This window comes from Apium graveolens, chromosome 10, assembly GCF_009905375.1.
Source record: "Apium graveolens cultivar Ventura chromosome 10, ASM990537v1, whole genome shotgun sequence".
In the NCBI taxonomy this organism is placed as follows: Eukaryota; Viridiplantae; Streptophyta; class Magnoliopsida; order Apiales; family Apiaceae; genus Apium; species Apium graveolens.
In genome coordinates this window covers 104,031,634-104,103,722 of record NC_133656.1, presented here as the reverse complement: position 1 = coordinate 104,103,722, position 72,089 = coordinate 104,031,634, and the positions used below count along the sequence as shown (strand labels likewise).

At 35.5% G+C, this 72,089-nt stretch overlaps 2 protein-coding genes and 2 non-coding genes across 4 annotated transcripts; 2 read left to right on the top strand and 2 right to left on the bottom strand.

Moving 5' to 3' along the window:
* Window positions 1-13,964: 13,964 nt before the first annotated feature.
* On the bottom strand, window positions 13,965-14,405 carry LOC141690827 (uncharacterized). Its single transcript, XM_074495589.1, has one exon. It carries the CDS (start codon window positions 14,403-14,405, stop codon window positions 13,965-13,967), a length of 441 nt encoding a protein of 146 aa, XP_074351690.1.
* Window positions 14,406-21,408: 7,003 nt separating this feature from the next.
* Window positions 21,409-21,515, top strand: LOC141694793 (small nucleolar RNA R71). Its single transcript, XR_012564076.1, has one exon. It is a non-coding gene; the product is annotated as a small nucleolar RNA R71 (small nucleolar RNA).
* Window positions 21,516-42,352: 20,837 nt separating this feature from the next.
* Window positions 42,353-42,459, top strand: LOC141694813 (small nucleolar RNA R71). The gene has a single exon (XR_012564095.1). It is a non-coding gene; the product is annotated as a small nucleolar RNA R71 (small nucleolar RNA).
* A 16,418-nt stretch (window positions 42,460-58,877) lies between these two features.
* LOC141693901 (laccase-2-like) lies at window positions 58,878-61,337 on the bottom strand. The gene is made up of 6 exons (XM_074499087.1): window positions 61,193-61,337; window positions 60,927-61,078; window positions 60,589-60,833; window positions 60,380-60,508; window positions 59,348-60,301; window positions 58,878-59,263 (listed from the first exon to the last, which is right to left on the bottom strand). The coding sequence occupies exons 1-6, from the start codon at window positions 61,319-61,321 to the stop codon at window positions 59,133-59,135; spliced, it is 1,740 nt and encodes a 579-aa protein (XP_074355188.1). The 5' UTR covers window positions 61,322-61,337; the 3' UTR covers window positions 58,878-59,132.
* Window positions 61,338-72,089: the final 10,752 nt, after the last annotated feature.

The window sequence follows — 72,089 nt, the reverse complement described above, 5'->3', positions numbered from 1 at the left end:
ATAAAATTTAGAAATCAATATTTCATCAATTATTTAGCCCTTTATGATTTTCTGATTTCATTTATTTGTAAAATCCGTATTTAATTCCAAAATTCTTCAAAAATTACGAAACTCATATTTATTTAAGTTTGGAATATTCTGAGAATTTTAAAATTATTTTGGGAATTTTTAGGATTAATTTTACCCGCGCGTTGAATCGTTTAATTGCTAAAAGCAGGTATAAATTGCGTTTCAAAAATTGTTTTAAAATTTCAAAATTTATGTTTTTATAAACTTCGGGATATTTGCAATATTTTAAGACTATTTTCGTAATTTTCTGAATTTGTTTCAAGTGTAGCTCGGTTCATTAATTGTAAAATGCGGGTATAATGCGCAAGTCAAAAATGCTTTAAAAATTATGAAAATTTTATTTTATTAGTTTTTAATTATACCGGGAATTTTAAAACTTATTTGGTAATTTTCGGGTTAATTGTACCTGTAAGTCTGCTCATTAAATTCTAAATTTCGGGACAAAATTAGGCTTATATGTTGATAAGTATTGCAAATAGTCCAGTGGATAACAGAAAGAAAGAAAGAAAGAAAAAAAAAACCCTGCCACGCACCCCCCACTAGGGGTGAGCAAAAAACCGAATTGAAACCGAAATCGAACAGAAACCGGCCAAAACCGAACCGAAAAAACCGAAACCGAAACCAAACCGGCGGTTGCGGTTTTTAATTTTTAAAAACCAAGACTTTCGGTTCCGGTTATAGTTTAAAACCGAACCGACTAAAACCGAACCGAACCGATTATTAAAATAAATAAATAAATATATAATTTATATAATTTGTATGTATTCTTAAAATTAATACTTGTTGTTATTATTATTATTATTATTATTATTATTATTGTTGTTGTTGTTGTTGTAAGTTGCAAGCTAGTGAGTGATGCAGTGTCGGTACCTAGAGGTATTTAAAAAGTGATTATACTGTAACATAATATTATAATACTATATACGAAAATTACAATTTACAAGAGAAGAGGCAGAAAGTGAGAATGCAATGTCCCAGTAAAGTAAGGTAAACCATAAAATAAACCATATATGACCATGATTTATATTGACGTTTAAGTTAAACTATTTATCAAATCAATGCAATGTCCCAGTAAAGTGAGAATGATAATGAGAATTATTAATATACAAAACTGCATATTCCAGTGACTAAGAGCACTACAGCATATTTACCAGCTTCATTCATGTTATTGGAAGGTTCTTTCCGCTTCCCTTTCCCGTGATGAGGTTTATTTTTTATTTTCATCCGATTTTAAAACCGAAACCGAACCGTTACAAACTGAACCGGGGTTTTGAAACCGAAACCGAAACCGAACCCGAACCGGTGGTTGCGGTTTTTGATTTTAGAAACCGGTGATCTATGGTTCCGGTTCCGGTTTTACCCTAAAACCGGACCAAACCGGCCCATGCTCTACCCTACCCCCCACCCCCCTGTACCCGTGCGTCGCCCCCTCCCTTTTTATTTCTTCACCCCTTCCCCGTTTACACACAATACTCCTTCTCTTCTGTCTCTCTGTCTCTCTCCCTGTTTATATACTTTTAAATTTTCAAAAATTCATATCTCTCAAACCGTTCATCCAAATTTCAATTATTATATATATAAACGATCAGCGCTTCGATACCTACGCATAGGTATATATATTGCAAGGTTTTGAGAAGAAAATTTGTGGAACATATTTCCGTTATATTTATTTTCGGGACATAGAAAAGGAGTTTGAAGGCGTTGATTACTCCACATGGCATCTCAGCGTGTATACGTTTATGGCTATTAATTTCGGATTTTTCTGGAGATATTTTCCGAACATCAGATATTCTCTTCGGGATGATCAGAATTTATTTTGGGTAACGATTCCGAAATTCCGCCTTCATACTTTTGTATATTATAGCATGTTAGTGTTTATATATTTATTTCATAATTTTTAGAAATTGTTGGAGAAGTCACTTTTGGTCCGAGTTTTGGTTCAGGTGGCCGTGTTATTCATTTCTGGAGTGGTCATACCTGTAAATATAACGTATTGTGTTGATTGTTGTTGGTTGTGTCGATATGATATCGACTGGCAGTCCGAGATATAAAGGAGGTGTTGTCCGATTTCCAAGAAAATATTATTATTTTTAGTTCTGAAGATTATTATTTTTATTATTATTCGAAAATAAATCTAAATTATTTAGTTAATGAATTTTAATTGATTATTTAATTAGAGTTAATTATTTCTTATGATTTAAAATTTCCGAAAAATAGTTTCGAGCTTTAATAATATTTTAAACCTCGATAAATATTATTAAATGATTTATTCTTATTTTATTCATAGAAAATAAACCGTTCGTCCGTTTAATACGAAACGAACGCGTACAGACTCAGAAAAATATTCTGCTTTCATTAAAAATACTTTCGAGACACAAATTCTTTTGTTTCAAAAGGTCGCTTGTTTTACAAGTCATTCGGATTCAATTTTTGATCGATAAATCATATTTTTGACTCGATTTCAGTTTAAAACGAACCGAGTCATATGTGATATGAATTATGTGATATGTGGACTATGTGCTTACGTGCTATGTGAATTAAATACATATGTGGGTCAAGAGTCCTGTGTTTGGCTGATATAATTATGTGTGGGCTATCGTATGGGTAGACGATAGGATTTTGACGCGTAGTTCGTCGAGTGATTATCGTTTAGATGATTAAAGTTGTATATTTTAATTATAGATGCGGATCGTTCGAGTTGATCAGGACAAGGTATTGGATAAAGAATGGAATGGAATGGTATTGGATATCTGGCTTCTAGCAATCGCAGGAGCAATATATCAGTAAAGTGTTGAAAAGAAGGACGGTGATATTTTGAGACAAAATGTCATAATAGATGCGTCTTTGCGAGTGTGACTAACTGCTAAAAACCCAAAGGCAAGTACCCCTGACTTCACTTATCGTTCAAGTGATGTTTATTTCAAATCATATTATGCAAGTATCCCTATCATCACTTATTGTTCAAGTGGTATTTATTTTAAATCTTTTGATGCAAGTATTGCTTTCCCTATTCTCAGTTTAGAATCGATAAATATTTTACATATCGCTCAATTAAATAATTCTGTTATGCAAATACTGGTCTGTTGTTCTATGTTAAGAATATTCCAGTGATTTTACTTATCCAATTATCGGATTTATAAATATTTTGGATTTTGAGAAAAGTGATTTGGTTGCGAATATTCCTACCCAAAAATTGGGGGAATAAAATTATTTCATGTGTCAATTATTATGACCCCATTTCAATAAAAGGTTTTAAGATTGGATCATAATTGCGAAAGTGACCGGGACGGACGGTCCAGCGGAGGGCTATTTCTAAGTGCCATATGGAATATTATGACACAATTTTTGCCACAGGCAGGTATATTGCCTTTTGTTTGAGTACTCGTATTTTTGGGGTCACGTTTCTACGAATCATGACATTGTGCTATCACACGGGCTGATCAGCATGTGATAGTACGTCCGTCAGAGAATGATCCTAATCTAAATTATCATATCGTTTTGATATTCATAAAATAAATAATTTATTAACTGTTTCTGTTTTGGAATAATGGTAAAATGCAGTTTTGATTCAGATTCTGATTTATGCTTATACTTACGTTGTTGTTAAATATCAAAGGTGATATTAGTATAGATGATTGATGTTGACTTCAGTATGGGTGTTGTGAGCATCAAAGTTCGTATTGATATCTAATTTGATATGACAGCAAAGTAAGTATTAATTTGAATAGTTCGGTTTTGAATGAGTTTATGATCCACTCTATAATCATTGTTTCATGTTATTGTTGTTTATGATATTTCCGTAAACACTGTTTTACGAGCTTGATTCTCGTCAAGATTCAAAGTATTGTTGAAGCATTTCGCTCAAAAATATCAAAATGGTTTTGAATACAATTAAGGAATCAATTCTGGGATTCCTCAACTAAAATTTTATGATTCAACAATTATGATTTTAAATGTGCTGCTCTGATGCAGATGTCGGTTTTATATCAAACGACCCTATATTTACTATAATGATCTTGCTGAGCATTTCTTCCGCTCATACTTGTCTGTTTTTAAATTTAACCTCCAGTGAGGATTATCTTGCGCTGTTTAGCTGCATAATTTGAGGAAGCAAAGAAGAAGCTCTTGGAAGGTGGTTGATCCAGGGTTTGCGGGCTAGTGTAAGTTTTATTGTGTAAAGTTGTTTATATTATATTATATTATATTATAGTTTTGTATTTTATTTGGGCCTAGTATACTTCATTTTGAAGTTATACTAGTGGGTTTAGTTTTGAGTTGGAATTTAGTGAAAAGAGTTTTAAAAGAAAGAGAAAAATTTATTATGGAATTTGGATATCTTGTTTCTAGAACTGTAACCTTAAAAGATCTTGGATTAGTTTGGGGTCATAAATGATAAATATCTTCCGCTGGCATTTATTTATTGATTTAACAGGTTATTTTGGATTGAGATTTCATCGTGACGACCAAATCCCTTGACCCCGGATTTGGGGGCGTTACAATATTTTCTTAAAACCTTTTTTTTCCCTGATTTTTTGGCCAATGAAATACTACAAAGACAAGTATATCTATAAATATATTTTCTTAATATTTTTTTAAAATCATTATATCAATATATTATATTATAATAATGTAAAGGAGAAGATGAGGGCGGTGAGATGTTGCCACTCGTATCATTTTAATATATTTTTTGTAATTTTCTCAAAAATTTTATATTATTAAATAGAAAAAATATTATATTTATTATTGAGTAATAATAATATAATTTCATGATAATGTGAATAATGAGAGAACGACTAATTGGAGTATATATGTTTAACGAGATAACGAATTTTTAAATTTCTTAATTTATTATTCTTAATTTCATAATTATCAAGATTAGATAAAAATAAAATAAAAGGACCATTATTTTTTAAAGACGCGCGGATCGCGGCTTAGTAAACTGGTTATTGTATTAATAAAGAAAGAGGTAACTCATATATGTTAATTTTGTATTTATTTGGATTTAATGAGACGAGGGTAATGATATGTATATTTTAATTAATGAGATTGGGATAGTAACTATATATGTTTTCATTCATTCATTCATTCATTTCTTAACAATATTTTGAAAACAATGTTCCATAAACATTTTTCCTAATTTTTTAAAAAACTTCATAAGATGAAACTTTTTCTCCTTCATACTTGTTCATTTATTATTGTTTTTGTTATAATATAATAATGATTGCCAAATGCGAGTTTACTACAGAGATTAACTGCTTCGTTAAAACCTTGCAAGGAAAAACCCAGTGGGATAAAAACCTTGACATAGGAAAAAGAGAACAGTCTCCCCCTGAATTTAACATCTCACACTTTGACATCTTGTTGTAACAAGTTTCTCAATCTCCGCATGCAAATGTTATTCCGTAACTTTTTAAATATTGATGTGGGTATTGACTTTGTAAGATGAGCGCACTTGTTGTACATCAATATCACCATTTTCCTTAGCCAAATGCATTCCCTACTTGTTACATGAATTGCAAGTAACTCTGTATGATTTGATGAAGTTGCTGCCATAGTATTTTTGTAGACTTCCAAGAGATAGTAGTGCCACAATATGTGAATAGATAACATGTTTGTGATCGTCCAAAATGAGGATCTGACATGTACCCATCATCTGCATATCCAGTCAGTTGTGACTTTGAACTATGTGGAAAGAATAACCCGATATCAATTGTCCCATGAAGATATCTGAATATGTGTTTGATCCCATCCCAACGCCTTTTAGTTGGATTAGAACTGAATCTTGTCAACAGGTTCTCAGAAAAAGCAATATCGGGTCTTGTGTTATCTACAAGATACATAAGAGCTCCAATAACACTAGGATATGGAACTTCCGGCCCAAGTGCATCTTCATCTTCTTTTCAAGGTCGGAATGGATCCTTTTCAACTTCGAGTAATCGAACAACCATTGGTGTCGTTAATGGATGAGCTTTGTCCATGTAGAACCGGACAAGAATCTTTTCTGTATAAGTGCACTGATGAACAAATATACCTGAAGATACATGTTCCACCTGTATGTCTAAACAAAATTTTGTCTTTCCAAGCTCTTTTATTTCAAACTCAGTTTTCAAATAAGCAGCAACCTTAGTAATATCTTTGGAAGTACCTACAATATTCAACTCATCCACATACACAACAATAATAATAAAACAAATTGATGACCTTTTGATAAAAATGCATGGACACACTTGATTATTAACATACCCATCATTTAATAAATATTCACTAAGCCTGTTATACCACATACGACCAGACTGTTTTAAGCTATATAATGATCGTTGTAATTTAACTAAGTATAAATGTCGAGGCTTAGTTTCATCTATCTTTAATCTTTCAGGGATTTTCATATAAATATCACTATCAAGTGATCCATAAAGGTAGGATGTAACAACGTCCATGAGACATGTTTCCAATCTTTCCATACAAGCCATACTTATCAAAAAACGAAAAGTGACTCCATCCATCACATGAGAGTAAGTTTCCTGGTAATCAAATCCAGGACTTTGAGAGAATCCCTGGGCTACCAGTCGGGCCTTATATCTCATAATTTCATTTCTCTCATTTCGTTTTCGTACAAATACACATCTTTTCCTGATGGGGATCACACCAGCTGGGGTTTGGACTACAGGTCCAAATACATTTCTCTTGCGCAAGGATTGCAATTCTTCCTTTATTACAATTTTCTATTTTGGCCAATCATCTCTTTGTTGACATTCTTCCACACTTTGTGGTTCAGGATCGGAGTTCATAATCATATCATATGTCACGAAAAAAGCATATACATCATCAACCTCAATACTCCCACGATCCAATAATTACCCGTTATGTACATAACTCAGTGAGATCTCATAATTTTTAGGTACCTTTGCTTCTATTGAAGCATGTGCCACTTCTGGGGAAATATCCTTTTCTGGAGGTAATACCATGTTAGGTCACACACACTGTAGAAGGGGGTTGAATACAGTGTTTAGCACAATCTAATCGATTATAAGAACTCAGGTAACAGAAAACAGATTTTATTCAATACAATAAACTCTGTTACAATATGGAACTGTCCTCTCTCAGTGATGAACAAATTATCACGAGAGCTGCTAGAGTTACAAAGAATAATAACTTTGATAATCGTAACACTTATAGTGTAAACTCTATGCCTGTGTTTATATACTACACATTTACAAGATAATCTTCTAATTGATATGGAATATAATTCTGCTTCCTAAAATATATCAACTAGTTATCTTTTCTTCCAAATATTCTATTCTTCATAGAATTCCTTCTTCATGCACAATTCTTTCAGTCTTAGTCTCGATCTTCTTTCATTTCAATCAGCCGCCTGCCTTATCTGAAAGTCATCTTAAGTCCTGATATTATCTCCTGATAAATATCTTCTGATAACTTAAGTTCTGATAACTTAAGTTCTGATATCTTAAGTTTTGTCTTCAGTATAAGTGTTGATTTCCAGTTAAGTATTGATTTGTCCTGTTAAGTAAGATTTGAAAACTAAACACAAATCATATTACACATGACATTATCAAATAAATCTAACAATCTCCCCCAACTTGTAAATTAGCATAATATACAAGTTCAACAGATATTTGATGATGTCAAAAACATTAAGTACAAATGCATGAGAATTGACTAGATAACTACAACTTACAGTCCTTTCAGCTTTACCATTTTTAAAATCTGATAACAGCTTCAGTCTGTATACACTTCACAATTTAAGCAGTTGTAGATCTTTGACTTGGCTTCAATTTCAATTTCTGATCTCTTTGATATCAGGAGTTGTCCTGAGACAGTTCTTCAACAAACATCTCTCAGCATATTCAAGTTCATTGACCATCCTCCTTTTAGCATTTATCAATTCAGCTGTATCTTCTACAGTTTGAAAAATAGCTGCTCTGAGATCATTTATCTTAGCTTTTCTTATCTCCTGATCTAGTCTTATCAGATATGCCTTGTCAGACTCTAGATTGAATTCCACAGCCTTATAACCCAGAAAAGTAGTTATAATCTTAGCAGAGTTAGGCTTCATATCGGCAATATCACCTTTGTGATCTCTGTACTTGGGACAGTATGTGCTGTCAGACTATACATAATAAAGCTTTTTTTGTCTTTGAATTTGAGACTTTAAATACCCTGCAGCACTATCTGTTAATCTGTCTTTCACTTGAAGTAGGAATAGAACATGTTCCAGTTCTTCAAAATACTTTAGTGGTATAGCATTCTACTTAATCTGGTATACCCTTCCATCTGTCATAAAATATAACAAGATATATTCTTTCAAGAAGGTATGGTAAACCATTTGTACAGATTCAAGTCGATTCAATCTTTCAGGAGTTGCTCCAACACCTGGTTCACTTAAGGAAGTTGGATCATTGGTAGTGTTATGTACTCTTCTTTCATCAGAACTATCCAACCCAGATTTATCTCTTGCTTCCTTTCCTGTAACAACTCTTGCTTCAAAACCACTAATTGCAGTCTTCAAAGGTTGAGCTTGTTTAACTTTGGTGAATCCTGGTAGGAGTATCTTTGAAGGTTTAACATGAGCAATTTCAGAGGTTTCCTTTTCCTTATCTTCTGATATCAAGCCAACTTGAGCTAAGTCAGAGGTTGCTTGCTTCACTGTCATATCAGAACTTACTATATCTTGACTCTGAACAACATGAACCATGTCAGAGGTTGTTTGAAAAATCTTCTTATGCATCAGAGTAAGATTAGCATCTTCTTCATCATCAGTTATTTCTTCATCCATGAATGGCATATAAACTTTTACAGGTTCATCAACTTTTTCTTTGCCCTTGGACCTTGGATCAATTTCCATTTGTGATTTGGCTTTGGTTGCCTCAGAATTTGTTCTTTCATTTATCACAATACCCTTAGGTTTTGGAAATTTCTTTTCTTCAACAGAAGTTTTAGATTTTGACTTGGCACCTTCTGCTTTGAGTCTAGCTTCTTCTTCATTTAGACTCTCAAAGTCCATTCTTGGATTTTCTTTAAGAAATAACTCCCTTGAAATTTCTTCATCAAGTTCCAGATGTTCACCAGAACTTATCCTTTTACCAGTATCAGAACTAATTCTTCTCCCAGTATCAGAACTTGTTCCTTGACTTGTAATTCTAGCTTTACTTGATGAAAATCCTTTTCCTTGACCTTGACCTCTACCCTTGTTAGAGTTTCCCTGGTCATCATTCCCATCATCCTTTCCTTTCAGTGTCTGAATAGATTTGCATTTGGACTTAATCACTTTCTCCCCCTTTTTGGCATCAGCGGGTAGACAAGGAATTCCACTGAGGATTGGATGTCATTGAGTTGATTTTGGTGAGAAGTTTGATTCATCAGAATTTCTTCAATTTGAGCTTGTTGCTTCTCCTGAGTTTTCTCAATGTAGGCAATTCTGTCAAAGGCTGGCTTGAAAAATCTGTTCTTTTCAAGTTTCACATTCATATCTTGTTGGATCAGAGCTTCCTGAATTTTGTTCACCTTGTCATGAGTTATTGAGTGTTGAACTTGAAGGTGCCTTGTACTCAATGCAATAACTCTCAGCTGTGCCTTGAAATCATCATTTATCAGCATTTCATCAGCTTTTACAAGATACTCAGCAAGAATTTTTTCAGAAGGAACAAAACTAACTAAGTTCCATTCTTTAGTCCACTCCTTTCCTCTAGGAGTTTCACTCCAAGGTACTGGTGCTTCCCCTATAACAAACTTCTTGACTAAATCAGCTTTATTAACTGTTTGTTGAGGTGCATGTCCTGATGGACCAGCTGCATCAGCATCTAAATTAGCAGCTTCACCAGTAGTTTCTTCATTGTCAGCATCAGAACTTGTAGATCCTGCAGTATCAGCATCCTCTGATAAAATAGCAGTATGTGAGGCTATAGAAGCTTCAACATCATCCTCTAAAGTCTGATCTGCAGCCAGGTTCTGATCAACATCCAAAATTGATGTTTTTGGTGGAGTGAGTTGAATTGGTGGAGCTTCCAAGTACAAAACCTCAGGCACAATCAAGTTATGAATATCAATTGCAGCACGTGTACCTGGTTCTTCAGTATGTACTGGATCAACTAAAGGTGACATAGGAGGTGTAGAAATTTTGTCTTGAGCAGTTTCATGTTGTGCAGAAGGAAGTGATTCAATAACAATAGGTTCTGTTGAGATCAGAGATTCCTGATCCCCTTCCTTAGCTGCTTCCACTACATCTGAATCTGACTCAACTATATCCCTGTGAGCTCTCTGTTTCTTTAACTTCTTCAAAGGTGGAGACACTGTAGGAGCTTTATCATCAGAATTTAACTTTCTAAGCCTTTTGAGGGGCCTAGAACTCCCAGTTACAGTATCTTTCTGAGAAGTAACCTTCTCAGCTTCTACAACAACAGGTTCTGATATTGGAACCTGTTCCTCAGTTGTTTCCTCAAATCAACAGAATTTAATCAAAACATTCATCACAAAATAAAATTAAAAGTCGATGAAGTAAAGATTAATAAATTTCTATTAGACATGTACAATCACATAATTTGAGAAACAAAGAACAAATCTTGCAATTAATGAAAATTCTATTGATATATCAAATGATTACATTCGACGAAATTTAGCAATTACATGCAAAAATTACAAGATAGTCCTATTCTACGATTCCTAACATCAACAGCCTTAGTCCTAGTCTAAGAAGACCTAACGACTAACTCCTTCTGCTGCTGACGAAGAGCACTGCAAGACGGATGATCCGTTCTTGCTGACGGAGAGCTTCTCTCCTTTCCTCTTCTAACCTATTAAGATGGAGATGATACTCCATTGATAAGAACAAGAGTTCCGTGTGAACCTCTTGTGGAACTGAGTTCCAAAGATCGTCAGGAATGGCGGTGACATGCCACTCCTATTGCCATTCATCACAACTCAACTCGATGTTAAAGGTTTCATAGTTCAGGAACATGTTGAAACGGACCATTTTTGTTGGTATGAATAAAAAGAGAGTGAGTTTGTGAGAAAATGAAAGATATTTTGGCTGGAATGAATGGTTGGTTTAAATAGCCAATAGAATACCAAGGGACGTGAGGACTGGTTAAAAATTACAAGTAAGAATAATGACCCCTCGACTCCCTAGACTGATCTGTAATAATATAGTCAGTAAAAGATCTAAAGCCAGAGTTAATGGACACGGGATATAATAATAATTACTGTGCGCATGCAGGTTTTCAAGACATAAACGCTAACCACTAACCCATAATGATTATGACTGTTTTATCTCACATTAACCAATATTCTGTAAAAATATTATCATTCAGGTAATGACCAAAAATAAACCAAGTAAATAAATACTGCCACGTAAGCATCAAAACTTGATTATTATCTGGATTTAAAAGTCATCAGAATATGGCTCCTTAACTCGAAAAGTGAATGTGTATTCCTGTAATTATTCACACAAATACTGATATGGTTTCATCAGAACTTAATCATCAGAACTTCCATCAGAACTTGTCGTCAAAATTTATGCAACCTGACACATAGACTGTTCATCTAAAACAACATTGATCACCACAGTAAATTTCATCATTCATATGGAGTGTAAGTGTGTGCATTAAGCTAAATATCAGACAAAGAGTAAAGTCTGATTCACTCCAGTATATCTTAGAAATAAGGCATAACTAAGAACTTTACTTAAAATCTGTCATTATTCTGAAGTCTACTTTAGAATGAGTTCATGCATGAGTTCACCTCAACTGTTTTGTGCTCATTTTATGCATCTTTTGAAATTCTATTTTACAGTGGCTTCTCAGTGTAAGTGAGTCACGACTACTTATCAGAATTTATGCTGCTATCAGAGTATTTCTCCAGTAATCATAGAGTGTGAAAAGTCACCAATAAATTATTTATTTTGCTTTTCTAATACATATTACTTAATACCAGCAATGCACTTGGGTCTTCCTTTCCATATTTTTACTCTAGATCTCAAAGGAGTACCTGATTTTTATTTCTTTTCTTTTCTTTTTCTTTTGATAAGTGAGGCTTATCAGCACTTAGTACATCCACCAGATTTACCAACATCAGAACTTAACAGATAAGAAGCACTATTCTAGTTTTTGACTTAGTAATAAGATACACAAAGTAAACTTAACTAAGCTCAATATCAGAATTTGCTTGTGTTAAAAGATTTCCACATAAACAATTACTTCAAACATTGGATCTTTAGTATATTAAAGACTACTAGGTCAGCATCTAGCACGGTTATCCTCATTGGATTGAATAGTCACATAAACATTCATATCACTATCAGAGTGTAGAAATTCACATCAGACAACAATCAGCACTTAAGTAATTTTCAATTTAAGCACAGAATACACAAAGATAGTAATATCTGTAAATACTGATCATAAAGTCTGATGTATCAGAATATAAACTAAGCAGATTTAGAGAATGAACCTGAAACCATTCCAAGTTCATTTACCAATCTTGTAAAAGTAGCTTCACACAGTGGTTTTGTGAAGATATCTTCTAGTTGTTGATCTGTGGGAATAAAATGCAATTCCACTGTACCTTCATCCATATGTTCCCTTATGAAGTGGTACCTAATGTTGATGTGCTTTGTCATTGAGTGCTGAACTAGATTACCTGTCATAGCAATAGCACTTTGATTATCACAGTAAATAGGGATTTTAGAAAATTCTAACCCATAATCCAGTAACTGATTCTTCATCCAAAGAATCTGTGCACAACAGCTTCCTGCAGCAATGTATTCTGCTTTGCAGTTGAGGTGGAAATTGACTTCTGTTTCTTGCTAAACCAATAAACCAATCTGCCTCCAAGAAATTGGCAGCTTCCACTTGTGCTTTTCCTGTCAATTTTGCATCCTGCAAAATCTGCATCTGAGTAACCTATTAGCTTAAAATCTGATTCTCTAGGATACCACAATCCCAGATCAGTTGTACCCTTAAGGTACTTGAAAATTCTTTTTACAGCTGTTAAGTGAGGTTCTCTTGGATCTGCTTGAAATCTTGCACAAAGACAGGTAGCATACATGATATCAGGTCTACTTGCAGTTAGATAGAGTAGAGAGCCAATCATACCTCTATAATCAGTAATATCTACTGATTTACCAGTATCTTTATCCAATTTTATTGCAGTTGCCATAGGAGTGAATGCACTTGAACAATCTTGCATTCCAAATTTTTTCAACAAATTTCTGGTGTACTTAGATTGACAAATAAAAGTTCCTTCTTCATTCTGCTTGACTTGAAGGCCCAGAATATAGTTAAGTTCTCACATCATACTCATTTGATATTTTGACTGCATCAGTTTGGCAAACTTCTTACAAAGTCTGTCATTTGTAGAACCAAAAATGATATCATCAACCTATATTTGCACTGAGCTAATGTTTATGGAACTGTCCTCTCTCAGTGATGAACAAATTATCACGAGAGCTGCTAGAGTTACAAAGAATAATAACTTCGATAATCGTAACACTTATAGTGTAAACTCTATGCCTGTGTTTATATACTACACAGTTACAAGATAATCTTTTAATTGATATGGAATATAATTCTGCTTCCAAAAATATATCAACCAGTTATCTTTTCTTCCAAGTATTCTATTATTCATATAATTCCTTCTTCATGCAAAATTCTTTCTGTCTTAGTCTCGATCTTCTTTCATTTCAATCAGCCGCCTGCCTTATCTGAAAGTCATCTTAAGTCCTGATATTATCTCCTGATAAATATCTTTTGATCACTTAAGTTCTGATATCTTAAGTTATGTCTTCAGTATAAGTGCTGATTTCCAGTTAAGTATTAATTTGTCATGTTAAGTAAGATTTGAAAACTAAACACAAATCATATTACACATGACATTATCAAATACATCTAACATACCACTTTTGGTGGTTTTGTCGCAGCTACTTCAGGGGCTTTAACCACTTCGGGAGGTAACACCGCTTCTGGGGTATTTGATATAGCCACTTCAGGGGCTCGAACCTCTTCATGAGGTAATACCGCTTCTGGGGTATTTTCTGGAACACTTTCCACTTCAGCGGCATGTCCAATCAATTTCCATTTTCGTGGTACAATATATTTTGCACCAACAGGTCTACCACGCTTCTGGCGTGGTTGTGTATTACCAATTAACTCTTCAGGAATTATTTTATGAATAGGGACTTCAACCCTTGCCGGTGTGTTAACAACAAGTATATGTGATTTTATGACATGTCTAGAATCATTAAAAATATCTGACATTTGATTAGCAATATTTTGAATATGAATGATTCTTATAACCTCAGATTCACATTGTTTAGTACGTGGATCCATAGAACTTAATCCTGATGCATTCCATGATAGTTCAGAATTTAACTTATGCAAAATATTATCTCCCCCCTAATGGAGGGAATACAGACTCATCAAAATGACAATCAGCATAACGAGCAGTAAAGACATCACCAGTTAATGGTTCAAGATATCTTATAATAGATGGTGAATCAAAACCAACATATATACCTACTCTTCTTTGCGGTCCCATTTTAGATCTTTGTAGAGGTGCAATTGGAACATATACGACACTACTAAAGATCTTAAAATGTGAAATATTAGGGATTTGACCAATAACTAATTCATGAGGAGATTGTTTGTGGTAAGAAGATGGTCTTATCTTAATTATATTTGTGGTATGAAGTATTGCGTGATCCCAAACAGAAGTGGTAATTTAGATCTTGGAAGTAAGGGTCGTGCAATAAGCTGAAGTCTCTTAATTAACGATTCCGCTGAACCATTTTATATAGCACATGAGCTACGGGGTGTTCGACAGAGATTCCTACTGACATAAAATAATCATTGAAAGTAGCAGATGTAAATTCAGCGGCATTATCAAGTCGAATTGATTTGATAGGATTATCAGGAAATTGGGCTCGTAATTTGATTATTTGTGCAAGAAGTTTGGAAAGGACTGTATTTCTGGTCGAGAGTGGACAAACATGAGACCATCTAGCTGAAGCATCGATTAGAACCATGAAATATCTAAATGGTCCAGATGATGGATGAATAGGACCACATATATCACCTTGAATTCTTTCTAAGAAATCTGGAGACTCGTTTTGAAGTTTAACTGGAGATGGTCGAACAATTAGTTTTCCCAAAGAACATGCTGAACAAGGAAGTTAATCACATGGCATAGCCTTTTGATTCTTAAGGGGATGTCATGTAGAATTTTCTATAATTCGATGCATCATGGATACTTCTGGATGACCAAGTCTTTCATGCCAAAGGGTGAGTGATTTTGGATCTATAATTTTGGGAGTAGTGATACTGTGAGACTCGATTACTCTAATTTCGATAGCATATTAACCAGATGGGATTGATTGTAATTTTTCTAAGATCTTCTTATGTCCTAAGGTGATTGAGGTTATAAGGAGATATTCCTTTTCATTTTCTCTAGTGGTTTCTACATGTAAACCATTAAGACGAATACCTTTAAAACTCAGATGATTTTTAGTGGATTTGCTAGAATATAGAGCATCATGTATGTGAATTTGTGTCTCATTTTGTAGTATAAAACTAGCTTTCTCAAAACCCTCTATGATATTTGATGTTCCCGAAATCGTTCAGATATGTGAGTTGTTTTTAGTTAACTTTGAGAAATATTTATGATTTTGTAAAATTGTGTGAGTGGTTGCGGAGTCTACAATGCATATATCTTCCATATTTATGCTCTGTATATGAAAGTGAACAAAAATTTTATTATGCAAACAACGTATATAATACAAGAACATAAAACAAGTACATGAAAGCGGAATATTAAAACAAGCAAGTCTAAAATATAACATCAAAGAAATACAAATGAAATTTAGATATCTAAATCATAATAAAGGTTAGCAACAATGTCTAGTTCATTTGAGGTCTTGTTGTTTGATTCTTCACTTAGATTATGACAAGCGAAGTTCGTTTCCACCTTTTTTCCATTATTCTTTTTATTTACCTAGTAGAGTAAATAAACTTCTGCCATAGGGGAGAATTTAGTAAGAAACTTCTGAGCAAGATCTTCCCAAGTAGTAATCGAACCAGCTGGTAGAGAGTGTAACCAGCTCTTAGCCTTGTCCCTCAGAGAGAATAGGAACAGTCTCAACTTTACAGCATCTTCAGAAACACCATTGAACCTGAAGGTGTCACAGATCTCTATGAAATCCCTAATGTGTGTATTGGGATCTTCCGTTGGAGAACCCCCAAACTGGACTGAAGTCTGTACCCATTGAATTATGCCAGGCTTGATCTCAAAGGTATTAGCTATTATAGCTGGCCGGATAATGCTAAATTGAATGTCATTGATCTTGGGTTGAGAAAAATCCATCAAGGCTTTTGTTCATGCTGTTGGATCTCCCATTGTAATGAGTACCTGAAACACAAATAAATAAACCGTGAAAGTAAAAGAGTCCGAGTCAGTGAACTTTAATGACCACTGATGACAAGCACATAAATAAAAAATTAACACCGAGTGCCCGGCAGCGGCGTCAAAAACTTGTTAGGGCGAAAACACGTGCTAAAATTCACGCAAGTATACGCGTTCGCAAGTAGTATAAGATATAAATCAGATTCGTTCCCACATAGACTGGTTTAGGTTAAGTTCAATTTATGCATCTATGCAACAATGTATGGTTATCGCTCAATGCTAAGACAAATAACAAATTGGGTTTTTATTAAACTAAGAGATTATACTAAATAACATTAACTAAGAGAATTGAGGTTGAATTAATATATATGACAAACATGGGATTCTAACTTCATTAAATACTTCATTCAAAGTCATTGTTCTTAACCTTAACATGTGATGGTGATGACACTAATCAGATAACACGAAACTAATAAATGCCAACTTTCGTTGTACGAGTACCATTCTACCAGACATCCACAAAAGAGATAGAAGCTGAATAGGCACCAATTATATTGAGACCCTATATGTCTATAGAATTTGACAACATACCGGTTTAAGCATAAGTTATCTATCTTGATTACATAGGGCAAGTAAAACGGTTAGAGTTACCTACGAATCATGCATACAATACATGAACCTATGCTAGCATCGCAAGTTCTAAACCTCTATATTCACTGTCGCTTCAATAGATATTAATACGCTATCTTATATGTTAGCTACGCATATAAGACGAATAAGCACAACCAATACTAGGATATCATACAATCACCACATACCAAGATATCAAAACAATTAACTATTGAAATCCGTAAGTAAATCCGCTAGAACCCCATGACAACGATTAGCCCATAATTGAACTCATCGTCACCATGGGTTCCAATGAAAGCATGGTATAAAACAAGGTCTTAATAAACTGAATAATAATTAAAGTACGAATAAACGAGATCTAGGTTCAACAAGAACGAAAACGAGCATCCAAAGTTACAACTACTTCAAAGAATCACAAGTTGAAAACAAGATCTTCTTTTTCGGAGTTGTTCTATGATTCTAGGTCTTCTCCTTGGTATCCCAATATTCCCGGATAATGAAACCCTTTTTTTAAGTATATATACGCCCCTAGTGGACTTGGACCCTTAAAATCGTCAAATTCCACTCAAAAAAGGCTTTTTCAGCGAAATCAGTGACCCACCGCGCCTTGGGCGACCGCTCAGCTCTCCGGGCGGGCGCTCAGCTCTCTGGGCGGGCGCTCAGCTCTCTGGGCGGGCGCTCAGCTCCTGTTTGGAAAAATTTCTGATGAATCTTGTTTTGGCCATAACTTGAGTTCTACTCGTCAGAATTAGGCGATTCAACTGCCTACGCGAAGCTATTGAGATTCTCTACAACTTGAAAATGGCCTTAGCTTCCAAATCTGATCATGTTTTATTATATTTCCTCTAAAAGCTCTTTTCTTCATATAACTGATACCTGAAATGCAATAACACAAAAACACATCAAAATACCAACAACTTGAGTCCAAAACACCAATTTAAGCTTGTAATAAAGCATTCCAAGTGGATATAAAATCCACTTATCACACTCCCAAACTTGAATCGATGCTTGTCCTCAAGTATAAACAGACTCAAAACTACAAAACAAACCTAATGCATGAATGCAACTACGTGAATGCAACTTAATAATAATACAATCGATCCCCTCAGAATAACCATAACCAAATGAATAAGCCAATGCCTCTAAGAATGCAGTAACTTGAGACAGAGTTCGAAAAAATCCCACAAACCAACTCACAAACCATAAATGTGCATGTGTGGAATGCTTAACAGATATCTCTCGATACTAGATCAATAACCATAACTTATCTATCATCGAAACAATCAAAAGTTTATAAACACAATAGACAATAAATGCATTATGACTCATAACACCTCCTTTCTACTAGAGTTATACAAGGATTCACACTATTATTGAACACACAGCAAAGATGCTTATTTGATTGTGCAACGAAAGTTGGCATTTATCAGTTTTGTGTTATCTGATTAGTGTCATCACCATCACATGTTAAGGTTAAGAACGAAAAGGCTATTGAATGAAAGAGCTCACTCTTGATCAATTATGCATAAACACATACTTTTTTCTTTCTTTTTTTTCTCTTTTTTTCATTTTTTTTTTCAATAATTTCTGAATGAGTGCATTTCGCTCCATCTCATTCAACCCTAGACTACTCATAAAAATATGAGCCGGCTACTAGCCATTTGACGCCTAGCCTTACAACAACTAGCAATGAAATCCAAGTTTTTCTCCAGATAAAAAAAATCAGTGTTTTTACGTCATTACGAGAATATCACAAATTCGTCATATAACCAAGTGATTAAATCTCAACAACAAACAAGTATGATCATGATCTAGATCAAAAGCAACCCTATAAGACTTGTAAAAATATTTGTTTCTGGCATGCAAATTAATTCATTAAGACTTAAACATCCCTCTATTCGTCATCACTACACTGAAATCAACATCAACTTATCAAATATCGTAGTTCATCTTAAGGGATCATGCTAAATATGCATGCAAATGCAACTATATGAAATCACATATAAAACAAACAAATATGTCCTAAATGAATAATCATGCAAAAATATGAATGAACTACAACTAAACATGCAATATGAATCTATATGGACACACACTACTAATCCTTACATTATCACCCCCAAACTTAAAATTTTCAATCTCCTCATTGAAGGTAATAATAAGGATTTCAGGTATACCTAGTCAACGAGAGAGTCACCCTCATCGGGTGGAGTATCAGGTGGCCAATCAACCTCACTACCAGTGTTTCGAACAACAGTACCGAAAGCGTGTGTCAAATCTGAAATCTGAAAACGATGGTAAATGTCATGCATGGCCTCCATACGCCTAGTCACTCGCTTGTACTGCTCATCACCAACACCTGTCCTATCAACTAACTGTGGCGCATGAGAAGAATCCTCTGTAGGCACAGAAAGATCCGTCCAGCCACTCTCTACATCATCAAAAATATATCCCAACCCTTTATCATGGGGTGCACCTAAGAATGAATAAATCAAGAGATTTGGCAATCGGTTGAGCTCAAGTGTGGGAGCTTCTTGAATAAATGGTTCAAAACACTCCTGAGAAAATTTTAACTCTGCTAACCCAAGAGAATCGAATGGCATATCTAACTTCCTCTTCCACTGAGGTGCATTCAAAACCTGCAATTGCTCTACTTTAAAGCACTCCTCTTTAGCTGTGGTTAACTTTATTTCCCTGAACACATTAAAAGTGACCTTTTGATCATAAACCTTCATCGAAAGCTCTCCTTTTTGCACATCGATCATAGTTCGGCCTGTATCCAAGAATGGTCTTCCCAAGATGATGAGAATCTTCTTATCTTCCTTGAAATCAAGAATTACAAAGTCAGCAGGGAAGAAGAGTTTATCCACCTTGACCAAGACATCCTCCACTATACCTCGTGGATAAGCGATGGAACGTTCAGCTAGTTGCAATGACATGATTGTTGGTTTCGTATCAGGCAGACCAAGCTTCTTGAAGATAGATAAGGACATCAGATTGATACTAGCTCCTAAATCACATAAACACTTGTCGAACGACAAGTTTCTGATGGTGCAAGGAATAGTGAAGCTTCTAGGATCTTTAAGCTTCGGAGGCAACTTCTGTTGTAGCACAGCACTGCATTCCTCCGTTAGAGCAACAGTCTCTAAGTCATCGAGCTTCACTTTCTGAGAGAGAATACCTTTCATAAACCTCGCATAGCTAGGCATCTGTTCAAGAGCTTCATCGAAAGGTATGTTGATATGAAGTTTCTTGAACACCTCCAAAAACTTCTTAAACTGCTTATCCAGCTTTTTCTTCTGCAGCCTCTTAGGAAAAGGAGGTGGAGGATAGATCTGTTTCTCCCTTGTATTACCCTCAGGAGGAGTGTGTTCCACAATAGTCTTCCTTGGTTCCACCTCTGCTTCCTTCTGCACTTCTTCTTCAGCCACAACTGCATTTTTTGAATCTTGAGATTTTTCAGGCTCTTCGTCTTGCTGAATTTGGGGGCATGCGACCTTTCCAAACCTTAAGGTGATGACGTTCACCTGTTCTTCAACTTCCTTCTTGCCTGGATTTGTTTCTGTATTACTAGGAAGCGTTCCAGGTGGTCGATTCAATAAGGCATTAGCAATTTTCCCTATTTAGTTCTCCAGATTCTTGATAGACACAGCCTGGCTTTGGCATATAAGAGCCTGGTTTTTGCACATAAGCCTCAACTCCTCCAATTCAGATTTTTCATTCGAAGATAGACCTGCATCATGAGTTTGTTGTTGAAGTTGGAGTTGTTGTTTTGGTGCAATTTGTTGTTGAAAACCAGGAGGGTTGAACTATTTTGCTCCAAACTGCTGGAACGGCTGTTGCATCGTATTCTGATTATTGCTCCAGCTGAAGTTAGGATGATTCCAGTTGTCAGGATGATAAGTGGCAGGAACTAGCTGCTGCGATCTCTGAAAGTTGCTCACAAACTGAGCTGAGTCACTAGATATAACGCATTGCTCTGTCGCATGCGGACCTGCACACAGCTCACAAACACTGGTTATCTGCTTAACACCATAGTTAGCCAGAGAATCGATCTTCATAGACAACGCCTTCAGTTGAGCAGTGATAGCCGTAGCTGTATCCACTTCAAGAACTCCTGCTACCTTGCCCTGTGGACATCTCTAGGTTGGATACTGATATTCATTAGCATCCATCAGTTCAATTAGATCGTAAGCTTCCTCATAGCTCTTTGCCCATAATGCTCCACCTGCTGTTACATCGAGCATGGGTCTGGACTGTGCTCCCAACCCATTGCAAAAACAATTGATGATCATCCAATCAGGCATTCCATGATGAGGACACTTCCTAAGCATCTCCTTGTAGCGCTCCCAAGCTTCATATAAAGATTCTCCTGATTGCTGCGCAAATTGAGTAAGAACATTCCTGAGTGCAGATGTCTTCGCCATAGGGAAGAATTTAGTAAGAAACTTCTGAGCAAGATCTTCCCAAATAGTAATCGAACCAGCTGGTAGAGAGTGTAACCAGCTTTTAGCCTTGTCCCTCAGAGAGAATGGGAACAGTCTCAGCTTCACAGCATCTTCAGAAACACCATTGAACCTGAAGGTGTCGCAGATCTTTATGAAATCCCTAATGTGTGTATTGGGATCTTCTGTTGGAGAACCCCCAAACTGGACTGAAGTCTGTACGCATTGAATTACGCCAGGCTTGATCTCAAAGGTATTAGCTGTGATAGTTGACCGGATAATTCTAGATTGAATGTCATTGATCTTGGATTGAGAAAAATCCATCAAGGCTTTCGTTCGTGCTGCTGGATCTCCCATTATAATGAGTACCTGAAACACAAACAAATAAACCGTGAAAGTAAAAGAGTCCGAGTTAGTGAACTTTAACGACCACTGATGACAAGGACATAAACAAAAAATTAACACCGAGTCCCCGGCAGCGGCGCCAGAAACTTGTTAGGGCGAAAATACGCGCTAAAATTCACGCAAGTATACGCGTTCACAAGTAGTATAAGATATAAATTAGATTCGTTCCCACAGAGACTGGTTTAGGTTAAGTTCAATTTATGCACCTATGCAACAATGTATGGTTATCGCTCAATGCTAAGACAAATAACAAATTGGGTTTTTATTAAACTAAGAGATTATACTAAATAACATTAACTAAGAGAATTGAGGTTGAATTAATATATATGATAAAATGGGATTCTAACTTTATTAAATACTTTATTCAAAGTCATTGTTCTTAACCTTAGTATGTGATGGTGATGACACTAATCAGATAACACGAAACTGATAAACGCCAACTTTCGTTGTACGAGTACCATTCTACCAGACATCCACAAAAGAGATAGAAGCTGAATAGGCACAAATTATATTGAGACCCTATATGTCTATAGAATTTGACAACATAAAGGTTTAAGTATAAGTTATCTATCTTGATTACATAGGGCAAGTAAAATGGTTAAAGTTACTTACGAATCATGCATACAATACATGAACCTATGCTAGCATGGCAAGTTCTAAACCTCTATATTCACTGTCGCTTTAATAGAGATTAATACGCTATCTTATAAGTTAGCTACGCACATAAGACGAATAAGCACAACCAATACTAGGGTATCATACAATCACCACATACCAAGATATCAAAATAATTAACTATTGAAATCCATAAGTAAATCCGCTAGAAACCTATGACAACGATTAGCCCATAATTGAACTCATCGTCACCATGGGTTCCAATGAAAGCATGGTATAAAACAAGGTCTTAATTAAATGAATAATAATTAAAGTACGAATAAACGAGATCTAGGTTCAACAAGAACAAAAACGAGCATCCAAAGTTATAACTAATTCAAAGAATCACAAGTTGAAAACAAGATCTTCTTTTTCGGAGTTGTTCTGTGCTTCTAGGTCTTCTCCTTTGTATCCCAATCTTCTCGGATGATGAAAACCCTTTTTTTAAGTATATATACGCCCCTAGTGGACCTGGACCCTTAAAATCATCAAATTCCACTCAAAAAAGGCTTTTTCAGTGAAATCAGCGACCAACCGCGCCTTGGGCGGCCATTCAGCTCTCCGGGCAGGCATTCTGTAACACCCCCAGATCCGGGGTCGGGAATCCGAGTTGTCACGGTCTTTCTTTCCACAATATCACTTTACTTAATTAATAATAAATACCCTCATGCTGTGACCCCACACTAACACACACCACAACTCGTTATAGTCTCAGAGATGAAATTGAAATAAGTACAAGTCTTTGAATCCACAATTTAAAATTATTACAACCCAAAATGATTACTTGATAATTTACAGTTAATTGCCATTATCTGCCACAAGTTATAATTATACATAATTGGATTCTCAAAAGTAGATGGTCTAAACTACAATGGATCTACCTCTGCAGCTATAGCAGCTACAATATCAGCGGGAAGACGCGGGACGCTTCCCACGCGCTTGCGCTGGGTCTGCTGGAGTCTGGCCATCTCTCCTAACTGTTGTTGTGTGATGAAGAAATAAAGCAAGAGTGAGCCTTACAGCTCGCAAGATAATATGTATAGTGGTAACAATAATATAAGTATCTACATGGATACTTACTAGCATCTCTATCATATGCAAGATAATTACTTGCTAGATATAAGTAAAAACAAGGAATGAAGCTACCAATACTTCACCACACTTATATCATATAAAGTTACTTGAACTGCCACCGCTCAAAGTATTAAGTTTTAAGAAAAACATCCCATAGATGAGACCACAAGTTAAGACTTGAATAGATTCAATCTTTGAAATATCATTGAATGAAAAAAAAAGTTATGAGATACTTTATTTAGTCCCGATATATATATATATCCACATATATATATATCCCGAAAACATTTCCTGGAACCTCTGTTATGTGAAGTATGAACAGAGTTCGAAACATCCAATGAATTTTGGAAAGGAAAAGAATTTTGGCATAAACCCGATATCTCGCTGATCAGGCAAAGATACCAATAAGTAACCTTTTCTACTAGTAGATGGACGAATTCCCCACTGGTCATCACCCTGGTCATAATTAAGACCTATGCTGGACTGCCACTCAGCCACCTATGCATTTGATGGACTCCCACTGAGCCACTTACACAATAATAGACCGTACCTCGGCCTGTCGCTTATGCCGACTCAATGAGAGGGGCTTACTTCCCGAACTTTGGGCAAGTAATCAATTCATTTACCAAATCTGCAACCTTGTTGCGAATATAAAATACACCACAGAGCCGGATTTCCCAGGTTTTGAGCGGGTATTTAAATCCCCTTTAAAAAGGAAGATCTTAAATATAAAAATGAGTTTTGGGATCCGCTCTGACTTTTAAAAACCATTTTGAAGACTCGAAAACACTTTAAAGAGTGTTTGGAGTAAGGCTGATTTAATGAAGTAAATCAGTCCCCAGAATATTAGAAAATATCTGAATATTATTAATTTAATAATATTCCCATGAAGAATAGTCTTTATAAAAATAATTGAAGTAGAAGTATTAAAATTTATACTTGAAACGAGTATTAAATAACCAAAGATATACTTATATGAAAGTATTATCTTTATTTGAATAATCGAAAATAAGTTTGATTATTAACACCTTATTCTTTAATAAAATAAAGAATATATTTCAGCAAATAATCGGAGTCATAGATCCTCAAATGAATATTCAAATAATATTCAATAAATAAAATAAGCTGAGTCATAATACCTCGAATGAATATTATAAATAATATTCATTAAATAAAATAAAGGAGTCATAAGTCCTCGAATAATATTCGAAATAATGTAATAAAGTTTAAAGTTATCGAATAAACCTTATTCGATTAATAGTTTGGAAAACTATAACCATATATATATATATAAATATATATATATATATATATATCCATATCCATATATACAAGATTACTCGGGATCCTCGACTCCCGGTTTTAGAAAATATTTTCACCTTTGGGTCCCTATACTAAGGGTATATGCAAGTTACCGCTATCCTCTAGCATAGGTATTATCAACTGAACCAACAGATATATATTTCAAGAATATGAAACAGGCATGCATATATACCATATCACATGCTACAATATATCGCAAGAATTTGCTAAATAACCAATATGCATTTATCGCAAGATCATGCATATACAAATGTATACATCACAACAACAATATAACGGATAGAATACTTGCCTGAGCGACTGGGGGTTACGAATGGCTCGGGACGAGTCTGGTAACCTATAAACAACAAGTAAGTTGGAATTAAACCAAAATCACTTGTAATTCTATACTTTAACTAACTTAGACTCTAACGCTTGTTTTGCGCTCACTGATTCGCTTAAGTCACTCGGGTACCCTCGGCTCCACCATTTTTAATAATTTAACCTTTACGAGTTTTAAAGCGATTCCTTCGCGAGTGACTTACCAACTGCCTAAAACACTTACCATAAATGTTTCATGCATTAATTAACCCTTTTTGGTCTTTAACCTACATTTCAAAGTAAGGCGAGGGAAAAAGTTTCGTTCGTGAAACGCCGTTACTTGAAACGGTCGTTTCTCCTAAACCGTAAATCGGAATCGAACGAACTACATATCAAAACGAAGCTCGTAACATGAGCTATCTAAAAATAGCAGTGGTCACAATTTAGCAGGGGGTTCTCGGGTCCTAATGCTATGCACAAAAACAGTCCAAAGAAAATCGGACGTTACGACGGCTATGTTTACGCGATTTCCTATTTTTTAAACTATCCACAATCAACACAAACCATCCTCAAATCCAACACACAACAAACACCCATCCTTATCACATCATAACAATCCCAACCAATTCAATTTTAATCATTCATACATATGCTTAAACCTAACTTTAATCATACTTAAGTTTCTTGAAATCAAAACCACAAAATTACCATCTCATTTCACTACCATACCAAACCTCAAACTCTAATCATAACAATAAGATACCATAACATCCTACTCATCAAAATCACTTATAATATATATGAACCTAGGGTTTGAAAATGGTATACCTTCCTTGGAGTGGTGGGTTGAGCTAGGAAGCCTTAATAAGCTTGGAGAAGCCTTAGGAAAGCTTGGATCTTCAAGAAAACAAGAAAAGTTCAAGTTAAAAAAACTTGAAAACACTATTCATTGTCTTCTTCATTGATTAAATGGAGAAGCTAGAGAAAGAATTAATGGCTTAAACTCATGATATAGCCATAACTAAGCATAAAGATGGTTAGGGAATTTTCTTACCAATTAAGGATGCTTGGATCTTGATTTTGAGAATTTTTGCTTTGAAAAAAAAATGAAAAGCCGAGAGCTAGGTGATGAACAAATGCCTTGGCTGATTTTTTGATTCTTGATGAAATGATTTTGCTAGCTTGGTTGACTTGATTTGTATTTGATTTAGCAAATTACTACCTTGCCCTTGAATTTGTGTGGTCCTTAATCAACCACACCTCCCTTCTTCCCATGTCATGCTTACCTCATCCTCATGATGTCATCCTTCCTTCCTTGTCTTCTTTCTATTGGTTGGATGACATCACTCTCATTAATCCCTTTGATTAGCTTCCTAATCGTTTGCCTAATGACCGCTGATCTGTTATACGGTTCGCTTAACTTTCGTTCTCGTTTATCGTTTGAAGGATCATACCCGGGATCTTATTACTTAGGTTCCCTTAACCTTTCTCAATATATTATATTCCTTTTTATGATCCTCTATTATAATCCTTTAATTTAAATCCTTTTTATTCTGTTACCTTATACTCAATTCTCTCCGTATCTTGTGGATTTCCGGGAAAAACCAAAGTGTTCGGAATTGGATTCTGACGATCTTTACATACACTTATATACCACATAGAGTACTAATAATATCCCATAAGATCAATAACAGAACCCCTACATAGCGTGGCATGAAAAGTTTTCTCGTTCAGCAAAAACACTATTCATAAGGGTTTCAAAAATTCCCAAAAATTGGGGTTATTACAGTCTCCCCTCCTTAAAAGGATTCCGTCCCGGAATCAGATAGAAAACAAATGGGGACACTCTCTTAGCATCACACTTTCTAACTCTCGAGTCAATTTTCCCACATTGTGGTTCTACCACCAAACTCTGCCTAGTTTGATAATCCTTCTCCTAAGCACTTGTCCCTTTTCGATCTATAACCCTTTCTGGTTGCTCCATATAGGTTACGTCGGGTTGCATATCTATGCGCTCATATGCCTCTATTTATCTGGCATCTGAATTACACTTCCTTAACATTGATACGTGAAACACGTTACGACCTGCTACATGTTCGGGGTTAGGGCTAGCTCATATGCTAACTTCCCAAACGTCTTAATATATCCAAGGGTCCAACAAATTGTAGTCTTAGCTTTCCTTTCTTTCCGAACCTCATCCATCCTTTCCAAGGGATACCTATAACATTACTAGGTCCCCTATTTCATACTCTTTATCCTTTCGTGTCAAATCAACATACTTATCATGTCCATCTTGGGCTACTACCAGCCGTCCTCTGATTAGATCTATCATATCCTTGGTCCTTTGGACCACTGCGGGTCCGAGCATCTTGCGCTCTACAACTTCATCCTAACATAAGGGAGATCGACATTGTCTTCCCTCAAGGATCTCATAAGACGATATCTCAATACTGACATATGATCTATTGTCATAAGAAAACTCAATCCGCGTTATGTGATCATTCCAATTTCTTTCAAGTCTATTGCACAGACTCTCATTATAGCTTCTAGATTTATAGCTTTTGCTTCTTAATACCCATTCTTTTCCAGTTCGTAATCGCTACTACCTTCCGTTCCTAATATTATACTGGTTATACTTTTGCTCGTTAGCGTTCTATAACCTTTTAATAACCACGTCAACCTTAGTATCACGAATGTGTTCACATTCCGCATACTACCACCACTTTATTACTCCTTTTTCAGTTGTTTCTATCTTTGGAAGCTTGATCAATCATATAGAAGTAAAGGAATTTGTTGAGAGATCACTATGATCATGAACACTTGTTATATTGCATAGTTAGTACAGAAGGTGGCCAGCCTTTAGTACTTGACAAGCAATTAAACAATAGATGGTATCCTACTAGGCTTCTATCACATAGATAGATAGTCATTCGGCAATACCTCCCCTTCTGGAAGGGTTGTTCTTCTCAGATTACATGAAATGAAAAGAAGAGAAAAGAACGAACTGAAGAGAATTGTATATATAAAAAAAATATATATACACTGCCACAAAATATCTGGCTTGGAACCTACCTCTGAATTATAGAGGTTTGTCATAGGAGAACAAAACATATACGTATTTATATCAACATCAAGTATTATAGCATCGCATTTCACGTGCCTAAATATTTTCGCTATCCCTTCCATCATTCTATGGACCCATGCTCTTCCTCGAGCTTATACACAATTACCTTTGAAACTCCCTCGACATCGAAAATCGAATCTGGGATCTCATTCTAGACATCATCGTTACTAGAGTTCTATGCTTGCACTGCAACCTTCCTCATATAGTAATACGACTCTCTTTTCATAAGAGGGAATAAATATTCAATAGGTAGATACTCCACTTAATTAGTCTATCAATGATAACTTATACACTACCACGACCCGATTAGTGGTACTCAATCTCAACACCCATTCCAATACAACTCTCACGATTGTAATCAGCTCCCTACTCGCAGAATCATTGCTGCCTTGCTATGGTCCACCACTGACCCACTGTCATCATTCACTTTCCATGAAATCTTATTAGCTAACCATACGGAGTCCATACATGTCGTATCAAATCCTTCTAAGGAGGTAACATAATCACCATTTCTGATTCATGAAGAACACTCCAAACTCTGACGTACTTTCATGTCATGAAGCAGATAAAATTGCAGAAGAGTTTCAATCAAAGCAACGATAGCAGGTTAATACCATTTTTAATCATATGCCTTAAATAGAAGACTTAATTCAAAGGTTCGTTTAGTCCTTTATGAAACATGGTCCTGGATTATTCTCAAGATAGTACCTTCTAAGATAGATAGCCCGCTCATGGCGATTACACGAATTAAACCTTTACCAACTACTATTACGGCTGGGTATTGCACAGTCATCAGAAGGAATGTCAATCTTCCAAACCATAATACAACCTTCACAGTTTTAACCATTAACACTGTATTCTTTTGGCACAAGCGCCTATAATTATCCTCTTACCTTTAAAGTGTCGGCCACCTCTTTGGCCTTTCCTGATAGTAAAATTTCCTTACAGTCAATGTCACTTTAACCATTTCCAAATAAATTTTCTACCTTATTTCAATCACAGCTTATGTGAAAATGCTTTCCTTAAAATCTGATGAGTAAAAAAAAATCACCATTTTTCCATAAGTTATTGCCTCAGTCTTTAGAGGTTAATCACTGTCATGACTGACTCTCAATCATAATTAGAACATCTTTTATCTTAAGTCCTAATTGACCTGAACAATTTCGACCATTACTGGTTCGATCCATACTTTCTCGTGGTTTAACACGTGCCCCACTTGGCAACATTATAATTACGTCATATTTCCTTTATCAACATTTTTATTCTTGAGAATTTTGAATATTACCTTTCTCCTTGTAAAACCTCTAAGGTTATCCTTCAATCGTTCCTCCTGTATTCCCTAGATACAGGGCATATCAAAATACCATTCACTATTACTAGAACCATTGTCTATATACTTCTGAAAAATTTCTCCACTGATCCTTAAAGGTTATTATTACCTTAATCCTTTCCAATTCATACTGTCAAAACTCATACTATCCCTATTAAGGGTGAAATGCCAACCTTTATGCATTCCCCTAGGATTTGTTTTAAGTTACCGATGTTCTATTCTTAATTCCACCTTTAAAAAGGTACATGCATCCTTCCATGGATAAATCAAGTCATATATCCTTGATAGATTATCTTATTCATCATTCCCACCTCGATAGTAAATGCCTAATTTCACAATAACATCTGTATACAAAGTGAGGTTAATCAAAATGGCCTCCAAAAGATAACAACGGTTATCCGCTTTTCTTGCCTAATCTGGTAACGATAACATGGATGTTCTGGAAGATATTGGTCGTGTTCAACGTGAACTTCTTCTTAATAATTCCTTATTTACTTTTGTTGTTTATCTCAACAGTCACCTCAATGTTGGGATATCTTTCATATCTGGCATCTCCCTTTCTGGGTATCAAGCCACCGGTCTTACATTTCACATTATTGAAGGTCACTTCCTTCATTCAATTTTCCTACTTTCTTACTTTCTTGTCTCCTTAGTCTATCCGCGTCTTATTATTTATCCTTCGAACTATCTAAAGGTTTCCTTGAATCCTCCCAACTTAAAGGGGGTACAATATATGTATCTCTTATGCCTTCAACCATCAATTTTAGCTCATGGTGGATCATCATCATCCTGACGATTACATACTCTTCTATTTCTATTTCTACGAGTCTTTAGGGTTTCCTCATACCCAACTCCCTTATCATTCCTCAAACTCTATTGCCGTTATATTCCTTTCCACTTCAATTTCTTTTTTTTTTTCTTTTTTTTTTCCTTTCTCTTATCATTATTTCATGAACCAACACAACATAAGCATTGATTCCAACATCCCGTCATTCTGGATTCGTGTCCTCAGAACGAATCTTGACAACTTTTACAACTTAGATTCATAATTTTTCATACTCGTCTGCCTTTGTTCTGGCTCTAAAGCTTTTACTCTATCTCTATAACCTTGGGAAGTACTTTCCTGAAAACAATTGACTGGACTTAAATCAGTTTATTATAATCTCTTGCTCCGTGCCTTCCTTGGTCTTTTACCAGCGGGTGGTCTCTCTCTTAGGAGGGTAAGTGATAAAAACAGTCTTTTGAGATTCGTCAATCATTTAGAATCTCAAATGATTCCTATATTTCCTTTAGCCAGGCTCTTGCCTCGACTGGGTCAGCTTGTTCCTTGGAACTCTGAGAGCTTAGCGACTTAAAGGTCATGAAAGAATTTCCTACCGCATTGTTTCCTCAAGGTGGTGGCTGGGGATAATAGTCTAAGTTCTTTCTAGATAGGTCCATGAATTGCCGTATAGGAGTACCGTCTCGGGTCTCCTTTCCTTACTCGACTTTCTGTTTCCTTAGTATGAAATGTTTCAACCTTCTCCCATAATCGGGGTTATCTTATACATTAAAAACCTTGTTTTCCACTCTATTATGTTATGGGTTCCTTCTATCTTGATGGCGACCTCCCTGACTATCACGTTCAGGGTTTGCTCTATATCTTATTCCTCAAACTATGGCTCTCATCTAAGTTCTCATCCTTAAGCTCTTGAACTTTTGGAACCCAATTTCTGTAGGAATACCTCATTATTCCCTTATCATCTTTCTCAGTATTAATCTCATATTTATTTGTTGGCTCTCTGCCTTCATTCATCACCTTTTTCTGGCACAATATGCTCTTTTCCAATAATTCGGTCTCTATTGCAATCTCAAACAGCTTTTCGGTACCGGCTCCGGTTACCTTCACTACTATTTCCATTTTCTCAAAATCTCTTATCAACTCTCCCAAAGACATTATCATCTTGAGTCTCTCCTTTTTACTAAGGGCATCAGCCACCATATTGGCTTTCCCCGAATGATAAAGAATCTCCCAATCATTATTCTTGATTAGCTCTAACTGCCTCCTCTGGCATATGTTGAGCTCTTTCTACGCGAAAATGTACTAGAGCACTTATGGCTTAGGTAATTCTCGCACTTCTCTCCATACGAGTAGTGCCTCCAATCTTTAGGGTAAACTATTGCCACGAGCCTAAGCTCATGAGCGGGGATATCGAATTTTATACTACCTTAATTGTCTTGACATGTACACGATTACCTTACCGTGCTGCATAAGCACGCACCCTAAGCCCTTTGTGCGAAGCGTCACTACACTTCACAAAATCTCCTTTTCCATCCGGCAACGCCAGCATAGGGGCCATCACCAATCTCTGCTTCAGTTTTTGAAAGCTGTTTTCGCATTTCTCTGTCCATTCGAACTTCTCAGTCTTACGGGTAAGCCGCGTTAAAGGGGCTACTATCTTTACAACTTGAACGAACCTCCGGTAGTGACCGGCCAATCCTACCTCTGGTAGTCGACCAAACCATGGTCATCAATTCATCAGTGGTCCTTTATCCAATCCTGTCAGGATCCTCCATGGGATCCTCCTCAACAACTATCCCTTCTAGGACAACATCCTCAACCGCTAAATCCTCAATATCAACATCATCCGGTCCTGCATTAGGACACTCTATCGGATCCACAATCCGATCTCCAATTAGTAATAAAACATCATCGCGCTGTTGCTCCTCAACCTCAGGGTTCGGAGTCCCGCTACTCTATACGATAACGAACTACGCTTCCATCGCTACATTTATAAGGGTTCCCATAAGGGTTTTAACTGTCAGTACTACGTTAGGTAGCCCGACTATGAACTTGGCAAGAGTTCTTATTATCTTAGTTAACTTATTATCTTAACGTCCCATCATCTCTGAGGTTTATAACACTTAGCTCTGATACCATTTCTGTAACACCCCCAGATCCGGGGTCGGGAATCCGGGTTGTCACGGTCTTTCTTTCCACAATATCACTTTACTTAATTAATAATAAATACCCTCATGCTGTGACCCCACACTAACACACACCACAACTCGTTATAGTCTCAGAGATGAAATTGAAATAAGTACAAGTCTTTGAATCCACAATTTAAAATTATTACAACCCAAAATGATTACTTGATAATTTACAGTTAATTGCCATTATCTGCCACAAGTTATAATTATACATAATTGGATTCTCAAAAGTAGATGGTCTAAACTACAATGGATCTACCTCTGCAGCTATAGCAGCTACAATATCAGCGGGAAGACGCGGGACGCTTCCCACGCGCTTGCGCTGGGTCTGCTGGAGTCTGGCCATCTCTCCTAACTGTTGTTGTGTGATGAAGAAATAAAGCAAGAGTGAGCCTTACAGCTCGCAAGATAATATGTATAGTGGTAACAATAATATAAGTATCTACATGGATACTTACTAGCATCTCTATCATATGCAAGATAATTACTTGCTAGATATAAGTAAAAACAAGGAATGAAGCTACCAATACTTCACCACACTTATATCATATAAAGTTACTTGAACTGCACCGCTCAAAGTATTAAGTTTTAAGAAAAACATCCCATAGATGAGACCACAAGTTAAGACTTGAATAGATTCAATCTTTGAAATATCATTGAATGAAAAAAAAAGTTATGAGATACTCTATTTAGTCCCGATATATATATATATATATATATATCCACATATATATATATCCCGAAAACATTTCCTGGAACCTCTGTTATGTGAAGTATGAACAGAGTTCGAAACATCCAATGAATTTTGGAAAGGAAAAGAATTTTGGCATAAACCCGATATCTCGCTGATCAGGCAAAGATACCAATAAGTAACCTTTTCTACTAGTAGATGGACGAATTCCCCACTGGTCATCACCCTGGTCATAATTAAGACCTATGCTGGACTGCCACTCAGCCACCTATGCATTTGATGGACTCCCACTGAGCCACTTACACAATAATAGACCGTACCTCGGCCTGTCGCTTATGCCGACTCAATGAGAGGGGCTTACTTCCCGAACTTTGGGCAAGTAATCAATTCATTTACCAAATCTGCAACCTTGTTGCGAATATAAAATACACCACAGAGCCGGATTTCCCAGGTTTTGAGCGGGTATTTAAATCCCCTTTAAAAAGGAAGATCTTAAATATAAAAATGAGTTTTGGGATCCGCTCTGACTTTTAAAAACCATTTTGAAGACTCGAAAACACTTTAAAGAGTGTTTGGAGTAAGGCTGATTTAATGAAGTAAATCAGTCCCCAGAATATTAGAAAATATCTGAATATTATTAATTTAATAATATTCCCATGAAGAATAGTCTTTATAAAAATAATTGAAGTAGAAGTATTAAAATTTATACTTGAAACGAGTATTAAATAACCAAAGATATACTTATATGAAAGTATTATCTTTATTTGAATAATCGAAAATAAGTTTGATTATTAACACCTTATTCTTTAATAAAATAAAGAATATATTTCAGCAAATAATCGGAGTCATAGATCCTCAAATGAATATTCAAATAATATTCAATAAATAAAATAAGCTGAGTCATAATACCTCGAATGAATATTATAAATAATATTCATTAAATAAAATAAAGGAGTCATAAGTCCTCGAATAATATTCGAAATAATGTAATAAAGTTTAAAGTTATCGAATAAACCTTATTCGATTAATGGTTTGGAAAACTATAACCATATATATATATAAATATATATATATATATCCATATCCATATATACAAGATTACTCGGGATCCTCGACTCCCGGTTTTAGAAAATATTTTCACCTTTGGGTCCCTATACTAAGGGTATATGCAAGTTACCGCTATCCTCTAGCATAGGTATTATCAACTGAACCAACAGATATATATTTCAAGAATATGAAACAGGCATGCATATATACCATATCACATGCTACAATATATCGCAAGAATTTGCTAAATAACCAATATGCATTTATCGCAAGATCTCTGATACCATTTCTGTAACACCCCCAGATCCGGGGTCGGGGATCCGGGTCGTCACGGTCTTTCTTTCCACAATATCACTTCACTTAATTAATAATAAATAACCTTATGCTGTGACCCCACGCTAACACACACCACAACCCGTTATAGTCTCAGAGATGAAATTTAAATAAGTACAAGTCTTTGAATCCACAATTTAAAATTATTACAACCCAAAATGATTACTTGATAATTTACAGTTAATTGCCATTATCTGCCACAAGTTATAATTATACATAATTGGATTCTCAAAAGTAGATGGTCTAAACTACAATGGATCTACCTCTGCAGCTATAGCAGCTACAATATCAGCGGGAAGACGCGGGACGCTTCCCACGCGCTTGCGCTGGGTCTGCTGGAGTCTGGCCATCTCTCCTAACTGTTGTTGTGTGATGAAGAAATAAAGCAAGAGTGAGCCTTACAGCTCGCAAGATAATATGTATAGTGGTAACAATAATATAAGTATCTACATGGATACTTACTAGCATCTCTATCATATGCAAGATAATTACTTGCTAGATATAAGTAAAAACAAGGAATGAAGCTACCAATACTTCACCACACTTATATCATATAAAGTTACTTGAACTGCCACCGCTCAAAGTATTAAGTTTTAAGAAAAACATCCCATAGATGAGACCACAAGTTAAGACTTGAATAGATTCAATCTTTGAAATATCATTGAATGAAAAAAAAAGTTATGAGATACTTTATTTAGTCCCGATATATATATATATATATCCACATATATATATATCCCGAAAACATTTCCTGGAACCTCTGTTATGTGAAGTATGAACAGAGTTCGAAACATCCAATGAATTTTGGAAAGGAAAAGAATTTTGGCATAAACCCGATATCTCGCTGATCAGGCAAAGATACCAATAAGTAACCTTTTCTACTAGTAGATGGACGAATTCCCCATTGGTCATCACCCTGGTCATAATTAAGACCTATGCTGGACTGCCACTCAGCCACCTATGCATTTGATGGACTCCCACTGAGCCACTTACACAATAATAGACCGTACCTCGGCCTGTCGCTTATGCCGACTCAATGAGAGGGGCTTACTTCCCGAACTTTGGGCAAGTAATCAATTCATTTACCAAATCTGCAACCTTGTTGCGAATATAAAATACACCACAGAGCCGGATTTCCCAGGTTTTGAGCGGGTATTTAAATCCCCTTTAAAAAGGAAGATCTTAAATATAAAAATGAGTTTTGGGATCCGCTCTGACTTTTAAAAACCATTTTGAAGACTCGAAAACACATTAAAGAGTGTTTGGAGTAAGGCTGATTTAATGAAGTAAATCAGTCCCCAGAATATTAGAAAATATCTGAATATTATTAATTTAATAATATTCCCATGAAGAATAGTCTTTATAAAAATAATTGAAGTAGAAGTATTAAAATTTATACTTGAAACGAGTATTAAATAACCAAAGATATACTTATATGAAAGTATTATCTTTATTTGAATAATCGAAAATAAGTTTGATTATTAACACCTTATTCTTTAATAAAATAAAGAATATATTTCAGCAAATAATCGGAGTCATAGATCCTCAAATGAATATTCAAATAATATTCAATAAATAAAATAAGCTGAGTCATAATACCTCGAATGAATATTATAAATAATATTCATTAAATAAAATAAAGGAGTCATAAGTCCTCGAATAATATTCGAAATAATGTAATAAAGTTTAAAGTTATCGAATAAACCTTATTCGATTAATAGTTTGGAAAACTATAACCATATATATATATATAAATATATATATATATATATATATCCATATCCATATATACAAGATTACTCGGGATCCTCGACTCCCGGTTTTAGAAAATATTTTCACCTTTGGGTCCCTATACTAAGGGTATATGCAAGTTACCGCTATCCTCTAGCATAGGTATTATCAACTGAACCAACAGATATATATTTCAAGAATATGAAACAGGCATGCATATATACCATATCACATGCTACAATATATCGCAAGAATTTGCTAAATAACCAATATGCATTTATCGCAAGATCATGCATATACAAATGTATACATCACAACAACAATATAACGGATAGAATACTTGCCTGAGCGACTGGGGGTTACGAATGGCTCGGGACGAGTCTGGTAACCTATAAACAACAAGTAAGTTGGAATTAAACCAAAATCACTTGTAATTCTATACTTTAACTAACTTAGACTCTAACGCTTGTTTTGCGCTCACTGATTCGCTTAAGTCACTCGGGTACCCTCGGCTCCACCATTTTTAATAATTTAACCTTTACGAGTTTTAAAGCGATTCCTTCGCGAGTGACTTACCAACTGCCTAAAACACTTACCATAAATGTTTCATGCATTAATTAACCCTTTTTGGTCTTTAACCTACATTTCAAAGTAAGGCGAGGGAAAAAGTTTCGTTCGTGAAACGCCGTTACTTGAAACGGTCGTTTCTCCTAAACCGTAAATCGGAATCGAACGAACTACATATCAAAACGAAGCTCGTAACATGAGCTATCTAAACATGGCAGTGGTCACAATTTAGCAGGGGGTTCTCGGGTCCTAATGCTATGCACAAAAACAGTCCAAAGAAAATCGGACGTTACGACGGCTATGTTTACGCGATTTCCCATTTTTTAAACTATCCACAATCAACACAAACCATCCTCAAATCCAACACACAACAAACACCCATCCTTATCACATCATAACAATCCCAACCAATTCAATTTTAATCATTCATACATATGCTTAAACCTAACTTTAATCATACTTAAGTTTCTTGAAATCAAAACCACAAAATTACCATCTCATTTCACTACCATACCAAACCTCAAACTCTAATCATAACAATAAGATACCATAACATCCTACTCATCAAAATCACTTATAATATATATGAACCTAGGGTTTGAAAATGGTATACCTTCCTTGGAGTGGTGGGTTGAGCTAGGAAGCCTTAATAAGCTTGGAGAAGCCTTAGGAAAGCTTGGATCTTCAAGAAAACAAGAAAAGTTCAAGTTAAAAAACTTGAAAACACTATTCATTGTCTTCTTCATTGATTAAATGGAGAAGCTAGAGAAAGAATTAATGGCTTAAACTCATGATATAGCCATAACTAAGCATAAAGATGGTTAGGGAATTTTCTTACCAATTAAGGATGCTTGGATCTTGATTTTGAGAATTTTTGCTTTGAAAAAAAAATGAAAAGCCGAGAGCTAGGTGATGAACAAATGCCTTGGCTGATTTTTTGATTCTTGATGAAATGATTTTGCTAGCTTGGTTGACTTGATTTGTATTTGATTTAGCAAATTACTACCTTGCCCTTGAATTTGTGTGGTCCTTAATCAACCACACCTCCCTTCTTCCCATGTCATGCTTACCTCATCCTCATGATGTCATCCTTCCTTCCTTGTCTTCTTTCTATTGGTTGGATGACATCACTCTCATTAATCCCTTTGATTAGCTTCCTAATCGTTTGCCTAATGACCGCTGATCTGTTATACGGTTCGCTTAACTTTCGTTCTCGTTTATCGTTTGAAGGATCATACCCGGGATCTTATTACTTAGGTTCCCTTAACCTTTCTCAATACATTATATTCCTTTTTATGATCCTCTATTATAATCCTTTAATTTAAATCCTTTTTATTCTGTTACCTTATACTCAATTCTCTCCGTATCTTGTGGATTTCCGGGAAAAACCAAAGTGTTCGGAATTGGATTCTGACGATCTTTACATACACTTATATACCACATAGAGTACTAATAATATCCCATAAGATCAATAACAGAACCCCTACATAGCGTGGCATGAAAAGTTTTCTCGTTCAGCAAAAACACTATTCATAAGGGTTTCAAAAATTCCCAAAAATTGGGGTTATTACACATTCAGCTCTCTGGGCGACCGCTCTGCTCTCTGGACGGGCGCTCAGCTCCTGTCTGGAAATTTTTTTGATGAATCTTGTTTTGGCCATAACTTGAGTTCTACTCGTCAGAATTAGGCGATTCAACTGCCCACACGAAGCTATTGAGATTCTCAACAACATGACAATGGCCTTGGCTTCGAAATCTGATCACTTTTTATCATATTTCCTTTAAAAGCTCTTTTCTTCATATAACTGATACTTGAAATGCAATAACACAAAAACACATCAAAATACCAACAACTTGAGTCCAAAATACCAATATAAGCTTGTAATAAAGCATTCCAAGTGGATATAAAATCCACTTATCACACCCCCAAACTTGAATCGATGCTTGTCCTCAAGCATAAATAGACTCACAACTACAAAACAAACCTAATGCATGAATGCAACTATGTGAATGCAACTAAATGATAATGCAATCGATCCCCTCAGAATAACCATAACCAAATGAATAAGCCAATGCCTCTAAGAATGCATTAAATTGAAACAGAGTTCGAATAAATCCCACAAACCAACTCAAAAACCAGAAACGTGCGTGTGTGGAATGCTTAACAGATATCTCTCGATACTAGATCAATAACCATAACTTATCTATCATCGAAACAATCAAAAGTTTATAACAGAATAGACAATAAACGCATTATGACTCTCAACACCTCATTTCTAATAGAGTTATACAAGGATTCACACTATTATTGAACACATAGCAAAGATGCTTATTTGATCGTGCAACGAAAGTTGGCGTTAATCAGTTTCTTGTTATCTGATTAGTGTCATCACCATCACATGCTAAGGTTAAGAACGAAAAGGCTATTGAATGAAAGAGCTCACTTTTGATCAATTATGCATAAACACATACTTTTTTCTATCTTTTTTTTCTCTTTTTTCTCTTTTTTTCTTTTTTTTTCAATAATTTCTGAATGAGTGCATTTCGCTCCATCTCATTCAACCCTAGACTACTCATAAAAATATGAGCCGGCTACTAGCCATTTGACGCCTAGCCTTACAACAACTAGCAATGAAATCCAAGTTTTTCTCCAGATAAAAAAAATCAGTGTTTTTACGTCATTACGAGAATATCACAAATTCACCATATAACCAAGTGATTAAATCTCAACAACAAACAAGTATGATCATGATCTAGTTCAAAAGCTACCCTATAAGACTTGTGAAAATATTTGTTTCTAGCATGCAAATCAATTCATTAAGACTTAAATATCCCTCTATTCATCATCACCACACTGAAATCAACATCAACTTATCAAATATCATAGTTCATCTTAAGGGATCATGCTAAATATGCATGAAAATGCAACTATATGAAATCACATAAAAATAAACAAATATGTCCTAAATGAATAATCATGCAAAAATATGAATGAACTACAACTAAACATGCAATATGAATCTATATGAATCTATATGGACACACACACTACTAATCCTTACATTATCACCCCCAAACTTAAAATTTTCTATGTCCTAATTGAAGGTAATAATAAGGATTTCAGGCATACCTAGTCAGTGGGAGAGTCACCCTCATCGGGTGGAGGATCAGGTGGCCAATTAACCTCTCCACCAGTGTTTCGAACAACAGTATCGAAAGCGTGTGACAAATCTGCAGCAAAATGATGGTGAATGTCGTGCATGGCCTCCATACACCTAGTCAATCACCTGTACTGCTCATCACCAATACCATTCATATCAACTAACTGTGGCGCATGAGAAGAACCCTTTGTAGGCACTGGAAGATCCGTCCAGCCACTCTCTACATCATCAAAAATATATCCCAACCCCTTATCATGGGGTGCACCTAAGAATGAATAACTCAAGTGATCTGGCATTCGGTTGAGCTCAAGTGTGGGAACTTCTTGAATAAATGGTTCAAAACACTCCTGAGAAAATTTTAACTCTACTAACCCAAGAGAATCAAATGGCATATCTAACTTCCTCTTCCACTGAGGTGCATTCAAAACCTGCAATTGATCTACTTTAAAACACTCCTCTTTAGCTGTGGTTAACTTTATTTCCCTGAACACATTAAAAGTGACCTTTTGATCGTAAACATTCATCGAAAGCTCTCCTTTTTGCACATCGATCATAGTTCGGCATGTATCCAAGAATGGTCTTCCCAAGATATTGGGAATCTTCTTATCTTCCTCGAAATCAAGAATTACAAAGTCAGCAGGGAAGAAGAGTTTATCCACCTTGACCAAGACATCCTCCACTATACCTCGTGGATAAGCGATGGAATGTTCAGCTAGTTGCAATGACATGACTGTTGGTTTCGTATCAGGCAGACCAAGCTTCTTGAAGATAGATAAGGGCATCAGATTGATGCTAGCTCCTAAATCACATAAACACTTGTCAAACGACAAGTTTCTGATGGTGCAAGGAATAGTGAAGCTTCTAGGATCTTTAAGCTTCGGAGGCAACTTCTGTTGTAGCACAGCACTGCATTCCTCCGTTATAGCAACAGTCTCTAAGTCATCGAGCTTCATTTTCCGAGAGAGAATACCTTTCATAAACCTCGCATAGCTAGGCATCTGTTCAAGAGCTTCATCGAAAGGTATGTTGATATGAAGTTTCTTGAACACCTCCAAAAACTTCTCAAACTGCTTATCCAGCTTTTTCTTCTGCAGCCTCTTAGGAAAAGGAGGTGGAGGATAGATCTGTTTCTCCCCTGTATTACCCTCAGGAGGAGTGTGTTCCACAATAGTCTTCCTTGGCTCCACCTCTGCTTCCTTCTGCACTTCTTCTTCAGCCACAAATGCATTTTCTGAATCTGGAGATTTTTCAGGCTCTTCGTCTTGCTGAATTTGGGGGCTTGCGACCTTTCCAGACCTTAAGTTGATGGCGTTCACCTATTCTTCAACTTCCCTCTTGCCTGGATTTATTTCTGTATTACTAGGAAGTGTTCCAGGTGGTCGATTCAATAAGGCATTAGCAATTTGCCCTATTTGGTTCTCCAGAGTCTTGATAGACACAACCTGGCTTTGGCATATAAGAGCCTGGTTTTTGCACATAAGCCTCAACTCCTCCAATTCAGATTTTTCATTTGAAGATAGACCTGCATCATGAGTTTGTTGTTGAAGTTGGAGTTGTTGTTTTGGTGCAATTTATTGCTGAAAACCATGAGAGTTGAATTATTTTGCTCCAAACTGCTGGAACGGCTGTTGTATCGCATTCTGATTGTTGCTCTAGCTGAAGTTAGGATGATTCCAGTTGTCAGGATGATAAGTGGCAGGAACTGGCTGCTGCGATCTCTGAAAGTTGCTCACAAACTGAGCTGAGTCACTAGATATAGTGCATTGCTCTGTCGCATGTGGACCTGCACACAGCTCACAAACACTGGTTATCTGCTTAACACCATAGTTAGCCAGAGAATCGATCTTCATAGACAACGCCTTCAGTTGAGCAGTGATAGCCGTAGCTGTATCCGCTTCAAGAACTCCTGCTACCTTGCCCTATAGGAATCTCTGGGTTGGATACTGATATTCATTAGCAGCCATCAGTTCAATTGGATCATAAGCTTCCTCATAGCTCTTTGCCCATAATGCTCCACCTGCTGCTACATCGAGCATGGGTCTGGACTGTGCTCCCAACCCATTATAAAAACAATTGATGATCATCCAATCAGGCATTCCATGATGAGGACACTTCCTAAGCATCTCCTTGTAGTGCTCCCAAGCTTCATATAAAGATTCTCCTGATTGTTGCGTAAATTGAGTATGAGCATTCCTGATTGCAGCTGTCTTCGCCATAAGGAAGAATTTAGTAAGAAACTTCTGAGCAAGATCTTCCCAAGTAGTAATCGAACCAGCTGGTAGAGAGTGTAACCAGCTCATAGCCTTGTCCCTCAGAGAGAATGGGAATAGTCTCAGCTTCACAGCTTATTCCGAAACACCATTGAACCTGAAGGTGTCACAGATCTCTATGGGATCCCTAATGTGTGTATTGGGATCTTCCGTAGGAGAACCCCCAAACTGGACTGAAGTCTATACCCATTGAATTATGCCAGGCTTGATCTCAAAGGTATTAGCTGTGATAGCTGGTCGGATAATGCTAGATTGAATGTCATTGATCTTGAATTGAGAAAAATCCATCAAGGCTTTCATTCGTGCTGCTGGGTCTCCCATTGTAATGAGTACTTGAAACACAAACAAATAAACGTGAAAGTAAAAGAGTCCAAGTCAGTGAACTTTAACGACCACTGATGACAAGCACATAAACAAAAAATTAACACCGAGTCCCCGACAGCGGCGCCAAAAACTTGTTAGGGCGAAAACACGCGCTAAAATTTACGCAAGTATACGCGTTCGCAAGTAGTATAAGATATAAATTAGATTCGTTCCCACAGAGACTGGTTTAGGTTAAATTCAATTTATGCACCTATGCAACAATGTATGGTTATCGCTCAATGCTAAGACAAATAACAAATTGGGTTTTTATTAAACTAAGAGATTATACTAAATAACATTAACTAAGAGAATTGAGGTTGAATTAATATATATGACAAATATGGGATTCTAACTTCATTAAATACTTCATTCAAAGTCATTGTTCTTAACCTTAGCATGTGATGGTGATGACACTAATCAGATAACACGAAACTGATAAACGCCAACTTTCGTTGTACGAGTACCATTCTACTAGACATCCACAAAAGAGATAGAAGCTGAATAGGCACCAATTATATTGAGACCCTATATGTCTATAGAATTTGACAACATAACGGTTTAAGCATAAGTTATCTATCTTGATTACATAGGGAAAGTAAAACGATTAGAGTTACCTACGAATCATGCATATAATACATGAACCTATGCTAGCATGGCAAGTTCTAAACCTCTATATTCACTGTCGCTTCAATAGAGATTAACACGCTATCTTATATGTTAGCTACGCACATAAGACGAATAAGCACAACCAATACTAGGATATCATACAATCACCACATACCAAGATATCAAAACAATTAACTATTGAAATCCATAAGTAAATCCGCTAGAACCCCATGATAACGATTAGCCCATAATTGAACTCATCATCACCATGGGTTCCAATGAAAGCATGGTATAAAATAAGGTCTTAATAAACTGAATAATAATTAAAGTACGAATAAACGAGATCTAGGTTCAACAAGAACGAAAATGAGCATCCAAAGTTACAACTAATTCAAAGAATCACAAGTTGAAAATGAGATCTTCTTTTTCGGAGTTGTTCTGTGCTTCTAGGTCTTCTCCTTGGTATCTCAATCTTCCCGGATGATGAAAACTCTTTTTTTTAAGTATATATACGCCCCTAGTGGACCTGGATCTTTAAAATCGTCAAATTTCACTTTAAAAAGGCTTTTTCAGCGAAATCAGCGACCAGCCGCGCCTTGGGCGGCTTCTCAGCTCTCTGGGCGGCCGCTCAGCTCTCTGGACGGGCGCTCAGCTCTTGTCTGGAAAGATTTCTGATGAATCTTATTTTGGCCATAACTTGAGTTCTACTCGTCAGAATTAGGCGATTCAACTACCCACGCGAAGCTATTGAGATTCTCTACAACTTGACAATGGCCTTGGATTCCAAATCTGATCACTTTTTATCATATTTCCTTTAAAAGCTCTTTTCTTCATATAACTGATACCTGAAATGCAATAACACAAAAACACATCAAAATACCAACAACTTGAGTCCAAAACACCAATTTAAGCTTGTAATAAAGCATTCCAAGTGGATATAAAATCCACTTATCATGCCTTCCTTTTATTTGGTACTCCAAGTTGCCACTTCTGGTGGTCAGAGTTGTTGTAACCATCATGCTGCCACTTAAGGTGGCTAGAGTTATAATGATTTCGAAACCGGCCTCGAAAGTTTTCATGCCCACAGTTTCGTCCATAACCTCATCCTCCTTTATGCTCTCTGCCACACTCATTCTTCTGGAATGCGTGTTATGTACTTCAAGTAACTAGGCAGAGTCTGCGGGACGTATCTAACGATTTTTCAGTAACAAGTCATTATTATTTTCAGCGACAAGAAGAAGAGATATCAGCTCGCTATACTTCCGAAAATTGCACTCCCTATACTGTTGCGCCAAAATCATAGTGTTGGGGTGAAAGGTTGAAAGGGTGTGGTGCCCTCCCAACCCGGGTCAGAAGTTTGGGGTCCACAACACAAACACAATATGTCAACCTGTATATGAAATATTAATTTCGATGACCCTGCTCTATATAACTACGGATCGCAACAGGTTAAAGTATGAAAACAAGCCACAACCTTAATTTTTATTACAACGTACCAAATCCCAACTAATTTAACTTACAACTGATAATGAAATTATTCTTACAATCTTACTATCTCACTACCGTCATAAGCTCCTGCTAGCTCGATCCAACTCAATTTGGAATCCTAGCTCGTACATTGAACTGGGATACCTCGCTATCAACCGTATCCTTCTTAACTGTAGAATACATAAAAAGATTTGCAAGAGTGAGCTAACTAGCTCAGCAAGTCATAATAACGATAACTGAGTTAAATAATGATCAAGTGAGATAATCCAGATGAATCAAGTTTCTTTTTAACTAATCATTAGAATTGGATATTCATTTTAAGTTCTAAAACCAAGGTTAGGCTGCTGATCAGTCACGCACTAACCCCGAGCAAAGCACACAACACTGCTCTAATCACTGGATCCAAGGCACACATTGGCCTAAGTTGACCATTGATATGGTCTGACCACGAATCTGGTCCACATATATAAAAAAAACTATCCAATTCTAAAGCAGTTCAATATGATAAACAATATAATTCGATAAAATAAGATCATAATCAATGATGGTTAATCAGTTGAATTAAAAACGCAAGGAAACTCATGGATATCACAAGGGTATATCAGGGTATGTATAAGAAACGGTTTTCCGTATGTAAAAGGATCAGGCGTTGGACAAATAATGATTTTTCAAGGTATAGTTCTTTGATGTTATAAAGAATGGTTGGAGTATAAAAGTTTTTATATTTTCAAACAATTTTGCTCCTGTGTTTGGTGTTTGATAGTTATACATTTGGGGAGTAGCATCATATTTGTGCGATTTGGTATCTGAGGATCAATAAAGGATGGTTAACAAAGAATAAGGCTTATGGCTCAAGATCGAGGAAGAATCAGGGTTCAAGGGTAATTAATTTAAAGCACTTGCAATATAAACAAGAGTTATTCTGAATAAAAGTGACATGTTATGAAACAGTTCGATAATAATTATGATATATCTTGAAGAAAAGTCTGGAAGTACTTGCCTTATAGGGCTTTATAACCATTACTGATCAACTCTGAGCCGACTCTGCTGCTCAGGCTCTAACGTCCAACCACTAGATCCCATTGGATTCGACTTCGACACTCAGGTCTTTCTGTTGAAACTCTACTGAGCTCGTCGACTGACCATTAGGTTATCTTTAGTACATCGTGCACTTTCAGGTTCCCGACTATAACCTACAGGGTCGAAATACCCTACGTTAGACGTCTAGCTATGCTTGACATATCCTCGATACTAATTTTTACCCAACGATATTCAAACCCGACTCGTAATTATTCATATTGGAATAACACAGACAACAATTAGGGTTCACATTCTCAAAATCGATCCAGTGTTCGTTTTTAGAAAATACGTATACTCGTCATTTTACGAAATTAGGGTTACTGTGTTTTGGACAAAACATACAACACAACATACAATCAGGTTCCGTATAAAACCTACATATATGTATTTACTTATACTCGCTCAACGTCCCGATAATCCTTGGATACGCTCCCGTATTTCCATAGTTCGATTTTCTGGAAATCGGGCAGTACCTCCTCTGTTTATCGGACTACCCGTCGAAACAATTCGACGTCACTTCACCACAACAATTCACAACAACCAACACCCATAATTTCCCAAATGCCAATTCAGTACTATTATTAATTATTATTCGCATTTTATATTTATTTATTAAAGTAGGACTCAGAATATAATCATCACTGTCCACCGTCCGCTCGTAAAAAGTCATCGCGGACGGCGGCAAAATTTCGCGGGTACCAGATTAATTCTCGGGTTTCCAACGCAAAACTTCGCCGATTAAATACGATAATATTTTCTCGCACGAAATAATTTATTGTTTCATGAAAGCAGTCAAAAAAATTTATTCCGCATAAACCATTAAACCGAATCAGATTAACATAGCCACAGCACCAACGAAAATACAACCACGCAGCAAACACATCAGACGCAGCGTAAGCAGACACATACGCAACACAACACACAATCGACACACACTCACCCCGGCCACCTTGCCGGAATTTTAAACGACGGCAACCGGAAAGAAAATGGGCAGCAAAAGAACAAGACAACACCACATTAGATATATACACACAAGCGTGTGTATATATATATAATCAATATGAATGAATCCCACTAGAAACCGGAATGAATGGCCGGAACTTGCCGAAAAACGGGGAAAAAAATGGAAGAACAAAGGCAGAGAAGAAAGAGGGAAAGAGAAGGGAGAGAAAGTGAGAGTAATCGAGAGAGATTCACAAGGAAGGCGAGAGAGATTAGAGAGATTAAACAGCGAGAGAGATGGAGGAATGGGAGAGAGAACTGTGTTTGTATATATATATTTTTTTATATTTAACAGATAATAACACACAGCAACACCAAGGTGAGCAACTGCCACATTTTTGTCTGATTTTCTAGGTTCAAACACGTGTACTACCTCTCTGAATGACCTTATTTTTGTATCGCTTCAATTGGTTTAACGATATAAGGCGCGGATAAAAATAATCCTGAAAAATACCAAATTAACTTCAAAATATCACAAATAATTTAAAGTTATTAAAAATAAATTTTCCATAATCTTAAAAGTATTTTTGAAATGCAACTTATACCCGTATTTCACCATTAACGAACCGAGCTGCACTTAAAACAAATTCAAAAAAAAATATGAAAATAATTTTAAAATATTACACATATCCAGAAGTTTATAAAAACGCAATTTTCAAAAATTTTGAACAATTTTTGAAGTGCACTTTATACCCGCTTTTTAACAATTAAACGAAATAACGCGCGGGTGAAATTAATCCCGAAAATTTCCAAAATAATTTTAAAATTCTCAGAATATTATAAACTTAGGAAAATATGAATTTTGTGATTTTTTTGAGAAACTCTGGAATTAAATACAGGTTTTTATGAGTAAAAGAAATCAGGAAAACATTTAAAGATAGATAATCAATAAAAATATTGATTTCTCAATTTTATAAAATCCTAAAAATAATTATTGTAATTATAAAATCATAAAAACAATTTTAGAGACACTTCAAATATTTATACCAATAAGTTTGCATTAAATCCACTATAAAAGTGAAACAATTTAGTACATTTACTTAATAATCACCTATTTAAATAATTCAAAAATACACGGGTCGTTATATCCTTCCCCCCTTAAAAAGATTTTGTCCTCAGAATCTGGTCTAATTACACAAGTGAGGATATTTATCAAGCATATCTGACTTTAGTTTCCTAGTAAACTCTTCTAATCGAGAATTTCGAACGTACTTACTATAGATATACACTCATTTCCAATGACCTGCCTTTAACGATCTAGAATTTAAATCGATCACTATATGCTGTACAACTTGGACAAGAGCCCCTTGGCTCCTAATCAACCACTCGATTCAAATCAAATACTTATCGCCTTAATATTAACATGCAGATCACATTATATGTACATACTGTTGCGATGATAATATCAACTCATGAACAACTTTATCTATACTTATCAATACCTCGAATGGTTCACTAATTTTTTTTTAGGACTTAACTTGTCCGTTCTACTCAAACTTATCCAATCTCTTTCAAGACGACACTTTTACTAACACTACTGGTCCTATTTCTATATTCATACTCTCCCTCGATATAATTCCGCTTCTTTCTTTGTCTACTCTGAGCTACTTCAATCAATATCGTTACGCCCTTGGTGTGCTGGATTAACTTTGAATTTGACAACTTTCTTTCTCCCACTTTATCTCAATACAAATGGGGAACTACACTTGCGTTCACATGAAGCCTGAATAAAATGGCATTCCAAAGCTGACATCGATGATAAATGATCATTCTAGTGTTTTCCTTAAAACTCCACATCTCCACATCTCTTATTTTTTTATCTAGATCGCTTCCTCACTTTGACTCTTCGCTTAAGGTTGGTAGGCGGTGTGCATTTTCAACTTGGTTTCCAAACATTTAAACATCTCCTATTCGTTTCTATCAGTTAGGGCTGAAAAGTAATCTCATATATTCACGTATTATCACCTTTAAGTATTTGAACTTCGGATTCCACTCTTTCCAATTCGTCTATTAACTCCTCGGTAGTCTTAATTACATTCAGTCCTTTCTGTCAGCATAAGACATCCGTTACCATATGGCATTGCTTAGGTAGTTGTTAATGGATTAATTCAGAATCCTTTGTTAACCTTAGTCAAAATTTCATTCTTGAAAACTCAATGTATAGTTGCTTTCCTTCTGATCTTTGGAGAAAAAATCCTTGGGCATTCCACGCAGACTTTCTTAGTCCTTGAGTAGATGAGGATGTTATCAATAACTACAGTTTGTTTATCTGAGTATTCCTTATATAACATGTTCCTTAATTTCTTATAGACAACTGATACACTTGTTATCTCGCCTAACATCACCGGAGCTTGCAATGCTCATAACTCATTTTAACCATAATCTCTGATATATTCTCAGGTCAGATCTTAAGTTAATCCCCGAAACATAATACACTTCCTGAATTAGGTCTCGTAGGAAATTAATTCTTTGTAGGGTTCACTTATTCTTCTTCGTTGTTTTGTTAAACTCCCGATAATCAGTACATACTCTCATAATTTCATTCCTTTTCTCCCTTAACATCACTGGTACACTTCACGATTCGCCTCTTGTAAAGTCACTTCCTGGGTCTTCCTTATCCACTAGGCCTTCCAATACTTCGTCTTAGCTCTTTGACATGTCCAACACTTCCTGATTTATCTTGAAATTTCCTTCTTATACCTGGCTATCACTATTTTTCTTTAAATTTCCATATATCTTGGTATCTCTTCAATAACTTAGATACTTAATATTGTGAATTCCCTGTGGAATCTCATTTCTTAATTCTTCTACTTGTAGTATCCAAGTGCTGGAAGAAAACCTGGGGATACTGTGATCGTCCTCCTGGGCTTATAAATTTCCTTTTAATAACCACTAACATCGCAATCCATTATCTTTTCTTGACATCTTATCTTTCCCTTCACAACTTCGACCGAAAGGTCATACTATCCATCCTTGCTCTTTTTAGATTACGAACTTTAACTTCCAATTCCAACTACAAAATTCCATAGATAATTCTTCTGATACCGTTTCTACGTTGATTCTCTCCTTTTTGCTTATCGTCTGCCTCTATATTTGCTTTTACGCGTGAGTACATACTTCAAATTTTTATGGTTCGTATAGATCTTACACTTTTCTCCATACATATCATATTTCCCAATCTTTCAAAACAAATATTATTACTGTTAGTCCCAGTTATGATTAGGATACTTCTGCTCATAAGGTTTCGGTTGTCTAGGTGCATATACAATAACTTTATTGTGCTGCATCAACACACATCCTAATCCCTTATGAGAAGCATCAATATAAACTATCAAACCTCTTTGGTACTTTCGAAATGATAAAGCAGGTGCTGTAATCATTTTCTTCTTTAATTCCGCAAAACTTTCTTTACCCTTCTCCATTTCAAATAAATTTCTTGCTTTTCCTGGTTAGCTTCGTCGAAGGTATTGTAACTTCCAAGAAATCTTGCACAAGTTTTTTTTTTATAATAACCGGTCCATGGTAAAAATCCTTACTTTTATTGGTACATTTTGGCCTTTCTTTATTCATAGTAACTTTAATTTCTACCGGATCTCCTTTGGTCTCCTTCTCATTAATTATTTATGCTTTCTACCATCAAAACTTTCACCTTGTAAACTTTACATACCACTTCTTTCTTCTCCGACTCCCCAATTGTCATTAAATGCTTCGCGTGGTCCTCCGTTGACTATAAGTAACGTAATTACAACTCATCCAGATATTCCTTAAAGATTCTGTCCATAGGTTCAATCTCCAATTGGTAACACCCAAATCTTAAATCAATTTTAGAAAATACTTTGCTTCTTCTGTTTGATCCACAAATCAGTAGTTCGAGGTAACAGATACTTACTCTTGATAGTAAACTTGTTGAGCTTTCTTTAGTCGATGCATAATCTCATACTTCCATTTTCTTATTAACAATTAGTACCGGTGCACCTCATGGGATCCACTGGGTTTAATCACTTCTTCTTCTAGCATCTCTTGCATCTGCTTTGCTAACTCCCTTATTCTAACTGGTGCCATTTTATGTAAGACTTTGGTCACTGGCTTCGTCTCAGGTGTTAAGTCAATCATGAACTTCATTTCTCTATCTGGAGGAATATCGATAATTTATCTGGAAACATATCTTGAAATTCCTTAATTGCTATAAAATCTTCAAATTTTGTTTGCTTCTGACTTTTATTTATCTCATAATCACCATAATGCTCATATCTTGATCACCGTAATTATCATTAACAAATTCTTTACCTTCTTTCATCTTCTGAACCTCATCACTTTTTCATTTGGCGTCCTCAGAACTATCTTTTCATCACAACGATCTATTTGGACATCACGCTTAAATAGTTAATTCATTCCTTAGAATAATATCAAATTCTCACAAACTTATTGTCAGAAATCTCACTTTCCCCATTGATACTTATTTACTTAACAAATACACGTTCTTGACTTTTCTAGTCTTTTAATCAAAATCTTACCAATTCAACGAGGTAAATCATTTCATCAACAATACCTTAGGGAATAAACAATTAAGTTGCTTCCACCTCTTCCAATACTTTAACGCATAAGGTATTCACCATAATCATCCATATCATCACATCCGTATTCTGAATAACATATTTCGCAGGAAAATCGCATATTCTCGTTCTCGAAGACGTATTCCTTATTGGGGTAGATTCCCTTGATTCTTAGTGCATCCCTGACTAGGTTAGTGATTTGCAATTCCCGTCATATGCCTTTATTTGCTTCCCATGCGTGAGAGGTAGATGGAACTTTGCCCGCCTAGTCCATTATACGTTGATTTCTGTTTGAAAAACTCTTGCAAAGAATGACAGTACAATGAAGTAACTAGAAGGATTCACAATTTAACAAAAATTAGAGTTGAAAAGAAAGAAGAAGTAAGGATTTGAATATGAATGAGACAACCACATTGGTACTTAAGATGGCCAGTCTTTCATACCATGTAGCATACAGCACATGATTAGGTGGCGTCCCACCTGACCCTTCGTCATTCTGACAAAGTGTCTCATCATAACACTGTTTGTCCCAATCAGAAAGCAAAAGTTGCGGGGAACAATTAAATTTGAAAGGAATGCAATATCCTCCTTTTTGATATCATCATAAAGAGTTTATTTAAGAAAAGAAGTTCATACTTATTTAGGATTCAAAAAGGAATTTACGATGTAATATTAAAGACAAGAACGATACCATTGGTCACCACTCATATTTCATTTGTATTCATCTTTCGAGCTTGATCGATCATATCCCAATTGTGTCATATAACAACTTTAGAAGGTACACTGAAATGCCTTCGCAAATTAAGCCTTATGATAGATTCCTACTTGTCACGTATTGCATTTTTAACATCGCACCTACACGTATACTACTTTAACAATTTGATCATAATGACGTTTTACCAGATAACCTCGAGTGTCCTTCTCTTTAATTTGAAATAATCATGAATTATTCAACATAGCAATCCTTTTGTTAATAATCTTCTTCTTTTGGAAAGGTCTGGAAATCTTCCCAACCTCCTTCGATCACGCCCAGGCTCTTTTTAAATAAATGAATTTTTTAACTCTAATGGTCTCTACAACTGGATAAATAATTACTCCATACGTAGATTCTGTTATTATCCTTGTCAAACAATATTTACACCTTACCGTTAGGAATAATCAACTTCTTCATAATCGCAGATCACTTTACTCTCTGAATTAACAATACTAAGTCTAAAATAAGTATCCTTCCAGGTAATCCGGGTCTTTTAACGAACAGGAAACTCAAGTAGTAACTTGATAACCAATGTTTAAAACTTATTTTATTTGAAAAGGCTTTTAAAAATTTTGTAAGGGAAAATCTTTTTCAAAAACTTGTTTAAAAATTTTGAAAATCACAATTCTGGTTGTCCTTACTATATGAGTTGGTTGTTGTCCTTCCTATGACCATATACCAAGTTAAAGAAATGATCACACAAAGGTCCATTCACTTCCATTTATCTCCTCTCCTTCATTGGGTCTATTACCTTCCTTAATCGATGAAAACTTCAACTGTCGTTGCATATTATCTTATTCGTAGCTTCATTTCAAAGCTTCCATACTGGTAATACTTCTGACATTATCGTTGCAGTAGCTAAGTAGAACATGCTATTCAATAGTCAACAAGTAGGCTGATGTCACATCACCTTGTTACTATAAATATATCATATGGTCATAACACCATTAATTATCTTTAAGAAAGCTCCAGAACCATAATCTCCTCTAACTCTCCTTTCAATACTTATCAAATTCATTTCACAAGGTAGTCATGGGTGGCCTAATCTCTAATGGCTTCTTTTAATCTGGTAACAACTATCCTTCGGAATACCTGAATCTTCTTTCTAGACTTCTTCTCACCTTTATTTATATCTCAAGTACTCACCATTCACTGTAACTTCCGAATTCATCCTCGTAGGTACTGTTGCTTTATAGGACAAGTTTTAAACCGAAGGTATAAAACAACATGTAGGGTAAACTAAAGAGATACACTCACACCCGAATGTCCAGTAAAACAAAATTAAACAGATGGAGGTTCTTGAATAGGTAGTCTCGTATCAAAAGATAGTAGAATAGCGTAGAATAGCTTGAAGAGGTGCGACTGTTGTAACAGAAGGTAATACCATTAATACTGATGGAAGAACAAGGTGTAAATCAAATCTGATAGAAGATGGCGATCCTCGAACGGAAAACTCCAAACGATCAAATGACACCGGGAAATCAAGATCTGCTATTGCCGTTGTCTGGAGATCACGTCGCAAGCTAAGAACCCCAAATCGCAATACGAACCGTGCCGGAGACCTACTATACCATCACACTCAATCTCACAACGTCTTATCTTTCTATTTACTATTTCTAATCCTAACCCTCTACCCAATCCCGACAATCTAGGCTTGTTTCAGTGACTTATAACCTGTAGCTCTGATACCAACCTGTGGCGCCCTCCCAACCCGGGTCAGAAGTTTGGGATCCACACCACAAACACAATATTAATTTCGATGACCCTGCTCTATATAACTACGGATCGCCACAGGTTAAAGTATGAAAACAAGCCACAACCTTAATTTTTATTACAACGTACCAAATCCCAACTAATTTAACTTACAACTGATAATGAAATTATTCTTACAATCTTACTATCTCACTACCGTCATAAGCTCCTGCTAGCTCGATCCAACTCAATTTGGAATCTTAGCTCGTACATTGAACTGGGAAACCTCGCTATCAACCGTATCCTTCTTAATTGTAGAATACATAAAAAGATTCGCAAGAGTGAGCTAACTAGCTCAGCAAGTCATAATAACGATAACTGAGTTAAATAATGATCAAGTGAGATAATCCAGATGAATCAAGTTTCTTTTTAACTAATCATTAGAATTGGATATTCATTTTAAGTTCTAAAACCAAGGTTAGGCTGCTGATCAGTCACGCACTAACCCCGAGCAAAGCACACAACACTGCTCTAATCACTGGATCCAAGGCACACATTGGCCTAAGTTGACCATTGATATGATCTGACCACGAATCTGGTCCACATATATAAAAAAAATTATCCAATTCTAAAGCAGTTCAATATGATAAATAATATAATTCGATAAAATAAGATCATAATCAATGATGGTTAATCAGTTGAATTAAAAACGCAAGGAAACTCATGGATATCACAAGGGTATATCAGGGTATGTATAAGAAACGGTTTTCCGTATGTAAAAGGATCAGGCGTTGGACAAATAATGATTTTTCAAGGTATAGTTCTTTGATGTTATAAAGAATGGTTGGAGTATAAAAGTTTTTATATTTTCAAACAATTTTGCTCCAGTGTTTGGTGTTTGATAGTTATACATTTGGGGAGTAGTATCATATTTGTGCGATTTGGTATCTGAGGATCAATAAAGGATGGTTAACAAAGAATAAGGCTTATGGCTCAAGATCGAGGAAGAATCAGGGTTCAAGGGTAATTAATTTAAAGCACTTGCAATATAAACAAGAGTTATTCTGAATAAAAGTGACATGTTATGAAACAGTTCGATAATAATTGTGATATATCTTGAAGAAAAGTCTGGAAGTACTTGCCTTATAGGGCTTTATAACCATTTCTGATCAACTCTGAGCCGACTCTGCTGCTCAGGCTCTAACGTCCAACCACTAGATCCCATTGGATTCGACTTTGACACTCAGGTCTTTCTTTTGAAACTCTACTGAGCTCGTCGACTGAGCATTAGGTTATCTTTAGTACATCGTTCACTTTCAGGTTCCCGACTATAACCTACAGGGTCGAAATACCCTACGTTAGACGTCTAGCTATGCTTGACATATCCTCGATACTAATTTTTACCCAACGATATTCAAACCCGACTCGTAATTATTCATATTGGAATAACACAGACAACAATTAGGGTTCACATTCTCAAAATCGATCTAGTGTTCGTTTTTAGAAAATACGTATACTCGTCATTTTACGAAATTAGGGTTACTGTATTTTGGACAAAACATACAACACAACATACAATCAGGTTCCGTATAAAACCTACATATATGTATTTACTTATACTCGCTCAATGTCCCGATAATCCTTGGATACGCTCCCGTATTTCCGTAGTTCGATTTTCTAGAAATCGGGCAGCACCTCCTCTGTTTATCGGACTACCCGTCGAAACAATTCGACGTCACTTCACCACAACAATTCACAACAACCAACACCCATAATTTCCCAAATGCCAATTCAGTACTATTATTAATTATTATTCACATTTTATATTTATTTATTAAAGTAGGACTCAGAATATAATCATCACGGTCCACTGTCCGCTCGTAAAAAGTCATCGCGGACGGCGGCAAAATTTCGCGGGTACCAGATTAATTCTCGGGTTTCCAACGCAAAACTTCGCCGATTAAATACGATAATATTTTCTCGCACGAAATAATTTATTGTTTCATGAAAGCAGTCAAAAAAATTTATTCTGCATAAACCATTAAACCGAATCAGATTAACATAGCCACAGCACCAACGAAAATACAACCACGCAGCAAACACATCAGACGCAGCGTAAGCAGACACATACGCAACACAAAACACAATCGACACACACTCACCCCCGGCCACCTTGCCGGAATTTTAAACGACGGCAACCGGAAAGAAAATGGGCAGCAAAAGAACAAGGCAACACCACATTAGATATATACACACAAGCGTGTGTATATATATATAATCAATATGAATGAATCCCACTAGAAACCGGAATGAATGGCCGGAACTTGCCAAAAAACGGGGAAAAAAATGGAAGAACAAAGGCAGAGAAGAAAGAGGGAAAGAGAAGGGAGAGAAAGTGAGAGTAATCGAGAGAGATTCACAAGGAAGGCGAGAGAGATTAGAGAGATTAAACAGCGAGAGAGATGGAGGAATGGGAGAGAGAGAACTGTGTTTGTATATATATTTTTTTTATATTTAACAGATTATAACACCAAGCAACACCAAGGTGAGCAACTGCCACATTTTTGTCTGATTTTCTAGGTTCAAACACGTGTACTACCTCTCTGAATGACCTTATTTTTGTATCGCTTCAATTGGTTTAAAGATATAAGGCGCGGATAAAAATAATCCTGAAAAATACCAAATTAACTTCAAAATATCCCAAATAATTCAAAGTTATTAAAAATAAATTTTCCATAATCTTAAAAGTATTTTTAAAATGCAACTTATACCCGTATTTCACCATTAACGAACCGAGCTGCACTTAAAACAAATTCAAAAAAAATTACGAAAACAATTTTAAAATATTACAAATATCCAGAAGTTTATAAAAATGAAATTTTCAAAAATTTTGAACAATTTTTGAAGTGCACTTTATACCCGCTTTTTAACAATTAAACGAAATAACGCGCGGGTGAAATTAATCCCGAAAATTTCCAAAATAATTTTAAAATTCTCAGAATATTATAAACTTAGGAAAATATGAATTTTGTGATTTTTTTGAGAAACTCTGGAATTAAATACAGATTTTTATGAGTAAAAGAAATCAGGAAAACATTTAAAGATAGATAATCAATAAAAATATTGATTTCTCAATTTTATAAAATCCTAAAAATAATTATTGTAATTATAAAATCATAAAAACAATTTTAGAGACACTTCAAATATTTATACCAATAAGTTTGCATTAAATCCACTATAAAAGTGAAACAATTTAATACATTTCCTTAATAATCACCTATTTAAATAATTCAAAAATATACGGGTCGTTATAAAGGGTCTTTTCTATCATGTCAACATCAGTAATATTTTTACCACACAAAATCAGTCTTGCGCTTATTTTGAACAAGGTAGAATTATATACAGCGACAGATTTAAAATCTTACAACCTTATATGTATTTAGTCATAACGGGCATGCGGCAAATGGACAAGTTTTTGGTGATCAAACCTATCTTTGAGATTGGTCCAAAGGGTGAGTGGATTTTTCATAGTTAGATATTCATATTTCAAATTTTCATGGATGTGGTGTCTAAGAAAAATGATAGCTTTAGTATTTTGTTCAACAGTTGGGCTCTTTCCTGATTTTACGGTGTATTTTAACCCGTTACCACTAAGATGTAATTTCGCATCGAGTACCCAAGATAAATAATTATCCCTAGACACATCCAACGGAACAAACTCTAATTTTGCAAAATTTGCCATTCTGAATGTAAAATAAATATTAAAATATGATGTAATGCTTCACAAATATATTTAAACAATTATTTCCAAATAATAACATTTATGATACGATTAATACAAAAGTTACGACAGCATAGCCAGCCAGAAAACTTTTGGATAATACTTGATGGCTAGCCATCTTTATAGCGTTTAAATAGTAATATGAATAAATAACGATAATAATTAGAATCAAATGATTAAGTTTAAAATGTACCTCTTTCATTAAATGAAACTTATTCGGGTAATACCTTCTTCGTGGACTGAGCTTACTTGGACAATACCTCCTTCGTAAATAAAGCTTGCTCGGGCAGATACTCGTGCTGATAACGTGTTGTAAATAACGTATTGTAGATCTTGAATTACTTGATTATGAATAATTTAATAATTGCACATATAAAGAGAATAAAAGTTGAAGAGAGAATTGTATTTCAATATGTTTCGGTATATATGGTTTCAATAACTGAAGGTCCTATTTATAGAGATTGGTTGACAAGTCTTACTAACGAAGCTATCTAAATCCTCTTTGATAAGTTTCGTAGTTCTTCACTAGTAAGTTTCGTAAGTCTTCCTTAATAAACTTTACAATTCTTCCTTACTAAGTTTCTTCTCTAAGAAGCTGTGCAAGTCTTCCTCGATATGTTCTGAGAGACTTCCTCGATAAGACTTGTCAACCAACCTCTATAAATAGGACGTCCAGTTATTGAAACCAAATATACTGAAACATAATAAAATACAATTCTCTCTTCAACTTTTATTCTCTCTATACGTGCAATTATTAAATTATTCTTAATCAAGTAATTCAAAATTTACAACACGTTATTTACAACAGTTTTTACATTCTTTCTTTCTCCGAAACCAAAATTATTGTTCATAATCTTCTTTCCACTCTGGTCAGCTGTACACAACTAGAGTCCTATGAAAAGTCCCAGTTACCTAACAAATTTTGGAAAATCAAATATGGATGTTGTTGGTCACTCAGTAATCTAATGTGTAACTATGGATTTTACAACAGACAGTGAATACTATAAACAAGAAAGCAAATCGAAGTTCAGAAAAATAATGATGAATATTATTGGTGAATCAGTGCAAAAACTGTAAATGTCACGAAATCTTCTCGACTTGAACAATTGGCAAGCCAAAGGAAGAGCAATACAAAAACAGAACAATGCCATAGTACACACAAAATTACCAGTGCTGGATTGGAGCCAATCCAACATATGGGTATTACTCATTTAACAAAATTATATGATCAAGAAATAAAATTTAGAAAAACAAGAACCAATCCACAACTCCTTGGGAGAAATGCTTAGCACTTGGGAAGATCAGAAGGTGGAGGAGGCAGCTTCTGGCTAGGCAGCTTTCCATCTAAAACGACCCATGCCGTCCTTAATCCCCAGCTCAAATGGACGTCGAAATGACAGTGCATGAACCAAACCCCTGTTATTTGATCAAGACTTATAGGTTAAACCTATCTGCCCAAACTAAAATTGTGTAGTAAATGAACTAGGTAATAGTACTCACCAGGGTTATCGGCCCGAAAACGGATGACAACCCATCCACCAGAAGGCACACCAACAGTATTTCTTTCGACAGGATCAATGAGGTTGAACTTGGCAGGATCTTTCTTAGCATCATAATTTCCGAAACCTTGGCCTACTATAAAGAAGTTAAAGCCGTGAAGATGGAGTGGATGGCTTTCAGCACCAAGAATACTAGTATCTTGCATCACCAGCTCCACAGTAGTGTTATATGGCAGCACAACCAACTTTGTACCATTAGTCACTACGGTGTTATTAGGGGGAGTTCCGGTGTAATTGAATGGCATGAGAGGAGTCGTAGGAAAATCAGTAGTGTAAACGCCATTAGATTTCCCAAAGAAGTATGCTTGGAGAAATGCAGTTGTAGGCAGAACCAAAGAGATGTTGTTTATTGAGGCGGCAAATTTAGAACTATTGTTTGGTCCTTGACAGGTTTGGTTTTTGGGGCAGGGGTGTGTTCCTAGGCCTACTGTGAAGAAAAAATGTTTGTCGACAGTTTGAGGAACATTTGCTGGATATTGTGAATTAGCTAAACTACGAAATTTGTTGCTAAAATTGGCAACAAATGATGTTCCATTGATTGGAGGAAAAGTAGGAAAAGGAAGATTTGTGTTATTAGAAGAGGCATTTTCGTATTGGAGGATTCCAGCTACCGTTGAGTTGTCAAATGTTCCTTGGCCAGTAACATATGGTCTCGCAGACATAAAGAAAGTAGTGGCGTTGTGAGAAAGAGGCTTTGTTTTGAGAAGAACATTAGTAGTTTGGCCTGGCGTAATGAAGAGGATATCAGTTTGGAATGGCTTGACATAAACTGCATCCGCTTCAACTACTGTCAAGGTGTGATTTGCTATACTGAAAAAGAGATCATCATTGAGTGCAGAGTTGATAATACGAAGAAGATATGTTTTCCCAGGCTTCACTTTCAGCTTAAATGTTTCTGAATTCCAACAACAAAAATTAGAAGTGAGTAATCAGCAGTCAATTCATTTTAAAAGGAAAATAGCACTAAATATACCATTAGCAGAACAATTGTACAATGGTCCCGGGAAGCCATTGATCGTGTATGCATCGGACACATTAGGTCCACCTCCTGTTTGAAGGGCTTGGCTGATAACTGCCTCTGTATCAGCATTCCACCATTCTCCTGGAATCCACATTAGCTGCATTTAGATTAATTTAAGGAATTTTTGTAATCAATAAATGGATGATATTTAAGAGTTGTACCAAACATGATTGGAACTTCCTTGTCTGGTTTAGGAAATGGATAAGGAACGCTGTGCTTGGGAAGGATAACAATAGGTCCATAAATGCTAGCTCTTAGCCATGAAACATGAGCATGCCACCACAGAGTTCCCCTCTGTCCAATAATGGTATAATTGTAAACATAGGTTTGACCACTTTGAATGGGACATTGTGTTACATATGCTGGTCCATCTGCCCATCCACTCTGAATTTGTCGAATTCCATGCCTGCATTCCTCATCAATCATTTTGTCGAAAACAACACTTTCAAAAATTAATACAAATACATTTACATGATACTGGTTGGAATTTGATCTATACCAGTGGATACTAATATTATTGGAGACATGGTTAACAACTTTAATGAGCATACGATCACCCTCTCTAGCTATAATCCTCGGTCCAGGAAACTTCCCGTTAACAGTCACCATGCTCTTTGTGTGACATAGTCTTGTCACATTTTGTAACCTTATCTGCATTACACAATTTAGAAACGTTACTAACAACATTGCAGACTGTATACAAATAAAAATGTGCTATGCCTATCTGTGCGTGCATGTGTTGAAGTCAATTTTCGTCACACGTACATTGAACTTATAGTGCCTCGTTATGCCAGCACGCGTCGCAGTTACCACCTCAGGAGCAAAGCAGACACTAGTCATGAAGAAGATTAGAGCAGGCAAAAATGCTGATGCAGAGAAGAGAGAAGTCCCCATTGCTATTTTCTTTGTATTTCAATACTGTGTTTGTTTGTACAATGAGACATGGTAAAGCCTTTATATAGACAACATGAGGCCTGTTTGGTTGGTTGATTAGACATTTCACTTCTATTCATTTTTAAGGTTCTCTCAAGTAATTTTAAAACAAATATTAGCAGGAAAATGACAGGTTTTCGTTTTAGGAGTAACATTTCTATACTGTAGGGCTCCATATTAGATTCGCTACCAACTATTGGTCCAGTAGACCACAGAAGTGTATTTAAAGACAATTTTCGTACCTCATTTCTAGTACGGTCAATTCTTATCTACTTCCGTATAATTATTTTCTTGACCTTCCGCAACGAAGACAAGAACTCAACCACTACACAAATCCTTTGTTGGCCCGATAAATGAATATCAGATCGATAAATTAAACAAATAAATGGATACGATTATGTACCATAAGATAGTACTTCTCTGCAATGTTACAATACTAAATACACAGCAGTTCATTGTATACAAGATTGCAGGGTATGCAACTATTTGAAGAAGATATTCATGTATGATCACACTAATCAATGTCTTAATTACTATATTTTTTGGTTTAGTTCCAGAAGAGCTAAATATATGATTAAAAAGAGGTTGGGTTTTGGCTAAATTAAGCCGTTAAAAATGTAGGTGAATCTCACAATCAATTAATGTTTACTTTAAGCCAGGTTCATGTTCATTTTAATCATCATCATGCAAGTGTAGGAACCAAAGATTAAGACATCACTGCTCTCTCTCCCGACCAAACAAATCCTAAACCGTAGGAGCTTCAGTGTGACAGAATACGACATTTCACCTTTCAATTCTTTCAGATGATTTTTGTGTATAATTTGCACTCCTAAACAAATGAGATGTACCTAAATGAGTACGAAGTATAAAATGACAAGAATATATAAACCAGGATGTCATGTTTAAAACTAAAAACAAGAGTGTCATTCTCAAGATTCTGGGTTTAGCCATTATTATGTATGCCCATTCACAAAAAATTGAAAAAAGCAGGCAGTAAAAGTCACTAAGAAATGAAAAACTTAACTTTCCAATCCAGTTTTTACAGTATTTATAAGAGAATTATCACATAAAAAATGGTATCATCGGTTTGCAGGATTGACGGGCTAAAATATAGCTGAAATATCTCCCGCTAAATTAATTTTATGTGTTTAGTTCGTTCGCAAGTCAAAACCCCGCATATAATGTGTTTAGTTCATAACAAGTTGAGATTCTTGATTACAATGAAATTTTGACATTTTGAGAAAAATTTAGTCATAACTGAATTTTGACAATTTCTTCTAAAAAATAGAAGATATTTCAAGTGATATACGCTCATTTTTATAAGTTAGTGCTTCGCATACAACTCCATTGATTTGTGAAGTAATTATATAAGATAATTATAAATGTTCAATTGAACCACCGGTGTCTTTGAGGTAGACAACTAGTGAATGCACTCAAGAATTGAATATCACTAATTGTTTTGGTTAAGAGAGGCTTACTATATCACTTAACTCACAGATTTTATTTTCAGACTATTTTATTTGTAATCTGATCACTTATGGTTTGAAGTTGAAGACAGAAGGTGATTAATAACTTGTGAAATGCCTTAATGCTACTCTTTCAAGGTCAAATTATTTATTTCTAGTTAACATATATAAGTGATAGTGTGTCGTTTATATAGGTCTTCATTCTGAAGATAGAACTGATGAAATAGTGTTGATTGTCAAACTCAATGGGGTAGCTATATGATTGACAATATTCAAAATATGAGCATCAAATGTTTCAGGATTTAATCTTTTAATTTGTCAGAACATCATGAAATATTAAAAGAAGATTTATCAAGTAGTTTAGAGGAAGCATACTTGACTAATTTAGTTATCAATTCTAAGAATTAATGAGATGAATTAAAATTTAATTCTGATAATTGAGCAATTTATCATAATTATATCATACATATCAAACCAGGTAAATTAACTTAATTAAGATAATAGACATAATTAGTTCCAATTAATACCATATTTAAAAAGATATTTTAGATGAACAAAAATGATATTAAGCACAAATTGGAGAGTTTTGACAAGCACACAAAAGAAAGGAGAAGATTCATATTGATATTAAAATTTATCAGTACAAAAGATTTAAGACTGATCGAGAAACAACGGAGTCCTAATCTACGAATCATCCGTTTTGGCTCCATCTTTTTCCTACTTTCCACAAATAGAATGGCCAACCTGATGATTCGTTCTTGCTCACACAATCTCTCCCGTTCCATTTTCAGATAGATCTCGTAGTTAAAAAAAAGAAGATGAAGTTTCCTTGACAAAGCTCTGTTGAAGGTCCTCCAAGTGGTTTCTGGTATTTTTGTCACATGATAGACAATACCATCAATTCTGACAAGAAACTTGGGGTAGTTGATCTGAACAGCCATGAGATTTTGTGAGGAAAGACACACACACGAAAGATGTAGAGTTGGAAGTTTAGGAACTGTTGAAGATTAGTGAAGGGCTGGTCGTTTATAACGATGTGAGAGAGCGAAAAATATGAAGCGACGTCTTGATTTATAGAGGAAAATAACTTAATCAAAAAGATTAAATATTTTTGTCCACAATTAGGAGATGTTGGATTTTTAACGCAGCGGGGCATGACAAAACACTTTTACACATACAAAATCCAAATAAAAGCATATAAATCATGAATAAAAATTTGAGGGATCGAATCTAACCTTTAAAATAATTCGGAGACAACGATCAGAGATCCTTAGCAGTTGCTCCTCAAGTGTGAAGCACTCCACCGGTATCCACCAAGAAAACGATGTTAAGGAGGAGGAAGGAGGTGGAGAGAATTGGGTTTTCCAAACTTTTTGGGTTTTCGGGTTCGATGGGGTTGGAATAAAATATGGTCTATAATAGTGTATTTATAGGCAAAATTTTCAGCTGAAATTTTCCCATAAATAATAATATTATTATCCCATTTATTATTCTCATTAATAATTAAAACACCTTTTAATTATTAATCCTTTTTCTAAACACTTTAGAAATAATTCTCTCTCTTGATTTAATTTTCAAAAATTAAATCCTTTAATTAATAATATTAAGAACTTTTCTTAATTAATTTATAATCAATTAAATCTCATTTAATCAATTATTAAATTTTCCAATTAATTATTTATTTCACAAATAAATAATTATTTAGCCATTATTAATTAATTCCTCCACCATTAAATCATTCTCTTTTTATGGTGTGACCCTGTAGGTTCAATATTAAGCCGGTAGTAGAAATAAATAATAATAAAACTATTTTATCATTATTTATATAAATTCTCTAATTTATTAAATATAATTAATTAATTAATCACATTTATTCTACATCGTGAGGGATACTTCTCAGCATATCGCGACTATCCGGATAATATGAATTCACTGCTTAGAATATCAAGAACCTATTCAGTGAATAGTTACTGTACAATAAACTCCTTCTACCCTACAATGTCCCGATTAAATATAAGGCATGGATCTCGTGTCAAGCCTATCTAATTTAATCACTTGCTTACCATTTACTATGCTTAGTTCTATGTAAATTAGAAACTCCTTTCTAATTTCATTCACTCTGGCCAGAGATTCCTGAATTAGCATAAGTGGATCAGCCTTGAACATTCGCTTCCTTCACTGGAAGGGGTAGATCCTTTACTGATCATACACTATCTTCGTGTACAAATTCCTATACCCAGAAGAGCCCTAATAATTATCCCTGGAGGCTAAGAACTAAACCAAAGCATAGTTCAGTGTACACAAGATGACTATGATGACCTCAAGTCTAAGGATACTTGTACAACTATCACTATGTGAACAACTGCTGACACGTGAGTGAACTCCATCAGTTGTTCAGCTGTGCGAGTCATGTTCAGTGAACTTATTCTATAATAAGCACGTACATACTAGCTATAGTGTCACCACACAAATGTCTATGAGAACAGACATCCTTCATAATGAAGTAAGCATAGTATGTACCGATCTTTGCGGATTATTAATTACCAGTTAGTAATCCTATGACCAGGAACTATTTAAGTTTAGAGTTATCATCTTTTTAGGTCTCACTATTATGATCTCATCATAATCCATAAAAAGATTTACTCTAAACTATGGTATATCTTATTTAAACACTTAAATAGATAGAGCCCGTAATAAAAACAAAACAAGTCTTTTATTAATATCAATGAAATCAAAACAGATTACATAAAAGTTATTCCTAAATCCTCATACATGATTGGACTTAGGACATATTCCTTTCAATCTCCCACTTGTACTAAAGCCAATAACTTTGGTATCTAATACCCATCTTGTCTTTATGACGATCAAAGTGACTTTCAGAAAGTAGCTTTATGCGTGGGTCTGCTATGTTGTTATGTGTGTCAACTCTAATTTAATACAATACAAGAAATGTTACCGCGCTCCCACTAACCCTTTTGTAAACGCATGGTTCATCTACGTTTTTGATAAAACCAAACTCTTTGATTGTCTCATCAAAACGAATGTTCCATCTTTCAAGAAGCTTGCTTTAAACCACATATGGTTCGCAGCAGCTTACACACTAGGTTTTCATTTCTCTTGGAAAGAAAACCATCTGGCTAATTGCCAGATCTCATAGTCGTAGTAAGCAGCAATCGCAAGCAAAATCCGAACTGATTTTAACAGGGCTACAGGTAAAAGGTTTCATCAAAGTCAATCCATTGCCTTTGTTTGAATTCTTTTGCCACAAGCATGGCCTTATAGGTCTCCACCTGGTCATCTGCTATAATCTATCTTTTGTATACCGTATACATAGATTCCATTCTGGATTTCATGGCACTATGCCATTTCTCTGAGTCAACACTACTCATAGCCTCATTATAGGTCACAGGTTCGTCATCATCAATGATTGACAACTCATTGTCATTCTCAATGACAAGGCCATATTACCTCTCAGGTTGGCGAGACACTCTCCCTGATCTATGAATGGGCTGTTTCACAAAAGGTTGTTCAGTCAGAACAGGTGTTTCCACTTGATCCGTAGTAGTTTGTGCTTCTTGAACTTCATCAAGTTCAATTTTGCTCCCACTGTTTCCTTCAAGGATAAACTCCTTTTCCAAGAAGGTAGCATGTCTGGAGACAAACACCCGATGATCGGTGTAAAAGTAATACCCTAAAGTCTCTTTAGGATATCCCACAAAACTATATTTTACGGATCGATATTCCAGCTTATCTGGGTCAACTTTCTTGACATAAGCTGGACATCCCCAAATCTTAACGTGTTTAAGACTCGGTTTCCTTTCTTTCCATATCTCATACGAAGTTTGAGGAACAGATTTTGGAAGGCACCATATTCAGTAAATATGCTGAGGTTTCCAATGCATAACCCCATAGGAATACTGGAAGATTTGCATAGCTCATCATGGACCGAACTATGTCTAACAAAGTTCGATTTCTCCTTTCAGATACCAATCTGGAGGAGTCCACTGGGAGACTATCCATTTACTTTGAGATAATCTAGAAACACTCCATTAAAGTATTCACCACCTCGATCTGATCGAAGAGTTATAATACTATGTTTGGTTGTTTCTCCACTTCATACTTATATTCTTTGAACTTTTCAAAGGCTTCAGACTTGTGTTTCATCAAACACATATCCGAATCCAGATCTATCATCTATGAAAGTAATGAAGTATGAAAATCCACCCATGGCTTGCTTAGACATTGGTCCACATACATCTGTGTGTACCATTCCTAGCAAATTTGCAGCCCTCTCTCCATGTCTACTAAATGGAGACTGCAGTGCCACTATAAAGTGAGATTTTCATCATCCCTTTTCTTTTATTAGTTTGTTCAATCTGAAGCAAATTATGTCACATATATATACAGACCATTATTTAAAGCACCACGTCCATAAAGAATATTATCTCTAAGAATAGAACATTCATTATTCTCAATAATAAATGAAAATCCAGCCAAGTCTAACATGGGAATTATATTCCTCACAATCGAGGGAACAAAATAACAATTATTTAAAACAATAGTCTTGCCCGTAGGCATATGTAAATGAAATGATTCTACATCTTCAGCAGCAACTCTTGCTCCATTTCCATCAGTAGAATCACCTCCTCTTCCTCAAGAGTCCTACTTCTCCTTGGTCCCTGCAACAAATTACAGATATGAGAACCACAGGCGGTATCTAATACCCAAGTAGAATTGACATATTCACTTCTATCATGAACATACCTGAATCAGAAGCGGTAGTCTCACTACCCTTCTTCTTCAATTCTGCAAGGTAAACCTTGCAGTTCCTCTTCCAGTGCCCCACCTTATTACAGTGAAAGCAAACAACTTTGCTCTTGGGGTCTTCAGCTTTTGGTGGAACCGGCGTTTTCTCACCTACTTTCTTCTTCTTGGAAGAGTTCCTCTTCCTTTTCTTAGGATTGGAACCTTCACCAATTAGAAGAACAGAACTCTTCTTAGGGGGAAAATTCGATTCCGCAGTCTTCAACATGTTGTTGAGTTCAGGCAGGCTGACATCCAACTTATTCATGTGAAAGTTCACAACAAACTGCGAGAACGAACTCGGAAGCGATTGCAAGACCAGGTCTTGGCTCAGCTCCCCATCCATGGCAAAACCAAGTTGTCCAAGACGTTCAATCAAATTGATCATCTTAAGTACATGGTCATTCACAGATGATCCCTCAGACATCCTACAACCGAACAGCTCCTTCGATATCTCATATCGAGCTGTCCTCCCCGCCACATCATACAACTCTTGTAGATGCATTAGGATAGTGTGAGCATCCATATGCTCATGTTGCTTCTGTAGCTCAATGTTCATGGAAGCTAGCATGATGCATTGAGCAATATTTGCATCATCTATCCACTTATGATATACAACATGTTCATCATTATGTGCATCACTAGCAGGTTCAGTAGACTTAGGTGAGTCAATCACGTATTCCAGCTTCTCAATCCTGAGAACAATTCTCAAGTTTCGAAGCCAGTCAGCATAATTAGGACCAGTCAATTTGTGAGCATCTAGTATGCTCCTGAGTGATAGTGCAGAAGACATAATGTATATTGTAAATCTGTAAATGATAAACACATAACAACACTTAGCAAATATTCGATTTCATTTTAAAACACTATATGAATCGAGTCTTTATTCATAAGTGGCTCCCACTAGTTTATCTAATTTATTCAACCCCCTACGTGAAAAATTAAGCATTCATAATGCTAGTGGGAATAGGGATCCTACATTCCATTACACAACCCCGGCTGTAGCACGAACCGCCATGTAATGTTCAATAGGCAGACAACTCTTGTCAATTACATCTTATGTTATTCCCTAATCAAACTTTAGCCTCTTGAATAATTGAGTCTCGGCTGTGGCACGGCAAACTCAATATTCTAAGTCAAGTCAAACCCAACATTCCGTACAGTTGAATCAGTCCCCAAAGGCCCACGGCTGTAGCACGTACCGACCTTCAGATTCTTATTCAATGTACACATCTCTATGTAATAGACAAGTATTTCTTATTTCTAAATCAAAGCCCTCGGCTGTAGCACGAACCGACAATGATTCAAAAATAAGAACTATTTTTCTATCATGTTGGAAGGCTATGACCGACACAATCCCGTCGTATCATTGGTCAATTACTACTTGATATTATTTAATTTTAGAGGGATTATATTACGTTACAATCATAATCATATTATAAAGAGATTCTTCCTTTTAAATTAAATATTTCAAATAAATAATCAATAATCAGATAATTCCCAGATCGGGTGGAGCATTGTCAAGAGGCGTCACTTAATAACCCTTTCTTACAGATAGAAATCTGTTGTTGACAGAATCATCCTTTCTCTCATATCGAAAATTCATATTCAATTACGTGTTTCACAAACACAAGAATCTCATGATTGTATTCATAATATTGTTATTAAGGTTATGAAACTATTTCACTATACTAGGTTGTCTAACAAGCGCCTTATGTTCATTTAAGTTCACCTAAATCTATCATTGCATGATAAACTAAGCATATATCACATATATCAACATGAATAAACATCAAGGTAGGCATGTTACATCATCTAGCACATTAGTCTAAGCATTATACATCTCTATGTATCACATGAAGCATTTAAAAGCAGTTAAAAAAGTTAAAAAACAGCTTTAAAACACTTCATGGGAATATAAACAGTTCAAAACTTTTATATAAACTAAAATTGATCACTCCATTAGATCCGTCTCGGAAAAACGAATCCAACGGTATATTGCACGCCTAAAACGGAGTTACGAAACTCCCAGAAAATCAATTTTAAAATCAACAGAAGGGCTATAACGCATTACAGGAACGCGTTACAGTACCTGTAACGCATTCCGGTGATGCGTTACACCCCTTTTCAGCCATTAAAGGGTGTAACGCATTCCGTGAATGCGCCACATGTGTGTAACGCATTCCCGGAATGCGTTACACCCCTAATTTTTTTTTTGTTTTTCAGCCGCCGTCGTCCTCCTCGAACTGCGTGCCTGACAACGCCTAACAGCCGACAAAAGCTTTTGTTGTCTTCTTTACTTTTCACAGGTAATAGCAGATAACAGACATAATATATATATATATATACAACATATTATATATATATATATCTATATTTTATTACGAATTTAATTACAAGAACTTCAAAAATTCATAATAAAAAATCTATACATCATAAAATTATGAAAAAAATACGCAGACGATCTACAACACTTGTAGAACCCAGATCAACAATGAAAATTATTCTGAGAAACGATTTCTCATCAGACAAAATTAATCCATAATATAACTTGTAAAAATCATAATTAATTCATACAAGCACATAAAATTCTGAAATTTTTACCACAGATCTATATGCATACAACCTATGCTCTGATACCATTGTTGGATTTTTAACGCAGCGGGGCATGGCAAAACACTTTTACACATACAAAATCCAAATAAAAGCATATAAATCATGAATAAAAATTCGAGGGATCGAATCTAACCTTTAAAATAATTCGGAGACAACGATCAGAGATCCTTAGCAGTTGCTCCTCAAGTGTGAAGCACTCCACCGGTATCCACCAAGAAAACGATGTTAAGGAGGAGGAAGGAGGTGGAGAGAATTGGGTTTTCCAAACTTTTTGGGTTTTCGGGTTCGATTGGGTTGGAATAAAATAGGGTCTATAATAGTGTATTTATAGGCAAAATTTTCAGCTGAAATTTTCCCATAAATAATAATATTATTATCCCATTTATTATTCTCATTAATAATTAAAACACCTTTTAATTATTAATCCTTTTTTTAAACACTTTAGAAATAATTCTCTCTCTTGATTTAATTTCCAAAAATTAAATCCTTTAGTTAATAATATTAAGAATTTTTCTTAATTAATTTATAATCAATTAAATCTCATTTAATCAATTATTAAATTTGCCAATTAATTATTTATTTCACAAATAAATAATTATTTAGCCATTATTAATTAATTCCTCCACCATTAAATCATTCTCTTTTTATGGTGTGACCCTGTAGGTTCGATATTAAGCCGGTAGTAGAAATAAATAATAATAAAACTATTTTATCATTATTTATATAAATTCTCTAATTTATTAAATATGATTAATTAATTAATCACATTTATTCTACATCGTGAGGGATACTTCTCAGCATATCGCGACTATCCGGATAATATGAATTCACTGCTTAGAATATCAAGAACTTATTCAGTGAATAGTTACCGTACAATAAACTTCTTCTACCCTACAATGTCCCGATTAAATACAAGGCATGGATCTCGTGTCAAGCCTATCTAATTTAATCACTTGCTTACCATTTACTATGCTTAGTTCTATGCAAATTCGAAACTCCTTTCTAATTTCATTCACTCTGGCCAGAGATTCCTGAACTAGCATAAGTGGATCAGCCTTGAACATTCGCTTCCTTCACTGGATGGGGTAGATCCTTTATTGATCATACACTATCTTCGTGTACAAATTCCTATACCCAGAAGAGCCCTAATAATTGTCCCTGGAGACTAAGAACTAAACCAAAGCATAGTTCAGTGTACACAAGATGACTATGATGACCTCAAGTCTAAGGATACTTGTACAACTATCACTATGTGAACAACTGCTGACACGTGAGTGAACTCCATCAGTTGTTCAGCTGTGCGAGTCATGTTCAGTGAACTTATTCTATAATAAGCACCTACATACTAGCTATAGTGTCACCAGACAAATGTCTATGAGAACAGACATCCTTCATAATGAAGCAAGCATAGTATGTACCGATCTTTGCGGATTATTAATTACCAGTTAGTAATCCTATGACCATGAACTATTTAAGTTTAGAGTTATCATCTTTTTAGGTCTCACTATTATGATCTCATCATAATCCATAAAAAGCTTTACTCTAAACTATGGTATATCTTATTTAAACACTTAAATAGATAGAGTCCGTAATAAAAACAAAACAAGTCTTTTATTAATATCAATGAAATCAAAATAGATTACATAAAAGTTATTCCTAAATCCTCATACATGATTGGACTTAGGACATATTCCTTTCAGGAGACACAGATAAAAATTAATTATGCTAATGCACAAGAATCAAGAATAATCGAGTAAACACATTGCATGCATGCATATTTATCTAGTCATATACTTCTAAACTCATTATTACAGTATACTAAAATGTGTGAGATAAAAGAAAAC

Coding starts and splice junctions, on each gene's coding strand:
- LOC141690827 (XM_074495589.1), bottom strand. CDS start 14,405: ATGGATCCACGTACTAAACAATGTGAATCTGAGGTTATAAGAATCATT.
- LOC141693901 (XM_074499087.1), bottom strand. CDS start 61,321: ATGGGGACTTCTCTCTTCTCTGCATCAGCATTTTTGCCTGCTCTAATC. Junction 60,834..60,926: donor AATAATATTAGTATCCACTG/GTATAGATCAAA, acceptor TGAGGAATGCAG/GCATGGAATTCGACAAATTC. Junction 59,264..59,347: donor TTTTCGGGCCGATAACCCTG/GTGAGTACTATT, acceptor ATCAAATAACAG/GGGTTTGGTTCATGCACTGT.